This window comes from Phyllobates terribilis, unplaced genomic scaffold (genome assembly GCF_046119375.1).
Source record: "Phyllobates terribilis strain yellow unplaced genomic scaffold, ASM4611937v1 Scaffold_114__1_contigs__length_5359813, whole genome shotgun sequence".
Classification (NCBI taxonomy): Eukaryota; Metazoa; Chordata; class Amphibia; order Anura; family Dendrobatidae; genus Phyllobates; species Phyllobates terribilis.
The window spans coordinates 4,978,246-5,050,334 of NW_027362874.1; positions in this window are offsets into that span (position 1 = coordinate 4,978,246).

Here is a 72,089-nt window from a genome sequence, read left to right on the forward strand (position 1 = left end):
GTCGCAGTTGATTAAAAAGACAATATAAATGCCCCTTAGAAGAGTGGTGGAGGTCTCAGAGGAATAAAAAGACAATATCAATGCCCCTTGGAAGAGTGGTGGAGATAAAAGTGGATTAAAAAGACAATATCAATGCCCCTTGGAATAGCAGTGGAGTTTATAGTAGTTAAACCAGACGGTTTTAATGCCCATTGGAAATGACGTGGAGGTCACAGTAGCTTAAAAAGACGTTTTTAATGCCCCTTGGAAAAATGGTGGAGGTCGCAGTTGATTAAAAATTCAATATCAATGCCCCTTGGAAGTGTGGTGGAGGTGGCAGTGGAATAAAAAGACAATATCAATGCCCCTTGGAAGAGTGGTGGAGTTTACAGTGGAATAGAAAGACAATATCAATGCCCCGTGAAAGAGACGTGGATGTCACAGTAGCTTAACAAGTCGGTTTTAATGTCCCTTGGAAGAGAGGTGAAAGTCGCAGTGGAATAAAAAGACAATATCAATGCCCCTTGGAAGAGTGCTGGAGGTCACAGTGGAATAAAAAACAATATCAAAGCCCCTTGCAAGAGCTGTGGAGTTGAGAGTGGTTTAAATTGACGTTTTTAATGCCCCTTGGAAGAGACGTGGAGGTCACAGTAGATTAACAAGATTGTTTTAATGCCCCTTGGAAGAGTGCTGGAGGTCGAAGTGGATTAAAAAGACATTGTCAATGCTCCTTGATGTAGTCGTTGAAGTCTCAGTGGAATAAAAAGACAATATTAATACCCCTTGGAAGAGTGTTGGAGGTTCCAGTGGAATAAAAAGGCAATATCAATGCTCTGTGGAAGAGTGGTGGAGGTTACAGTGGAATAAAAAGACAATATCAATGTCCCTTGGAAGAATGGTGGAGATTACATTGGATTAAAAAGACAATATCAATGCACCTTGGAAGAGTGGTGGAGGTTCCAATTAAATAAAAAGACAATATCAATGCCCCTTGGAAGAGACGTGGAGGTCACAGTGGAATAAAAAGACAATATTAATGCCCCTTGGAAGAGTGGTGGAGGTCGCAGTGGAATAAAAAGACAATATCAATGCCCCGTGAAAGGAACGTGGAGGTCACAGTAGCTTCACAAGATGGTTTTAATGCCCCTTGGAAGAGAGGTGGAGGTCGCAGTTGATTAAAAAGACAAAATCAATGCCCCTTGGAAGAGTGGTGGAGGTGACAGTGGAATAAAAAGACAATATCAATGCCTCTTGCAAGAGCTGTGGAGTTCAGAGTGGTTTAAATTGACGTTTTTAATGCCCATTGGTAGAGACGTGGAGGTCACAGGAGCTTAACAAGACGGTTTTAATGCCCCTTGGAAGAGTGGTGGAAGTCGCAGTGGAATGAAAAGACAATATCAATGCCCCTTGGAAGAGTGCTGGAGATTACAGTGGAATTAAAAGACAATATCAATGCCTCTTGCAAGAGCTGTGGAGTTCAGAGTGGTTTAAATTGACAGATTTAATGCCCCTTGGAAGATAAGTGGAGGTCAGAGTAGCTTAACAAGACGGTTTTAATGCCACATGGAAAAGTGGTGGTGGTCGCAGTAGATTAAAAAGACAATATCAATGCCCCGAGGAAGAGTGGTGAAGGTTACAGTGGAAAAAAAAGACAATATCAATGCCCCGTGGAAGAGACTTGGAGGTCAAAGTAGCTTAACAAGATGGTTTTAATGCCCCTTGGAAGAGTGGTGAAGGTCACAGTTGATTAAAAAGACAATATCAATGCCCCCTGGAAGAGTGGTGGAGGATAGAGTGGAATAAAAAGGCAATATCAATGCCCCGTAGAATTGACGTGGAGGTCAAAGTAGCGTAACAGCACGGTTTTAATGGCCCTTGGAAGAGTGGTGGAGGTCGCAGTTGATTAAAAAGACAATATAAATGCCCCTTAGAAGAGTGGTGGAGGTCTCAGAGGAATAAAAAGACAATATCAATGCCCCTTGGAAGAGTAGTGGAGGTTGCAGTGGAATAAAAAAACAATATCAATGCCCCTTGGAAGAGTGGTGGAGGTAAAAGTGGATTAAAAAGACAATATCAATGCCCCTTGGAAGAGCAGTGGAGTTTATAGTAGTTAAACCAGACGGTTTTAATGCCCATTGGAAATGAAGTGGAGGTCACAGTAGCTTAAAAAGACGTTTTTAATGCCCCTTGGAAAAATGGTGGAGGTCGCAGTTGACTAAAAATACAATATCAATGCCCCTTGGAAGTTTGGTGGAGGTGGCAGTGGAATAAAAAGACAATATCAATGCCCCTTGGAAGAGTGGTGGAGTTTACAGTGGAATAGAAAGACAATATCAATGCCGCGTGAAAGAGACGTGGATGTCACAGTAGCTTAACAAGTCGGTTTTAATGTCCCTTGGAAGAGAGGTGAAAGTCACAGTGGAATAAAAAGACAATATCAATGCCCCTTGGAAGAGTGCTGGAGGTCACAGTGGAATAAAAAACAATATCAAAGCCCCTTGCAAGAGCTGTGGAGTTGAGAGTGGTTTAAATTGACGTTGTTAATGCCCCTTGGAAGAGACGTGGAGGTCACAGTAGATTAACAAGATTGTTTTAATGCCCCTTGGAAGAGTGGTGGAGGTCGAAGTGGATTAAAAAGACAATGTCAATGCTCCTTGATGTAGTCGTTGAAGTCTCAGTGGAATAAAAAGACAATATTAATGCCCCTTGGAAGAGTGTTGGAGGTTCCAGTGGAATAAAAAGGCAATATCAATGCCCTGTGGAAGAGAAATGGAGGTCTCAGTAGCTTAACAAGATAGTTTTAATGCCCCTTGGAAGAGACGTGGAGGTCACAGCAGATTAACAAGACTGTTTTAATGCCCCTTGGAAGAGTGGTGGAGGTCGAAGTGGATTAAAAAGACAATGTCAATGACCTTGAAGGAGTGGTTGAAGTCTCAGTGGAATAAAAAGACAATATCAATGCCCCTTGGAAGAGTGTTTGAGGTTCCAGTGGAATAAAAAGACAATATCAATGCCCTGTGAAAGAGATATGGAGGTAACAGTAGCTTAACAAGACGGTTTTAATGTCCCTTGGAAGAGTGGTGGAGGTCGCAGTGGAATAAAAAGACAATATCAATGCCCCTTGGAAGAGTGGTGGAGGATACAGTGGAATAAAAAGACAATATCAATGCCACTTGGAAGATCTGTGGAGTTCAGATTGGTTTAACCATACGGTTTTAATGCCCGTTGGAAGAGACGTGGAGGTCACAGTAGCTTAACAAGACGGTTTTATTGCCACATGGAAGAGTGGTGGAGGTCGAAGTGGATTAAAAAGACAATGTCAATGCTCCTTGATGTAGTCGTTGATGTCTCAGTGGAATAAAAAGACAATATTAATGCCCCTTGGAAGAGTGTTGGAGGTTCCAGTGGAATAAAAAGGCAATATCAATGCCCCTTGGAAGAGTGCTGGAGGTCGCAGTGGAATAAAAAGAAAATATCCATGCCCCGTGAAAGGGACGTGGAGGTCACAGTAGCTTCACAAGACGGTTTTAATGCCCCTTGGAAGAGAGGTGGAGGTTGCAGTTGATTAAAAAGACAATATCAATACACTTGGAAGAGTGCAGAAGGTTACAATGGAATAAAAAGACATTGTCAATGCCCCTCGGAAGAGCTGTGGAGATCAGAGCGGTTTAATCAGACGGTTTTAATGCCCCTTGGAAGAGACTTGGAGGTCACAGTAGCTTAAGAAGACGGTTTTAATGCCCCTTGGAAGAGTGGTGGAGGTCACAGTGGAATAAAAATACAATATCAATGCCCCTTGAAAGAGTGGTGGAAGTTACAGTTAAATAAAAAGACAATATAAATGCCCCTTGGAAGAGCTGTGGAGTACAGAGTGGTTTAACCAAAAGGTTTTAGTGCCCCTTGGAAGAGACATGGAGGTCACAGTAGCTTAACAAGACAGTTTTAATGTCCCTTGGAAGAGTGGTGGAGGTCGCAGTGGATTAAAAGACAATATCATTGAACTTGGGAAGAGTGGTGGAGGTCGCACTGGAATAAAAAGACAATATCAATGCCCCTTGTAAGAGTGGTGGAGGTTACAGTGGAATAAAAAGGCAATGTCAATGCCTCTTGGAAGAGTGGTGGAGGTTACAGTGGAATAAAAAGACAATATCAATGCCCCGAGGAAGAGACGTGAACATCACAATAGCTTAACAAGACGGTTTTAATGCTCCTTGGCAGAGTGGTGGAGGTCGCAGTGGAATAAAAAGACAATAATAATGCCCCTTAGAAGAGTGGTGGAGGTCGCAGTGGAATAAAAAGACAATATCAATTCCCCTTGGAAGAGATGTTGTGGTCGCAGTGGAATAAAAAGACAATATCAATGCCTCGTGGAAGAGACTTGGAGGTCACAGTAGCTTAACAAGATGGTTTTAATGCCCCTTGGAAGAGAGGTGGAGGTCGCAGTGGAATAAAAAGACAATATCAATGCCCCTTGGAAGAGTGGTGGAGGTTACATTGGAATAAAAAGACAATATCAATGACCCTTGGAAGAGTGGTGGAGGTCGCAGTGGAATAAAAAGACAATATTAATGCCCCTTGGCAGAGTGGTTGAGGTCGCAGTAAAATAAAAAGACAATATCAATGCCCCTTGGAAGAGCTGTGGAGTTTACAGTGGTTTAACCAGAAGGTTTTAAGGCACCGTGGAATAGACGTGGAGGTCACAGTAGCTAAACAAGATGGTTTTAATGCTTCTTGGCAGAGTGATGGAGGTCGCAGTGGATTAAAAAGACAAAATCAATGCCCCTTGGAAGAGTGGTGGAGGTGACAGTGGAATAAAAAGACAATGTCAATGCCTCTTGCAAGAGCTGTGGAGTTCAGAGTGGTTTAAATTGACGTTTTTAATGCCCATTGGTAGAGACGTAGAGGTCACAGGAGCTTAACAAGACGGTTTTAATGCCCCTTGGAAGAGTGGTGGAAGTCGCAGTGGAATGAAAAGACAATATCAATGCCCCTTGGAAGAGTGCTGGAGATTACAGTGGAATTAAAAGACAATATCAATGCCTCTTGCAAGAGCTGTGGAGTTCAGAGTGGTATAAATTGACAGATTTAATGCCCCTTGGAAGATAAGTGGAGGTCAGAGTAGCTTAACAAGACGGTTTTAATGCCACATGGAAAAGTGGTGGTGGTCGCAGTAGATTAAAAAGACAATATCAATGCCCCGAGGAAGAGTGGTGAAGGTTACAGTGGAAAAAAAAGACAATATCAATGCCCCGTGGAAGAGACTTGGAGGTCAAAGTAGCTTAACAAGATGGTTTTAATGCCCCTTGGAAGAGTGGTGAAGGTCACAGTTGATTAAAAAGACAATATCAATGCCCCCTGGAAGAGTGGTGGAGGATACAGTGGAATAAAAAGGCAATATCAATGCCCCGTGGAATTGACGTGGAGGTCAAAGTAGCGTAACAGCACGGTTTTAATGGCCCTTGGAAGAGTGGTGGAGGTCACAGTTGATTAAAAAGACAATATAAATGCCCCTTAGAAGAGTGGTGGAGGTCTCAGACGAATAAAAAGACAATATCAATGCCCCTTGGAAGAGTAGTGGAGGTTGCAGTGGAATAAAAAAACAATATCAATGCCCCTTGGAAGAGTGGTGGAGGTAAAAGTGGATTAAAAAGACAATATCAATGCCCCTTGGAAGAGCAGTGGAGTTTATAGTAGTTAAACCAGACGGTTTTAATGCCCATTGGAAATGACGTGGAGGTCACAGTAGCTTAAAAAGACGTTTTTAATGCCCCTTGGAAAAATGGTGGAGGTCGCAGTTGACTAAAAATACAATATCAATGCCCCTTGGAAGTGTGGTGGAGGTGGCAGTGGAATAAAAAGTCAATATCAATGCCCCTTGGAAGAGTGGTGGAGTTTACAGTGGAATAGAAAGACAATATCAATGCTGCGTGAAAGAGACGTGGATGTCACAGTAGCTTAACAAGTCGGTTTTAATGTCCCTTGGAAGAGAGGTGAAAGTCGCAGTGGAATAAAAAGACAATATCAATGCCCCTTGGAAGAGTGCTGGAGGTCACAGTGGAATAAAAAACAATATCAAAGCCCCTTGCAAGAGCTGTGGAGTTGAGAGTGGTTTAAATTGACGTTTTTAATGCCCCTTGGAAGAGACGTGGAGGTCACAGTAGATTAACAAGATTGTTTTAATGCCCCTTGGAAGAGTGGTGGAGGTCGAAGTGGATTAAAAAGACAATGTCAATGCTCCTTGATGTAGTCGTTGAAGTCTCAGTGGAATAAAAAGACAATATTAATGCCCCTTGGAAGAGTGTTGGAGGTTCCAGTGGAATAAAAAGGCAATATCAATGCCCTGTGGAAGAGAAATGGATGTCTCAGTAGCTTAACAAGATGGTTTTAATGCCCCTTGGAAGAGACGTGGAGGTCACAGCAGATTAACAAGACTGTTTTAATGCCCCTTGGAAGAGTGGTGGAGGTCGAAGTGGATTAAAAAGACAATGTCAATGACCTTGAAGGAGTGGTTGAAGTCTCAGTGGAATAAAAAGACAATATCAGTGCCCCTTGGAAGAGTGTTTGAGGTTCCAGTGGAATAAAAAGACAATATCAATGCCCTGTGGAAGAGACATGGAGGTAACAGTAGCTTAACAAGACGGTTTTAATGTCCCTTGGAAGAGTGGTGGAGGTCGCAGTGGAATAAAAAGACAATATCAATGCCCCTTGGAAGAGTGGTGGAGGATACAGTGGAATAAAAAGACAATATCAATGCCACTTGGAAGATCTGTGGAGTTCAGATTGGTTTAACCATACGGTTTTAATGCCCCTTGGAAGAGACGTGGAGGTCACAGTAGCTTAACAAGACGGTTTTATTGCCACATGGAAGAGTGGTGGAGGTCGAAGAGGATTAAAAAGACAATGTCAATGCTCCTTGATGTAGTCGTTGATGTCTCAGTGGAATAAAAAGACAATATTAATGCCCCTTGGAAGAGTGTTGGAGGTTCCAGTGGAATAAAAAGGCAATATCAATGCCCTGTGGAAGAGACATGGAGGTCTCAGTAGCTTAACAAGATGGTTTTAATGCCGCTTGGAAGAGACGTGGAGGTCACAGCAGATTAACAAGACTGTTTTAATGCCCCTTGGAAGAGTGGTGGAGGTCGAAGTGGATTAAAAAGACAATGTCAATGACCTTGAAGGAGTGGTTGAAGTCTCAGTGGAATAAAAAGACAATATCAGTGCCCCTTGGAAGAGTGTTTGAGGTTCCAGTGGAATAAAAAGACAATATCAATGCCCTGTGGAAGAGACATGGAGGTAACAGTAGCTTAACAAGACGGTTTTAATGTCCCTTGGAAGAGTGGTGGAGGTCGCAGTGGAATAAAAAGACAATATCAATGCCCCTTGGAAGAGTGGTGGAGGATACAGTGGAATAAAAAGACAATATCAATGCCCCTTGGAAGATCTGTGGAGTTCAGATTGGTTTAACCATACGGTTTTAATGCCCCTTGGAAGAGACGTGGAGGTCACAGTAGCTTAACAAGACGGTTTTATTGCCACATGGAAGAGTGATGGAGGTTAGAGTGGAATAAAAAGACAATATCAATGCCCTGTAGAAGAGATGTGGCGGTCACAGTAGCTTAACAAGATGGTTTTAATGCCCTTTGGAAGAGTGGTGGAGGTCGCAGTGGATTAAAAAGACAATATCAATGCCCTTTGGAACAGTGGTGGAGGTCGCAGTGGAATAAAAATACAATATCAATGCCCCTTGGTAGAGTGATGGAGGTTACAGTGGTATTTAAAGACAACATCAATGCCCAGTGGAAGAGATGTGGAGGTCACTTTACCTTAACAAGACAGTTTTAATGCCCTTGGAAGAATGGTGGAAGTCACAGTCGTTTAAAAAGACAATATCAATGCCCCGTGGAAGACACGTGGAGGTCACAGTAGCTTAACAAGACAGTTTTAATGCTCCTTGGAATAGTGGTGGAGGTCGCAGTGGAATAAAATGACAATATCAATGTCCCTTGAAAGAGTGGTAGAGGTTACAGTGAAATAAAAAGACAATATCAATGCCTCTTGAAAGAGCTATGGAGTTCAGAGTAGTTTAACAAGATGATTTTAATGCCCCTTGGAAGAGTGGTGGAGGTCGCAGTGCATTAAAAAGACAATATCAATACCCCTTGGAAGAATGGTGGAGGTTACAGCGGAATAAAAAGACAATATCAATGCCCCTTGGAAGAGCTGTGAAGTTCAAAGTGGTTTAACCAGACGGTTTTAATGCCCCTTGGAAGAGATGTGGAGGTCACAGTAGCTTAACAAGACTGTTTTAATGTCTCTTGGAAGAGTGGTGGAGGTCGCAGTGGATTAAAAAGACAATATCAATGCCCCTTAGAAGAGAGGTGGAAGTCGCAGTAGAATAAAAAGACAATATCAATACCCCTTGGAAGAGTGGTGGAGGATACAGTGGAATAAAAAGACAATATCAGTGCCCCGTGGAATAGACATGGACGTTACAGTAGCTAAACAAGATGTTTTTAATGCACCTTGGGAGAGACGTGGAAGTCGTAGTGGAATAAAAAGACAATATCAATGCCCCTTGAAAGAGTGCTGTAGGTTTCAGTGGAGTAAAAAGACAATATCAATGTCTCTTGCAAGAGCTGTGGAGTTCAGAGTGGTTTAAATTGACTATTTTACTACACCTTGGAAGAGACGTGGAGGTCACAGTAGCTTAACAATGCGGTTTTAATGCCCCTTGGAAGAGTAGTGGAGGTCACAGTGGATTAAAAAGACAATATCAATGCCACTTGGAAGAGTGGTGAAGGTCCCAGTGGAATAAAAAGACAATATCAATGCCCCTTGGAAGAGTGGTGGAGGTTACAGTGGAATAAAAAGACAATATCAATGCCCCGTGAAAGAGACGTGGAGGTCACAGTAGCTTAAAAAGACGGTTTTAATTCCCTTTGGAAGAGAGGTGGAAATTGCAGTGGAATAAAAAGACAATATCAATGCCCCTTGGAAGAGTGCTGGAGGTTACATTGGAATAAAAAGACAATAGCAATGCCCCTTGCAAGAGCTGTGGAGTTCAGAGTGGTTTAAATTGACGGTTTTAATGCCCCTTGGAAGGGATGTGGAGGTGACAGTAGCTTAAAAAGAGCGTTTAAATGCCCCTTGGAAGAGTGGTGGAGGTCGCAGTGGATTAAAAAGACAATATGAATGCCCCTTGGAAGAGTGTTGGAGGTCGCAGTGGAATAAAAAGACAATATCATTGCCCCTTGAAAGAGTGGTGGAGGTTACAGATGAATAAAAAGACAACATCAATGCCCCTTGCAAGAGTGATGGAGGTTACAGTGGAATAAAAAGACAATATCAATGCCCCATGGAACAGTTGTGGAGGTTACAGTTAAATAAAAAGACAATATCAATGCCCCGTGGAAGAGATGTGGAGGTCACAATAGCTTAACAAGACGGTTTTAATGCTCCTTGGAAGAGTGTTGGAGGTTGCAGTGGATTAAAAAGACAATATCAATGAGCCTTGGAATAGTGTTGGAGGTCGCAGTGGAATAAAAAGTCAATATGAATGCACCTTGGAAGAATGATGGAGCTTACAGTGGAATAAAAAGACAATAATAATGCCCCTTGGAAGAGATATGGAGTTCAAAGTGGTATAACCAGACGGTTTTAATGCTCCTTGGTAGAGACGTGGAGGTCATCGTAACATAACAAGAAGGTTTTAATGCCCCTTGGAAGAGTGGTGGAGGTCGCAGTGGAATAAAAAAACAATATCAATACCCCTTGGAAGATTGGTGGAGGTTACAGTGGAATAAAAAGACAATATCAATGACCCGTGGAAGAGATGTTGAGATCACTGTAGCTTAAAAATATGGTTTTAGTGCCCCTTGGAAGAGGGGTGGAGGTCGCAGTGGAATAAAAACCAAAGTCAATGCCCCTTGGAAGAGGGGTGGAGGATACAGTGGAATAAAAAGACCATACAAATGCCCCTTGGAAAAGCTGTGTAGTTCAGAGTGGTTTAACCAGATGGTTTTAATGCCCCTTTGAAGAGAAGTCGACGTCACAGTAGCATAACAAGACGGTTTTAATGCCCCTTGGAAGAGTGGTGGAATTCGCAGTGGATTAAAAACACAATATCAATGCCCCTTGGAAGAGTGGTGGAGGTCGCAGTCGAATAAATAGACAATATCAATGCCCCGTGGAAGGGACGTGGAGGTCACAGAAGCTTAACAAGACGGTTTTAATGCCCCTTGGAAGAGTGGTGGAGGTTGCAGGGGATTAAAAAGACAATAACAATGCCCATTGGCAGAGTGGTGGAGGTCGCAGTGGAATAAAAAGACAATATCAATGCCCCTTGGAAGAGTGGTGGAGGTTACAGTGGAATAAAAAGACAATATCAATGACCGTTGGAACAGTGGTGGAGGTCGCAGGGGAATAAAAAGACAATATTAATGCCCCTTGGAAAAGTGGTGGAGGTCGCAGTAAAATAAAAAGACAATATCAATGCCCCTTGGAAGAGTGGTGCAGGTTAGAGTGGAATAAAAAGACAATATCAATGCCCCTTGGAAGAGCTGTGGAGTTCACAGTGGTTTAACCAGAAAGTTTTAATGCACCGTGGAATATACGTGGAGGTCACAGTAGCTTAACAAGACGGTTTCAATGCTTCTTGGAAGAGTAATGGAGGTCGCAGTGGATTAAAAAGACAATATCAATGCCCCTTGGAAGTGTGGTGGAGGTTACAGTGGAATAAAAAGACAATATAAATGCTATGTGTAAGAAACTTAGAGGTCACAGTAGCTTAACAAGACGGTTTTAATGCCCATTGGAAGAGTCGTGGACGTCGCAGACGAATAAAAAGACAATATCAATGCACTTGGAAGAGTGCAGAAGGTTACAATGGAATAAAAAGACATTGTCAATGCCCCTTGGAAGAGATGTGGAGTACAGAGTGGTTTAACCAAACGGTTTTAGTGCCCCTTGGAAGAGAAGTGGAGGTCACAGTAGCTTAACAAGAAGGTTTTAATGCCCCTTGGAAGAGTGGAGGAGGTCGCAGTGGATTAAAAAGACAATATCAATGAACCTTGGAAGAGTGGTGGAGGTCGCAGTGGAATAAAAAGACATTATCAATGCCCCTTGAAAGAGTGGTGGAGGTTACAGTGGAATAAAAAGACAATATCAATGCCTCTTGGAAGAGTGGTGGAGGTTACAGTGGAATAAAAAGACAATATCAATGCCCCGTCGAAGAGACGTGGACATCACAGTAGCTTAACAAGACGGTTTTAATGCCCCTTAGCAGAGTGGTGGAGGTCGCAGTGGAATAAAAAGACAATAACAATGCCCTGTGGAAGAGACGTGGAGGTTACAGTAGCTTAACAAGACGGTATTAATGCCCCTTAGAACAGTGGTGGAAGTTACAGTGGAATTAAAGACAATATCAATGCCCTTTGGAATAGTGGCGGAGGTCGCAGTGGAATAAAAATACAATATCAATGCCCCTTGGAAGAGTGGTGGAGGTCGCAGTGGAATTACCTCACTGGTACATGCTCTGCATATCTTCTCTGCTTGCTGTGTCTGCTGTAATCTAATGCTCTGCTTTGCTGATTCACCTCACTGGTACATGCCCTGCATAAGTTCTCTGCTTGCTGTGTCTGCTGTAATCTAATGCTCTGCTTTGCTGATTCACCTCACTGGTACATGCTCTGCATAACTTCTCTGCTTTATCTGTCCCACTCCATTCAATACCCACATATGTCTGTCCCTTCCCCACTATAGATCTTATCTGATTTTTAGAGGTGCTAAACTGCAGAGACTGCTAGAGTCCTAGCTCTGTGTTTGATCACCCAGCCATCTCCTGGTGAGACGACACGCTGCTAATTTAGCCATATGCAGCTCCCACAATGCCCTTCACCTGATAGTTTAATGTGCCCTATATATTTAGAAGCTCTGTAAGGGGTGCACGCGTCTTCATGTGCAAAGTGGCTTCGGAGATAAGTGGCAGTTATTTCAGAGGCAGTTAGTCAGGGCAGGAGTCAGGTAACCAACACTTTGACCACTTACTCTCTTTTAACTATGTTTCTGTTAGCTCTCACTTTTTCCTCTATAGTCCTCCACTTTCTAGTAACCCCTCATATCCCTACACCTAGTAAGAAACTCTTCATCTCTCCCTCCATCCTCCCCATTCGTCTCACCTCCTCCTCCAAATTATTCCTAAACATTCAATCCTGGATCTCCAAACACAGACAGCCACCTCATGCTCTCTCTTGCTCCCACCTGCTAACACTTACTCTGCTCCTCCTCACTGCTGGAGATATCTCTCCAAATCCTGGTCCTCCTCGCCATATCCCCACAGTTACTTCTTCCTCCTCTCCACGACCTTCTACAAACTGTCGCAACCCTTCTAAACTCATACCCATCCAACCAATCCCCACTCCCTTAGTTGCTCTTACAGGAGCTCTGTGAAACGCTCGCTCTGCTGCAACAAACTTTCCTTCATACACGATCTTTTCATTACAAACAAACTTTCCTTCCTCGCCATCACTGAAACCTGCCTCACCCCCTCTGACACTGCCTCCCCAGCTGCACTTTCATATGGCGGATTCCACCTTTCCCACACCCCCTGCCCCAACGGCAAACAATCCCACTGCCACCCTCCATTACACTCCCCTCTTTTGAGGTGCACTGTGTGCGCATCTATTCCCCCTCCAACCTCCAACTGGCCATCGTTTACCGACCCCCAGAGCAAGCCACCACCTTCTTAGACCACTATACCAACTGGCTGCTTCACTTCCTCTCCACTGACATCCCCACTATTATAATGGGTGACTTCAACATCCCCATTAACACTTCCCACTCGTCTGTCTCTAAGTTCCTATCTCTCACTTCCTCCTTCGGACTCACTCAATGGTCTTCCACACCCACCCACAAAGATGGCCACACACTGGACCTCATCTTCACCCGCCTCTGTTCCCTGTCTAACCTCTCTAACTCACCTCTCCCTCTCTCTGATCACAGCCTACTTAGATTCTCTTCTCTCTTCTCCCTGAGGCAACCATCCCCACTCCACAAACTTGCATACCCTCGCAGAAATCTCAAACACCTTGATTTACACTCACTCTCTGAATCCCTCCTCCCTCTTACAGACATAAATTCCTTACACGATGCAGACATTGCTGCTGCTTCATATAACACCACAATAGCTGCAGCTCTAGACTCGATCGCCCCTCTCACACACACCACATCTCGCACATTCAACAGGCAACCCTGGCACACTAAACTTACTAAAGAACTGCGCCGGGTCTCCAGGGTTGCGGAGCGGAGATGGAAAAGGTCTCACTCCATCGAGCACTTCATCGCATTCAAGCAATCCCTCACTAATTTCAAGTCCGCAATCACTACAGCAAAACAAACCTACTTCTCATCTCTCATATCTCACAACCCTAAACAGCTATTTAACACTTTCAACTCTCTCCTTCGTCCCCCAGCTCCTCCTCCCTCTTCTCTCATCTCAGCCGACAACTTTGCCTCATTCTTCAAACAGAAGATTGACACCATCAGACAAAACTTTTGCCTAAAGTCCACACAACCCCTCCTCATATCTATTCATCCCTCTTCCTCCAAACCCCACTTCTCCACCATTACAGAAGGTCAAGTCTCCTCTTTACTCTCCAAATCACACCTCACCACCTGCGAACTTGACCCAATCCCATCCCACCTTATCACTAACCTTACCACAGTCTTCATCCCAGCACTAACCCACCTCTTCAATCTGTCACTAACAACCGGTGTCTTCCCCTCATGTTTCAAACATGCCGCAATCACACCCATCCTCAAAAAGCCCTCCCTTGACCCTTCCTCTCTGACTTGCAACCGCCCCATATCACTCCTCCCCTTTGCCTCAAAACTACTAGAACGACATGTCCACCTTGAACTGTCCTCCCACCTCTCCTTCTGTTCCCTCTTCGACCACCTGCAATCTGGCTTCCGACCGCATCACTCGACTGAAACTGCCCTGACCAAAGTCACCAACGACCTACTAAATGCCAAATCCAAGCGACACTACTCCATCCTCCTCCTTCTGGACCTGTGATCTGCCTTTGACACAGTGGACCATTCCCTCTTACTCCAGATTCTCTCATCTCTTGGCATCACGGACTTGGCTCTATCTTGGATCTCCTCATACTTAGCAGACAGGATATTCAGTGTCTCCCACTCACGCACCACCTCCTCAACTCGCCCCCTATCTGTCGTTGTCCCCCAAGGTTCAGTTCTAGGACCTCTGCTCTTTTCCATCTACACCTTTGGCCTGGGACAGCTCATAGAGTCTCACGGTTTTCAGTATCACCTCTATGCTGACGACACACAGATCTACCTCTCTGGACCCGATATCTCCTCCCTACTAACCAAAATCCCACAATGTCTGTCCGCCATGTCATCCTTCTTCTTTGACAGATTTCTAAAACTCAACATGGATAAAATAGAGTTCATCATCTTTCCACGCTCTCATTCACATCCCCCATCTGACCTAGCCATCAATGTCAATGGCTGTTCACTCTCCCCAGTCCCACAAGCTTGCTGCCTTGGAGTAACCCTGGACTCTGATCTCTCCTTCAAGCCACATATCCAAGCCCTTTCCACTTCCTGCCGACTCCAGCTCAAAAACATCTCCCGGATCTGTGCATTCCTCAGCAAAGACTCTGCAAAAACACTAGTGCATGCCCTCATCATATCCCGCCTCGACTACTGCAACCTCCTGCTCCGTGGCCTCCCTTACAACACTCTTGCGCCTCTCCAATCTATCCTAAACTCTGCTGCTCGACTAATTCACCTGTCCCCCCGCTATTCCCCGGCCTCTCCTCTCTGTCAATCTCTTCACTGGCTCCCCATTGCCCAGAGAATCCAGTTCAAAACTCTAACCATGGCATACAAAGCCATCCACAACCTGTCTCCCCCATACATCTGTGACCTAGTCTCCCGGTATTTACCTGCATGCAAACTCCGATCCTGACAAGATCTCCTTCTCTACTCCCCTCTTATCTCCTCCTCCCACAATCGTATACAAGATTTCTCCCGTGCATCCCCCCTACTCTGGAACTCTCTACCCCAACACATCAGACTCTCGCCGACCGTGGAAACCTTCAAAAGAAACCTGAAGACCCACCTCTTCCGACAAGCCTACAACCTGCAGTAACCACCGCTGCACGACCAGCTCTACCCTCACCTAATGTATCCTCACCCATACCTTCTAGAATGTGAGCCCTCGCGGGCAGGGTCCTCGCTCCTCCTGTACCAGTCGCTGACTCGTTTTGTTAAGATTATGTAAATGCTTTTGTTATGTATATCCCTATCACATGTAAAGCGCCATGGAATAAATGGCGCTATAATAATAAATAATAATAATAATATAAAGACAATATCCATGCCCCTTGAAAGAGTGCTGGTGGTTACAATGGAATAAAAAGACAATATCAATACCTCTTGCAAGAGCTGTGGAGTTCAGAGTGGATTAAATTGACGGCTTTAATGTCCCTTGGAAGGAAAGTGGAGGTCACAGTAGCTTAATAAGACGGTTTTAATGCCACATGGAAAAGTGGTGGAGGTCGCAGTGGATTAAAAAGACAATATCAATGCCCCGAGGAAGAGTGGTGGAGGTCAAAGTGGAATAAAAAGACAATATCAATGTCCCTTGGAAGAGTGGTGGACGTAACAGTGGATTAAAAAGACAATATCAATGCCCATTGGAAGAGCAGTGGAAATAAGAGTAGTTAAACCAGACGGTTTTAATGCCCATTGGAAGTGACGTGGAGGTCACAGTATCTTAAAAAGACGTTTTTAATGCCCCTTGGAAAAGTGGTGGAGGTCGCAGTGGATTAAAAAGACAATATCAATGCCCCTTGGAAGAGTGGTGGAGGTGGCAGTGGAATAAAAAGACAATATCAATGCCCCTTGGAAGAGTGGAGGAGTTCAGAGTAGTTTAACCAGACGGTTTTAAAGCCCCTTGGAAGAGACGTGGAGGTCACAGTAGCTTAACAAGACTGTTTTAATGCCCCTTGGTAGAGTGGTGGAGGTCGCAGTGGATTAAAAAGACAATATCAATGCCCCTTGGAAGAGTGGTGGAGTTCAGAGTGGGTTAACCAGACGGTTTTAATGCCCCTTGGAAGAGACGTGGAGGTCACAGTAGCTTAACAAGATTGTTTTAATGCCCCTTGGTAGAGTGGTGGAGGTCGCAGTGGATTAAACAGACAATATCAATGCCCCTTAGAAGAGAGGTAGAAGTCGCAGTGGAATAAAAATACAATTTCAATGCCACTTGAAAGAGTGGTGGAAGTTAAAGTGGAATAAAAACAAAATATCAATGCCCCGTGGAATAGACATGGACGTGACAGCAGCTTAACAAGACGGCTTTAGTGCCCCTTGGAAAAGTGGTGGAGGTTGCAGTGGATTAAAAAGACAATATCAATGCCCATTGGAAGAGTGGTAGAGGTCGCAGTAGAATAAAAAGACAAAATCAATGCCCCTTGGAAGAGTGGTGGAGGTTACAGTGGAATAAAAAGACAATATCAATGCCCCATGGAAAAGTTGTGGAGGTCACAGTAGCTTAACAAGATGGTCTTAATGCCCCTTGGAAGAGTGGTGGAGGTCGGAGTGGAATAAATAGACAATGTCAATGCCCCTTGGAAGAGTGGTGGATGTTAGAGTGGAATAAAAAGACAATACCAGTGCTACTTGGAAGAGCTGTGCAGTTCAGAGTGGTTTAAATTGACGGTTTTAATGCCCCTTGGAAGAGACGTGGAGGTCATAGTGGATTAAAAAGACAATATCAATGCCACTTGGAAGAGTGGTGGAGGTCGCAGTGGATTAAAAAGACAATGTCAATGCCTCTTGGAAGAGTGGTGGAGGTCGCAGTGGAATAAAAAGACAATATCAATGCCCCGTGGAAGGGACGTGGAGGTCACAGTAGCTTCACAAGACGGTTTTAATGCCCCTTGGAAGAGAGGTGGATGTTGCAGTTGATTAAAAAGACAATATCCATGCCCCTTGGAAGAGTGGTGGATGTTACAGTCGAATAAAAAGACAATATCAATGCCTCTTGTAAGAGCTGTGGAGTTCAGAGTGTTTCACCAGACGGTTTTAATGCCCCTTGGAAAAGACGAGGAGGTCACAGTAGCTTAACAAGACTGTTTTAATGCCCCTTGGAAGAGTGTTGGAGATCATTGTGGATTTAAAAGACAAAATATCAATGCCCCTTAGAAGAGTGGTGGAGGTCACAGTGGAATAAAAAGAAAATATCAATGCTCCTTGGAAGATTGGTGGAGGTTACAGTGGAATAAAAAGACAATATCAATGCCCCTTGGAAGAGTGGTGGAGGTTACATTGGAATAAAAAGACAATATCAATGCCCTGTGTAAGAAACTTGGAGGTCACAGTAGCTTAACAAGATGGTTTTAATGACCCATGGAAGAGTCGTGGATGTCGCAGAGGAATAAAAAGACAATATCAATGCACTTGGAAGAGTGCAGAGGGTTACAATGGAATAAAAAGACATTGTCAATGCCCATTGGAAGAGCTGTGGAGCTCAGAGCGGTTTAACCAGACGGTTTTAATGCCCCTTGGAAGAGACTTAGAGGTCACAGTAGCTTAACAAGACGGTTTTAATGCCCCTTGGAAGAGTGATGGAGTTCGCAATGGAATAAAATGACAATATCAATGCCCCGTGGAAGGGACGTGGAGGTCACAGTAGCATAACAATACGGTTTTAATGCCCATTGGAAAAGTGGTGGAGGTCGCAGTGGATAAAAAAGACAATATCAAAGCCCCTTGGAAGAGTGGTGGAGGTCGCAGTGGAAAACAGAGACAATATCAATGCCCCTTTTAAGAGTGGTGGAGGTTACAGTCGAATAAAAAGACAATATCAGTGCCTCTTGGAAGAGCTGTGGAGTACAAAGTGGTTTAACCAGACGGTTTAATGCCCCTTGGAAGAGACGTGTGTAACATACCTGGCGGTGTCCTTGCATAGTGGTCCATCTCCCACTGTGCAAGAGCGCGCACTTGATCTCCAGTCCAGTCTGCTAGCCTGGCTTCCCTCCATGCTGTCTGCTTGCCTCTGTTTCTGCTGCTTAAGGGTGGCGCCCGATCACTTCCTGCTTCCTGTAGCTGCTGCAGGCACACCCCTTGTGCGTCCTCAGCCTATTGCTCTCTGTCACCTGGTATTTAAGCCAGCTCCTCCCTGGAATCCATGCCTGAGCACTGTGTTCTGTCAGTTGGCTTCCAGTCACTGATGTGCCAGGTCTTGTCTATGCTTCCTGCCTTGCAGTATCAGTTCCCGTGTCTGAACTGTGTCCTGTCTGAACTATCTTCTAGCCTGTTGTCTTCTGCCTATCCTGGAGGCTGTATTTCCAGGCCAGTGTGAACACGCTCCTAGCCTGTTCTTTCCGCCTTCTAGGGGCCGCATACCTAGACCCATTCCTGCATCTTGCCTGTTCCTGTCTGAACACGCTCCTAGCCTTTTCGTTCCGCCTTCTAGGGGCCGCATACCTAGACCCGCTCCTGTATCTTGCTGCTGTGTCTGTTCTTGCCTAAATACTTTCCTAGCCTGTTACCTGTTTTTCTCTATGTCCGTACCTTCCCTTTTCCTGCAGAATCTGATCCCGTACCTAACTCCTACTCGTTGTCCCTGTACTCTCGTTTGTGAGTTTAGAGTCCACTTGCTACTTCATTGCAAGTATCTTGTGTGTACCTGGTTCTGCCTTTCCCTTCCAGTCTGTTCCATGTGAACAAAGCCCTGTCCCCTCTGCTCTGTCTTGCTCACCGCTACGGCTGTTCTTGCCTGCTCTGCCTTGCTCGCTGCTCCGGCAGTCTCGCTTTGCTCTGACCCTTTGATCGCTGCTCCGGCAGTCTCGCTCTGCTCTGACCCTTTGCTCGCTGCTCCGGCAGTCTCGCTCTGCTCTGACCCTTTGCTCGCTGCTCCGGCAGTCTCGCTCTGCTCTGACCCTTTGCTCGCTGTTCTGGCAGTCTCGCTCTGCTCTGACCCATTGCTCGCTGCTCCAGCAGTCTCGCTCTGCTCTGACCCTTTGCTCGCTGCTCCGGCAGTCTCGCTCTGCTCTGACCCTTTGCTCGCTGCTTTGGCAGTCTCGTCCTGCTCCTCTCTCGCTGCTTCGGCAGTCTCGTCCTGCTCCTCTCTCGCTCACCGCTCCAGGCGGCCTTGTCCTGCTCTTCTCTCGCTCACCGCTCCAGGCGGTCTCGTCTTGTTCTGCTCTTGCTCGCCGCTCTGGGCGGCCTCACTCTGCTGTTTGTCCACCGCATCTGTGGTTCTGCTCCTGAGTCCCAGTCTGTACTGGGTCCTATCCACTCGGTCCTCCAACCTGTCGTACCTGCCAGTACCTCCCTGCCTGCATACCAGTCGTGCTTACCAGCATCCGCCAGTCTGCATACCAGCCGTGTCCGCCTATACCCAGCAATCTATGTGCCAGCCTAACCTGCCTGTTCCTGTATTCCCCTGTGTGGGTCAACAGCCGTGTCTGGGGTCTGTCCTGGAGTAGCACCTGGTGCCTCTGCTCGGTTCCTGCTTGGTGCACTGGCGTCGTATGCCGTCGTGCGACCCTGGTCGGATCGGGTGGATACTTAGTTACGCCCCTCCAGGCATTCACTCTCCGGCACGGTCCAATGGAATCACAACATATACACGCACACGCCACTCAGCCCGGGCGTGTGCATTACAGCATGCTCAGGCCATGGTTCCCGTTGAGCCCCACGGCCTTCGCTCTCTGAGACGTTTTCCAGCGAATACGTGCATTAAAAATAAATAAAAAATAAATAAAAAAAATTTCTTTAGCTGAGTTCCAGGCGAATTATGCACCCGTCCAGATGGAACTTTCTGCACTCGTTCCTGCGGATCCGCCACGGTACTATGGGGATCCAAGACAGAGTCATGCATTTGTGGAGCAATGCTTGCTACACTTCAAGTTCTACCCTCTTTGTTTTCCCACCGATCGGGTTAAGGTGGGATTCATGATGTCTTACCTAGCGGGTGATGCCTTGAAATGGATCACCCCCCTATGGGACGCACAGGATTCTATCGTCCTGGACTTGCAGGCCTTCCTGGTGGCCTTTCTAATGGTCTTCGATGACACTTACCCGGAGGCTCCTGCTGAAGCTTCACTTCCCAATATCCCGGAGCAGCCCCGATGGGTAATGTGTGTGGGTAGCGCACTAGTCCTCCTGCCCGAAGAGACTTCTGCCCATCCAGAATCCACACAGGATGACTACGCTCTCCGGAATACTTCTCCCAACCTCAAGAGGCAGTCCAGAAATGCTAGGCATAGAGGCAAGCCATCACGCCAGGGTCTGTCCTCCCAAAGACCTCCTGATCCCAACCTTGAAGTCCCCGCTGAAGCTTCATTTCCCTGTATCCCGGAGCAGCCCCGACGGGTAATGTGCGTGGGTAGCGTACCAGTTCTCCTGCCCGAAGAGACTTCTGCCCACCTAGAATCCACACAGGAGGACTTCCTGCACCCGGTATCTGATGCTTCACCCACTTTAACCGGTGAGTCTGTCCAAGGGTACTCCGAAACAGTGATTACCTCCGAGTCTGTGCATCTCTACTACCTGGCGGAGGACCCCCTGTTGCCTCCTGAATCCTCCGGGATACCACCTGATGACAAATGGAGAGAGACTTCCCTACACCCGTTACCCGATACTTCATCCGCTCCGTCCTGTGAGCCTGACAATGGGTACCTCAAAGCGGTAGTTAACCCTGAGTCTCTACACCCCTCCCACCAGGCGGAGGACCTCCAGTTGTCTCCAGAACCCTTCGGGGTGCTACCTGGTAGCGAATGGACAGAGTCTTCCCTATACTCTGTACCTGATACCTCGTCCGCTTCGTCCTGTGAGTCCGACTTAGTGTACTCCGAAGCAGAGGTTATCCCCGAGTCTCTACACCCCTCCGACCAGGCGGAGAACCTCCAGTTGTCTCCTTAACCCTTCGGGGTGCTACCTGACAGCGAATGGACAGAGACTCTCCAATACTTGGTACCTGATACCTCGCCCGCTTCTTCCAGTGAATCCGACCTAGTGTACTCCGAAGCAGAGGTTATCCTCGAGTCTCTACACCCCTCCGACCAGGCAGAGGACCTCCAGTTGCCTCCTGAACCCTTCGGGGTACAACCTGATAGCGAATGGACAGAGACTCTCCTATACTCGGTAGCTGATATCTCGCCCGCCTCTTCCAGTGAGTCCGACCAAGTGTACTCCGAAGCAGAGGTTACCCCGAGTCTCGGCACCCCTCCAACCCAGCAGAGGACCCCCAGTTGTTTCCTGAATCCTACGGGGTACCACCAGATAACAAAGAGACAGTGACTTTTCTACACTCGGTACCTGATACCTCGCCTGCTTCTTCCAGCGAGTCTGACCTAGTGTACTCCGAAGCAGAGGTTACCCCCGAGTCTCTGCACCCCTCCAACCCGGCGGAGGACTTCCAGTTGTCTCCTGAACCCTCTGGGGTGCTACCTGATAATAAGTGGAGAGAGACTTCCTTGTGTGCTGTTCCTGGCACTCCACCCATTTCGTCTGTTGCTGAGGATGGCTGGATAGGAGGTAGCATCCTAGCTACTCAGATGAGACCAGTTTTTCCTGTGGACAGTGGAAGTGATCTCCTTGAAGTGAAGGATTGGCCCTCGAATTCCCTGTGGAACATTCTGGCAGGCCTGAAGAAGAGGGGGCGTAAGGGGGGGGGGGTACTGTAACATAACTGGCGGCGTCCTTGCATAGTGGTCCATCTCCCACTGTGCAAGAGCGCGCACTTGATCTCCAGTCCAGTCTGCTAGCCTGCTTCCCTCCATGCTGTCTGCTTACCTCTGTTTCTGCTGCTAAAGGGCGGCGCCCGATCACTTCCTGCTTCTTGTAGCTGCTGCAGGCATACCCCTTGTGCGTCCTCAGCCTATTGCTGTCTGTCACCTGTTATTTAACCCAGCGCCTCCATGGAATCCATGCCTGAGCATTGTGTTCTGTCAGTTGGCTTCCAGTCACTGATGTGCCAGGTCTTGTCTATGCTTCCTGCCTTGCAGTATCAGTTCCCGTGTCTGAACTGTGTCCTTTCTGAACTATCTTCTAGCCTGTTGTCTTCTGCCTATACTGGAGGCTGTATTTCCAGGCCAGTGTCAACACGCTCCTAGCCTGTTCTTTCCGCCTTCTAGGGGCCGCATACCTAGACCCATTCCTGCATCTAGCCTGTTCCTGTCTGAACACGCTCCTAGCCTTTTCGTTCTGCCTTCTAGGGGCCGCATACCTAGACCCGCTCCTGCATCTTGCTGCTGTGTCTGTTCTTGTCTGAATACTCTCCTAGCCTGTTACCTGCTTTTCTCTATGTCCGTACCTTCCCTTTTCCTGCAGAATCTGATCCCGTACCTAACTCCTACTCGTTGTCCCTGTACTCTCGTTTGTGAGTTTAGAGTCCACTTGCTACTTCACCCCAGAGTACTGAAGGAGATCGTAGAAGAAATTTTAGAACCACTCTCCATAATCTTTGAAAATTCTTGGAGAACAGGAGAAGTCCCAGAAGACTGGAGAAGAGCAAATGTTGTTCCTATCTTCAAAAAGGGGAAGAAGGTGGACCCAGGGAACTATAGGCCAGTGAGTCTGACTTCTATACCAGGAAAGATCTTTGAACAAATTATTAAACAACATGTATGTAAGTACATGGATAAGAATGAAGTGATTAAACAGAGTCAGCATGGGTTTGTAACTAACAAGTCATGTCAGACTAACTTAATTTCCTTCTATGACAGAATCACTGACTGGGTGGATCAGGGAAATGCTGTAGATATAGTATATCTTGACTTCAGCAAAGCATTTGACAAAGTATCTCACACCATCCTTATTGAAAAAATGACCAAGTATGCAATGGACCAGGCAACTGTTAGGTGGATTCATAACTGGCTTAGTGATCGGACTCAAAGGGTGGTTGTAAATGGCTTCACATCCAGCTGGATGAATGTCTCAAGTGGAGTACCACAGGGCTCCGTCCTGGGACCTGTATTGTTCAACATCTTTATCAATGATTTAGATGAAGGAATTGAGGGTAAACTGATTAAATTTGCTGATGACACAAAGCTAGGAGGGATAGCTAATACTAGAGAAGAGAGAGAGAGGCTTCAAAAAGACCTAAATAAACTGGAGCAGTGGGCAGTAACTAACAAAATGGTTTTTAACAAGGAAAAATGCAAAGTTCTACATCTGGGCAATAAAAATGAAAAAAGCATATACAGAATGGGAGGAATAGAGCTAAGCAACAGTACATGTGAAAAAGACTTAGGTATACTAATAGATCATAGACTGAACATGAGTCAACAGTGTGATGCAGCAGCAAAAAAGGCAAATACAATTCTGGGATGTATTAACAGAAGCATACAGTCTAGATCACGTGAAGTCATTATTGGTCTTTACTCCTCTTTGGTCAGACCTCATCTGGAATACTGTGTACAGTTTTGGGCACCACATTTTAAAAAAGACATAGACAAACTGGAGCAAGTTCAGAGAAGAGCGACCAGAATGGTGACTGGTCTGCAAACCATGTCCTATGAGGAACGGTTGCAGGATTTGGGAATGTTTAGCTTGCAAAAAAGAAGACTGAGAGGAGACTTAATAGCTGTCTACAAATATGTCAAGGGCTGTCACATTGTAGAAGGATCATCTTTATTCTCATTTGCACAAGGAAAGACTAGAAGCAATGGGATGAAACTAAATGGGAGGAGACACAGATTAGATATTAGAAAAAACTTTTTGACAGTTAGGGTGATTAATGAGTGGAACAGGCTGCCACGAGAGGTGGTGAGTTCCCCTTCAATGGACGTCTTCAAACAGAGGCTGGACAGACATCTGTCTGAGATGATTTAGTGAATCCTGCTTTGAGCAGGGGGTTGGACCAGATGACCCAGGAGGTCCCCTCCAACTCTACCATTCTATGATTCTATGATTCTATGATTCATTGCAAGTATCTTGTGTGTACCTGGTTCTGCCTTTCCCTTCCAGTCTGTTCCGTGTGAACAGAGCCCTGTCCCCTCTTCTCTGCCTTGCTCACCGCTCCGGCGGTTCTTGTCTGCTCTGCCTTGCTCGCTGCTCCGGCAGTCTCGCTCTGCTCTGACCCTTTGCTCGCTGCTCCGGCAGTCTTGCTCTGCTCTGACCCTTTGCTCGCTGATCCGGCAGTCTCGCTCTGCTCTGACCCTTTGCTTGCTGCTCCTGCTGTCTCGCTCTGCTCTGACCCTTTGCTCGCTGCTCCGGCAGTCTCGCCCTGCTCTGACCCTTTGCTCGCTGCTCCGGCAGTCTCGCTCTGCTCTGATCCTTTGCTCGCTGCTCCGGCAGGCTCGCTCTGCTCTGACCCTTTGCTCGCTGCTCTGGCAGTCTCGCTCTGCTCTGACCCTTTGCTTGCTGCTCCGGCAGTCTCGCTCTGCTCTGACCCTTTGCTCGATGCTCCAGCAGTCTCGCTCTGCTCTGACCCTTTGCTCGCTGCTTCGGCAGTCTCGTCCTGCTCCTCTCTCGCTGCTTCGGCAGTCTCATCCTGCTCCTCTATCGCTCACCACTCCAGGCGGCCTTGTCCTGCTCTTCTCTCGCTCACCGCTCCAGGCGGTCTGGTCTTGTTCAGCTCTTGCTCGCCGCTCTGGGGGGCCTCCCTCTGCTGTTTGTCCACCGCATCTGCGGTTCTTTTCCTGAGTCCCAGTCTGTACTGGGTCCTATCCTCTCGGTGCTCCAACCTGTCGTACCTGCCAGTACCTCCCTGCCTGCATACCAGTCGTGCTTACCAGCATCCGCCAGTCTGCATACCAGCCGTGTCTGCCTATACCCAGCAGTCTATGTGCCAGCCTAACCTGCCTGCTCCTGTATTCCCCTGTGTGGGTCAACAGCCGTGTCCGGGGTCTGTCCTGGAGTAGCACGTGGTGCCTCTGCTCGGTTCCTGCTTGGTGCACTGGCGTCGTATGCCGTCGTGCGACCCTGGTCGGATCGGGTGGATACTTAGTTACGCCCCTCCAGGCATTCACTCTCCGGCACGGTCCATTGGAATCACTACATATACACGTACACGCCACTCAGCCCGGCCGTGTGCATTACAACGTGGAGGTCACAGTAGCTTATCAAGACTGTTTTAATGCCCCTTGGAAGAGTGGTGGAGGTCGCAGTGGATTAAAAAGACAATATCAATGCCCCTTAGAAGAGTGATGGAGGTCGCAGTGGAATAAAAAGACAATATCAATTCCCCTTGGAAGAGATGTGGAGGTCGCAGTGGAATAAAAAGACAATATCAATGCCTACTGGAAGAGACATGGAGTTCACAGTAGCTTAACAAGATGGTTTTAATGCCCCTTGGAAGAGAGGTGGAGGTCGCAGAGGAATAAAAAGACAATATCAATGCCCCTTGGAAGAGTGGTGGAGGTTACAGTGGAATAAAAAGACAATATCAATAACCCTTGGAAGAGTGGTGGAGGTCGTAGTGGAATAAAAATACAATATTAATGCCCCATGGAAGAATGGTGGAGGTCGCAGTAAAATAAAAAGACAATATCAATGCCCCTTGGAAGAGTGGTGGAGGTTACAGTGGAATAAAAAGACAATATCAATGCCCCTTGGAAGAGCTGTGGAGTTCACAGTGGTTTAACCAGAAGGTTTTAAGGAACCGTGGAATAGACGTGGAGGTCACAATAGCTAAACAAGACAGTTTTAATGGTTCTTGGAAGAGAGTTGGAGGTCGCAGTGGATTAAAAAGACAAAATCAATGCCCCTTGGAAGAGTGGTGGAGGTTACAGTGGAATAAAAAGACAATATCAATGCCTTTTGCAAGAGCTGTGGAGTTCAGAGTGGTTTAAATTGACGGTTTTAATGCCCCTTGAAAGAGACGTGGAGGTCACAGTAGCTTAACAAGACGGTTTTAATGCCCCTTGGAAGAGTGGTGTAGGTTACATTCGAATAAAAAGACAATATCAATACCCCTTGGAAGAGTGGTGGAGTTCAGAGTGGTTTAACCAGATGGTTTTAATGCCCCTTGGAAGAGTGATGGAGGTCGCAGTGGATTAAAAAGACAATATCAATGCCACTTAGAAGAGAGGTGGAAGACGCAGTGGAATAAAAAGACAATGTCAATGCCACTTGGAAGAGTGGTGTAGGTTACAGTGGAATAAAAAGACAATATCAATTCCCCTTGGAAGAGTGGTGGAGGTTGCACGGGAATAACAAGACAATATCAATGCCCCTTGGAAGAGTGGTAAAGGTTAGAGTAGAATAAAAAGACAATACCAGTGCACCTTGGAAGAGTTGTGGAGTTCAGAGTTGTTTAAATTGACGGTTTTCATGCCCCTTGGAAGAGATGTGGAGGTCACAGTGGATTAAAAAGACAATATCAATGCCCCTTGGAAGAGTGGTGGAGGACGCAGTGGAATAAAAAGACAATATCAAAGCCCTTTGGAAGAGTGGCGGAGGTCGCAGTGGAATAAAAAGACAATATCAATGCCCCTTGAAAAGTGGTGGAGGTCGCAGTGGAATAACCTCACTGGTACATGCTCTGCATAACTTCTCTGCTTGCTGTGTCTGCTGTAATCTAATGCTCTGCTTTGCTGATTCACCTCACTGGTGCATGCTCTGCATAACTTCTCTGCTTGCTGTGTCTGCTGTAATCTAATGCTCTGCTTTGCTGATTCACCTCACTGGTACATGCTCTGCATAACTTCTCTGCTTGCTGTGTCTGCTGTAATCTAATGCTCTGCTTTGCTGATTCACCTCACTGGTACATGCTCTGCATAACTTCTCTGCTTGCTGTGCTGCTGTAATCTAATGCTCTGCTTTGCTGATTCACCTCACTGGTACATGCTCTGCATAACTTCTCTGCTTGCTGTTTCTGTTGTAATCTAATGCTCTGCTTTGCTGATTCATCTCACTGGTACATGCTCTGCATAACTTCTCTGCTTTATCTGTCCCACTCCATTCAATACCCACATATGTCTGTCCCTTCCCCACTATAGATCTTATCTGATTTTTAGAGGTGCTAAACTGCAGAGACTAGAGTCCTAGCTCTGTGTTTGATCACCCAGCCATCTCCTGGTGAGACGACCAGCTGCTAATTTAGCCATATGCAGCTCCCTCAATGCCGTTCACCTAATAGTTTAATGTGCCCTATATATTTAGAAGCTCTGTAAGGGGTGCACTTGTGCTGGGGTGTGCACGTGTCTTCTTGTGCAAAGTGGCTTCGAAGATAAGTGGCAGTTATTTCAGAGGCAGTTAGTCAGGGCAGGAGTCAGGTAACCAACACTTTTAAAACTTACTCTCTTTTAACTATGTTTCTGTTAGCTCTCACTTTTTCCTCTATAGTCCTCCACTTTCTAGTAACCACTCAAATCCGTACACCTAATAAGAAACTCTTCATCTCTCCCTCCATCCTCCCCATTCATCTCACCTCCTCCTCCAAATTATTCCTAAACATTCAATCCTGGATCTCCAAACACAGACAGCCACCTCATGCTCTCTCTTGCTCCCACCTGCTAACACTTTCTCTGCTCCTCCTCACTGCTGGAGATATCTCTCCAAATCCTGGTCCTCCTTGCCATATCCTAACAGTTACTTCTTCCTCCTATCCACGACCTTCCACAAACTGTCGCAACCCTTCTAACCTCATACCCATCCAACCAATCCCCACTCCCTTAGTTGCTCTAACAGGAGCTCTATGGAATGCTCGCTCTGTCTGCAACAAACTTTCCTTCATCCACGATCTTTTCATTACAAACAAACTTTCCTTCCTCGCCATCACTGAAACCTGGCTCTCCCCTCTGACACAGCCTCCCCAGCTGCACTTTCATATGGCAGATTCCACCTTTCCCACACCCCCCGCCCCAACGGCAAACATGGCGGAGGCGTAGGTTTTCTCCTATCAGAACACTGTGCTTTCACCCAAATCCCACTGCCACCCTCCGTTACACTCCCCTCTTTTGAGGTGCACTGTGTGTGCATCTATTCCGCCTCCAACCTCCAACTGGCCATCGTTTACCGATCCCCAGGGCAAGCCTCCACCTTCTTAGACAACTTGACTATCTGGCTGCTTCACTTCCTCTCCACTGACATCCGCACTATCATAATGGGTGACTTCAACATCCCCATTAACACTTCCCACTCGCCTGTCTCTAAGTTCCTATCTCTCACTTCCTCCTTCGGACTCACTCAATGGTCATCCACACCCACCCACAAAGATAGCCACACAATGGACCTCATCTTCACCCATCTCTGTTCCCTATCTAACCTCTCTAACTCACCTCTCCCTCTCTCTTTTCACAGCCTACTTGCATTCTCTTCTCTCTCCTCCCCGGGGCAACAATCCCCACTCCACAAACTTGCATACTCTCGCAGAAATCTGAAACACCTTGACTTACACTCACTCTCTGAATCCCTCCTCCCTCTTACAGACATAAATTCCTTACACGATGCAGACATTGCTGCTGCTTCATATAACACCACAATAGCTGCAGCTCTAGACTCAATCGCCCCTCTCACACACACCACATCTCGCACATTCAACAGGCAACCCTGGCACACTAAACTTACTAAAGAACTGCGCCGGGCCTCCAGGGTTGCGGAGCGGAGATGGAAAAGGTCTCACTCCATCGACCACTTCATCGCATTCAAGCAATCCCTCACTAATTTCAAGTCCGCACTCACTACAGCAAAACAAACCTACTTCTCATCTCTCATATCTCACAACCCTAAACAGCTATTTAACACTTTCAACTCTCTCCTTTGTCCCCCAGCACCTCCTCCCTCTTCTCTCATCTCAGCCAACGACTTTGCCTCATTCTTCAAACAGAAGATTGACACCATCAGACAAAACTTTTGCCTAAAGTCCAAACAACCTCTCCTCATATCTATTCAACCCTCCTCCTCCAAACCCCACTTCTCCACCATTACAGGAGGTCAAGTCTCCTCTTTACTCTCCAAATCACACATCACCACCTGCGAACTTGACCCAGTCCCATCCCACCTCATCACTAACCTTACCACAGTCTTCATCCCAACCCTAACCCACCTCTTCAATCTGTCACTAACAACCGGTGTCTTCCCCTCATGTTTCAAACATGCCGCAATCACGCCCATCCTCAAAATGCCCTCCCTTGACCCTTCCTCTCTGACTAGCTACAGCCCCATATCACTCCTCCCCTTTGCCTCAAAACTACTAGAACAACATGTCCACCTTGAACTGTCCTCCCACCTCTCCTCCTGCTCCCTCTTCGACCGCCTGCAATCTGGCTTCCGACCGCATCACTCGACTGAAACTGCCCTGACCAACGTCACCAACGACCTACTAAATGCCAAATCCAAGCGACACTACTCCATCCTCCTCCTTCTGGACCTGTCATCTGCCTTTGACACAATGGACCATTCCCTCTTACTCCAGATTCTTTCATCTCTTGGCATCATGGACTTGGCTCTATCTTGGATCTCCTCATACTTAACAGACAGGACATTCAGCGTCTCCCACTCACGCACCACCTCCTCATCTCACCCCTTATCTGTCGGTGTCCCCCAAGGTTCAGTTCTAGGACCTCTGCTCTTCTCCATCTACACCTTTGGCCTGGGACAGCTCATAGAGTCTCACGGTTTTCAGTATCACCTCTATGCTGACGACACACAGATCTACCTCTCTGGACCCGATATCTCCTCCCTACTAACCAAAATCCCACAATGTCTGTCCGCCATGTCATCCTTCTTCTCTGACAGATTTCTAAAACTCAACATGGATAAAACAGAGTTCATCATCTTTCCACCCTCTCATTCATATCCCCCATCTGACCTATCCATCAACGTCAATGGTTGTTCACTCTCCCCAGTCCCACAAGCTCGCTGCCTTAGAGTAACCCTGGACTCTGATCTCTCCTTCAAGCCACATATCCAAGCGCTTTCCACTTCCTGCCGACTCCAGCTCAAAAACATCTCCCGGATCCGTGCATTCCTCAGCAAAGACTCTGCAAAAACACTAGTGCATGCCCTCATCATATCCCGCCTCGACTACTGCAACCTCCTGCTCCGTGGCCTCCCTTACAACACTCTTGGGCCTATCCAATCTATCCTAAACTCTGCTGCTCGACTAATTAACCTGTCCCCCCGCTATTCCCCGGCCTCTCCTCTCTGTCAATCTCTTCACTGGCTCCCCATTGCCCAGAGAATCCAGTTCAAAACTCTAACCATGGCATACAAAGCCATCCACAACCTGTCTCCCCCATACATCTGTGACCTAGTCTCCAGGTACTTATCTGCATGCAACCTCCGATCCTCACAAGATCTCCTTCTCTACTCCCCTCTTATCTCCTCCTCCCACAATCGTATACAAGATTTCTCCCGTGCATCCCCCCTACTCTGGAACTCTCTACCCCAACACATCAGACTCTCGCCGACCGTGGAAACCTTCAAAAGAAACCTGAAGACCCACCTCTTCCGACAAGCCTACAACCTGCAGTAACCACCGCTGCACGACCAGCTCTACTCTCACCTAATGTATCCTCACCCATCCCTTCTAGAATGTGAGCCCTCGCGGGCAGGGTCCTCGCTCCGCCTGTACCAGTCGCTGACTCATTTTGTTAAGATTATGTAAATGCTTTTGTTATGTATATCCCTATCACATGTAAAGCGCCATGGAATAAATGGCGCTATAATAATTAATAATAATAATAAAAAGACAATATCAATTCCCATAGGAAAAGTGGTGGAGGTTACAGTGGAATAAAAAGACAATATCATTGCCTCTTTGATGAGCTGTGGAATTCAGAGTGGTTTAACCAGACGGTTGTAATGCCCCTTGGAAGAGACGTGGAGGTCATAGTAGCTTAATAAGATGATTTTAATGCCTCTTGGAGGAGTGGTGGAGGTCGCAGTGGTTTAAAAAGACAATATCACTGCCCCTTAGAAGAGTGGTGGAGGTTACATTGGAATAAAAAGACAATATCAGTGCCCTGTGGAATAGACATGGAGGTTACAGCAGCTTAACAAGACAGTTTTAATGCCCCTTGGAAGAGCTGTGGAGTTCAGAGTGGTTTAACTAGACGGTTTTAATGCCCATTGGAAGTGACGTGGAGGTCACAGTAGCTTAAAAATACGTTTTTAATGCCCCTTGGAAAAGTGGTGGAGGACGCAGTGGATTAAAAGGACAATATCAATGCCCCTTGGAAGAGTGGTGGAGGTGGCAGTGGAATAAAAAGACAATATCAATGCCCCTTGGAAGAATGATGGAGGTCGCAGTGGATTAAAAAGACAATGTCAATGCTCATTGGAAGAGTTGTGGAGGTTAGAGTGGAATAAAAAGACAATACTAATGCCCCTTGGAAGAGCTGTGGAGTTCAGAGTGGTTTATCCAGATGGTTTTATTGCCCCTTGGAAGAGAAGTGGAGGTCACAGTAGATTAACAAGACGGTTTTAATGCGACATGGAAGAGTGGTGGAGGTTGCAGTGGATTAACAATAGAGATGAGCGTTGTTCTACTCGAACTGTTCGCCAATCTCAAATTCGAGCTGTTTTGGGCGGTGTTCGAGCCGTTCGGCGAACACGAACAATTTGAGAAAAATTCGGCTGTTCGAGGTTATGTTCGATAACTGTTCGTGCACCAAAATCATAACTGGATTTTTTCTCAGTAATGATGAAAATTAATGTTAATACGCAGTTTGAGTGTACAGCGGGGTGGGGGGAGGGGCAGGGGATGGATCTCTGCAGGAACAATGAAGATCTCCATTTTTTTTTCTCTTTCCCGCATTTACAGTGGGGAGGTGCAATCTGTCAGCCTATCAGCAGCGCACACACGGAGCGAAGTGCTTTTTTTCATACAAGCAAGGGCATGTGTCATTGGCAGTGTATGTCACATGTCCTTGCCCTATAAGACCAAGCCATTTTCCCCGTCGCCACCATTTTCTCACTGCTGCAGCTGCATGTTAGACGGCACCGCTGTTGCTGTGTGCGCTATACCTTGTTAATTTCAAGCCAATTTTCGCACAAATATACAGATAGCTTGGGAGTAGGGAATAGTTGTGATTGCAGTCCTTTTAAGGACTAGGTTACAGCATTTCCTACGACTTTTATCAGGAAGGTCTGTGCTCTTAAATAGATAGGTTGTGGGAGTAAAGACTAATTGTAATTGGAGTCCTTTTCAGGACTAGGTTACATCAGTTCCTATCAGTTTTTGCCAGGCAGGTCTGTGCCAGTGCTGTGCAAGTTTTTTTCACAGCATTTGGCTGAATCTAGCAAAGCTAATCCTTTTTGGCCTATTGCAGAGTGTGTTAGTCAGTGGAGTAGCCTATCTGTGTTGCAAGATATACCACCTGTGTATAGAATACCAATTTTTTTACTGCACCTAGTAAAGTAAAATCTTTTGGGCATAGCATCATTCTATTAGTCCATCTATACTGACCTCCATCAGGTTGCAAATTAAAACTAATTTTTATCTGCATCTACAGTACCTCTGAAAAAATATTTGGGCTTCTAGCTGTGTGTGGGACTTGTTGTATTAGTCCATCTATACTGACCTCCATCAGGTTGCAAACTGAATATATTTTTTTCTGCATCTACCTGTGAAAAAATATTGGGCTTCTAGCTGTGTGTGGGACTTGTTGTATTAGTCCATCTATACTGACCTCCATCAGGTTGCAAACTGAATATATTTTTTTCTGCATCTACCTCTGAAAAAATATTGGGCTTCTAGCTGTGTGTGGGTCTTGTTCTATTAATCCATCTATACTGACCTCCATCAGGTTGCAAACTGAATATAATTTTTTTCTGCATCTAGCTCTGAAAAAATATTTGGCCTTCTAGTAGTGTGTCAGACTTTCTCTATTAGTCCATCTATACTGACCTCCATCAGGTTGCAAATTAAAACTAATTTTTATCTGCATCTACAGTACCTCTGAAAAAATATTTGGGCTTCTAGCTGTGTGTGGGTCTTGTTCTATTAATCCATCTATACTGACCTCCATCAGGTTGCAAACTGAATATAATTTTTTTCTGCATCTATCTCTGAAAAAATATTTGGCCTTCTAGTAGTGTGTGGGACTTGGTCTATTAGTCCATCTATACTGACCTCCATCAGGTTGCAAACTGAATATATTTTTTTCTGCATCTACCTCTGAAAAAATATTTGGCCTTCTAGTAGTGTGTCGGACTTTCTCTATTAGTCCATCTATACTGACCTCCATCAGGTTGCAAATTAAAACAAATTTTTATCTGCATCTACAGTACCTCTGAAAAAATATTTGGGCTTCTAGCTGTGTGTGGGACTTGTTGTATTAGTCCATCTATACTGACCTCCATCAGGTTGCAAACTGAATATATTTTTTTCTGCATCTACCTCTGAAAAAATATTTGGCCTTCTAGTAGTGTGTCGGACTTTCTCTATTAGTCCATCTATACTGACCTCCATCAGGTTGCAAATTAAAACTAATTTTTATCTGCATCTACAGTACCTCTGAAAAAATATTTGGGCTTCTAGCTGTGTGTGGGACTTGTTGTATTAGTCCATCTATACTGACCTCCATCAGGTTGCAAACTGAATATATTTTTTTCTGCATCTACCTCTGAAAAAATATTTGGCCTTCTAGTAGTGTGTCGGACTTTCTCTATTAGTCCATCTATACTGACCTCCATCAGGTTGCAAATTAAAACTAATTTTTATCTGCATCTACAGTACCTCTGAAAAAATATTTGGGCTTCTTGCTGTGTGTGGGACTTGTTGTATTAGTCCATCTATACTGACCTCCATCAGGTTGCAAACTGAATATATTTTTTTCTGCATCTACCTCTGAAAAAATATTGGGCTTCTAGCTGTGTGTGGGTCTTGTTCTATTAATCCATCTATACTGACCTCCATGAGGTTGCAAACTGAATATAATTTTTTTCTGCATCTAGCTCTGAAAAAATATTTGGCCTTCTAGTAGTGTGTCGGACTTTCTCTATTAGTCCATCTATACTGACCTCCATCAGGTTGCAAACTGAATATATTTTTTTCTGCATCTACCTCTGAAAAAATATTTGGCCTTCTAGTAGTGTGTCGGACTTTCTCTATTAGTCCATCTATACTGACCTCCATCAGGTTGCAAATTAAAACTAATTTTTATCTGCATCTACAGTACCTCTGAAAAAATATTTGGGCTTCTAGCTGTGTGTGGGACTTGTTGTATTAGTCCATCTATACTGACCTCCATCAGGTTGCAAACTGAATATATTTTTTTCTGCATCTACCTCTGAAAAAATATTGGGCTTCTAGCTGTGTGTGGGTCTTGTTCTATTAATCCATCTATACTGACCTCCATGAGGTTGCAAACTGAATATAATTTTTTTCTGCATCTAGCTCTGAAAAAATATTTGGCCTTCTAGTAGTGTGTCGGACTTTCTCTATTAGTCCATCTATACTCACCTCCATCAGGTTGCAAACTGAATATATTTTTTTCTGCATCTACCTCTGAAAAAATATTTGGCCTTCTAGTAGTGTGTCGGACTTTCTCTATTAGTCCATCTATACTGACCTCCATCAGGTTGCAAATTAAAACTAATTTTTATCTGCATCTACAGTACCTCTGAAAAAATATTTGGGCTTCTAGCTGTGTGTGGGACTTGTTGTATTAGTCCATCTATACTGACCTCCATCAGGTTGCAAACTGAATATATTTTTTTCTGCATCTACCTCTGAAAAAATATTTGGCCTTCTAGTAGTGTGTCGGACTTTCTCTATTAGTCCATCTATACTGACCTCCATCAGTTTGCAAATTAAAAATAATTTTTATCTGCATCGACAGTACCTCTGAAAAATTATTTGGGCTTCTAGCTGTGTGTGGGACTTGTTGTATTAGTCCATCTATACTGACCTCCATCAGGTTGCAAATTCAAAATAATTTTTTTCTGCATCTAACCCAGCCAATAGTTTTGGCCTAATACCACAGTTTGGCCACTCAGCTCTGCTCGGTTACCATCCATTGTTTTTTTGTGCAAACAACTCCAGAGTTGTGAATTAGTTAACCACCAAAATGAGTGGAAAAAGGCCTGCTGCTGGTGGAAAGGGGAATAGGCGTGTTGGGAAGGGGAAAAAAGGTTGTGTCCGTGGGGTAGGTGTTAAAGCAACAGTAACATCTGCAGAAGAAAGACCATCTTCCAGCCAAACTAAAATGTCTACTTCTTTTAGCGGACAATGTGATAAGATCCCTTTCTTACGGCCACGCCAATCGCTACAAATTCCAGATGAGGCACAAAAACAGCAGGTGCAGGTTACAGTGGAATAAAAAGACAATATCAATGACCCTTGGAAGAGTGGTGGAGGTTCCAATTAAATAAAAATAAAATATCAATGCCCCTTGGAAGAGACGTGGAGGTCACAGTGGAATAAAAAGACAATATTAATGCCCCTTGGAAGAGTGGTGGAGGTCGCAGTAAAATAAAAAGACAATATCAATGCCCGTTGGAAGAGTGGTGGAGGTTAGTGTGGAATAAAAAGACAATATCAATGCCCTTTGGAAGAGCTGTGGAGTTCACACTGGTTTAACCAGAAAGTTTTAATGCACCGTGGAATAGACGTGGAGGTCACAGTAGCTTAACAAGACGGTTTCAATGCTTCTTGGAAGAGTGATGGAGGTCGCAGTGGATTAAAAAGACAATATCAATGCACCTTGGAAGAGTGGTGGAGGTTACAGTGGAATAAAAAGACAATATCAATGACCTGTGTAAGAAACTTGGAGGTCACAGTACCTTAACAAGACGGTTTTAATGGCCCTTGGAAGAGTCGTGGACGTCGCAGAGGAATAAAAAGACAATATCAATGCACTTGGAAGAGTGCAGAAGGTTACAATGGAATAAAAAGACATTATCAATGCCCCTTGGAAGAGCTGTGGAGCTCAGAGCGGTTTAACCAGACGGTTGTAATGCCCCTTGGAAGAGACTAGGAGGTCACAGTAGCTTAAGAAGACGGTTTTAATGCCCCTTGGAAGAGTGATGGAGGTCACAGTGGAATAAAAATACAATATCAGTGCCCCTTGAAAGAGTGGTGGAAGTTACAGTGAAATAAAAAGACAATATCAATGCCCCTTGGAAGAGCTGTGGAGTACAGAGTGGTTTAACCAAACGGTTTTAGTGCCCCTTGGAAGATACTTGGAGGTCACAGTAGCTTAACAAGACGGTTTTAATGCCCCTTGGAAGAGTGGAGTAGGTCGCAGTGGATCAAAAGGCAATATCAATGAACCTTCGAAGAGTGATGGAGGTCGCAGTGGATTAAAAAGTCAACATCAATGCCGCTGGGAAGAGACTTGGAGGTCACAGTAGCTTAACAAGATGGTTTTAATGCCCCTTGGTAGAGAGGTGAAGGTCGTAGTGGAATAAAAAGACAATATCAATGCCCCTTGTAAGAGTGGTGGAGGTTACAGTGGAGTAAAAAGACAATATCAATGACCCTTGGAAGAGTGGTGGAGGTCGCAGTGGAATAAAAAGACAATATTAATGCCCCTTGGAAGAGTGGTGGAGGTCGCATTAAAATAAAAAGACAATATCAATGCCCCTTGGAAGAGTGGTGGAGGTTACAGTGGAATAAAAAGACAATATCAATGCCCCTTGGAAGAGTGGTGGAGGTTACAGTGGAATAAAAATACAATATCAATGCCCCTTGGAAGAGTTGTGGAGTTCACAGTGGTTTAACCAGAAGGTTTTAATTCACCGTGGAATAGACGTGGAGGTCACAGTAGCTAAACAAGACAGTTTTAATGCTTCTTGGAAGAGAGATGAAGGTCGCAGTGGTTTAAAAAGACAAAATCAATGCCCCTTGGAAGAGTGGTGGAGGTTACAGTGGAATAAAAAGACAATATCAATGCCTCTTGCAAGAGCTGTGGAGTTCAGAGTGGTTTAAATTGACGTTTTAATGCCCCTTGGAAGAGACGTGGAGGTCACAGTAGCTTAACAAGACGGTTTTAATGCCCCTTGGAAGAGTGGTGGAGGTCACAGTGGATTAAAAAGACATTATCGATGACCCTTGAAAGAATAGTGGAGGTCGCAGTCGAATAAAAAGAAAATATCAATGCCCCTTAGAAGATTGGTGGAGGTTACAGTGGAAAAAAAAGGCAATATTAATGTTCCTTGGAAGAGGGGTGAAGGTCGCAGTGGAATAAAAAGACAATATCAATGTCCCTTGGAAGAGTGGTGGAGGTTGCAGTGGATTAAAAAGACAATTTCAATGCTCCTTGGAAGAGTGGTGGAGGTCGCAGTGGAATAAAAAGACAATATCAATGCCCCGTGGAAGGGACCTAGAGGTCACAGTAGCTTAACAAGATGGTTTTACTGCCCCTTGGAAGAGTTATGGAGGTCGCAGTGGATTAAAAAGACAATCAAATCCACTTGGAAGAGTGGTGGAGGTCGCAGTGGAAAAAAAAGACAATATCAATGCCCCTTGGAAGAGTGGTGGAGGTTACAGTTGAATAAAAAGACAATATCAATGCCTCTTGGAAGAGCTGTGGAGTTCAGAGTGGTTTAACCATGCGGTTTGAATGCCCCTTGGAAGAGACGTGGAGGTCACAGAAGCTTAGGACTGTTTTTAAGCCCCTTGGAGGAGTGGTAGAGATCGCAGTGGATTAAAAATACAATATCAATGCCCCTTGGAAGAGTGGTGGAGGTTCTGTCACGGTCTCCACACTTTCCTTGTCTGCTAGGTTACTATTGTGTGGAGGCTGTCAGTCTGTTTTGGGTTTGCTGGGTTGTTTCTGCAATCATCTGTGTTCACTTCCCTTGATTAGTCTTCTACTTAAGCATGCTAGCTCCTTCACCCAGTGTCAATTGTAAACTTGGTATTACCTGTGTAGGACTGATCTCTCTGTGCTCTGTGCCTGACCCAGCCTATTTTCCCTTACCTGGATTTTGACCATTTGCTTGTTATCTGACTACTCTTTTGTCTGCTCCCTTTGTACTGCGCCATCTTCCTGGACTTGACTTTGGATTGTTTGACCTCCCTATTTTTATCTAGTAAGTAGCTCTAATATTATATTTCTTTCAGTAATATTAGTCTTTTCTCTCCTCTTCTGAGACTGTTATTTCTGCAGTGACTCGCGTCACATTACAATTGATCGTTCACTTTTTTTTTTCCTTTTTCCCACCTATGGATCCGTTACGTACTTTGTGTGATCAGGTGGCGAATCTGACTCAGTTAGTTCAGGATCTGGCCTTGGAACAACACAAACTGGCGTCCTCACAGGCTCAGTTACAAGACCAGATTTCTGGTACGTTTACAGTCCCTCAGAATCTTTCCTCTCCGACCACTGTCATGACTTCTGAACCATCTGACGTATCTTTGAGCCCCCCTGAACCGGCTATAGCACTCCCTGACAAATTTTCGGGGGAGAAAGATCAGTTCAGAACTTTCAAAGAAAGTTGTAAATTATTGTTTACCTTTCGTCCTCGGTCATCAGGGAATGAGTCACAGCGGGTGGGAATTATAATGTCACTTCTGCGCGGGGGTCCCCAGACTTGGGCATTTTCTCTACCCCCTTTTTCTCCTGAACGTCTTTCTGTGGATGCTTTCTTTGACGCTTTAGGACAGATCTATGATGAACCTGACAGGATCAAGGTGGCAGAGACAAGAATCATGAACCTGACACAGGGTAATCACACAGCAGAAGACTACTGTTCTGAATTTCGTCAGTGGTCTACTGAGGTTCTCTGGAATGACGCGGCTCTCAGGTGCCAATTCTTCAGTGGTCTTTCAGAGCCTCTAAAGGACGCTCTGGCTCTGCATGCTCCACCTGGTTGTTTGGGGGAGGCCATGACTCAGGCTATCCGCATGGATCGGAGGATGCGGGAGAGACGCAAGGTTCAACACGAGGTTCTATTTTGTCCACCGGGCCCGGGTCGTTTACCAGAGGTAGAACCTATGGAGGTTGGAGCTGCCAGCTCAAGGGTTAAGGAGAGGAGACGCCGCCTGGAATTTGGACTTTATCTGTATTGTGGCCTATCTGGACATCTCTTAAAGGATTGCCCAGCATGACCTGCAATGAATAAGCCGTCGGGAAACGCCTAGGTCTAGGTGATTGTCGAGGAGGTCACCCAGACTTATAGGTACCCTTTTACTCCTCTGATAAAGTGTTGTTGAATGCTGAACTTCTGTTTCAAAAACAGTGTCTATCATCATTTGCCTTTATTGACTGTGGAGCCGCGGCTAATTTCATTGATTCGGGACTTGTTCAGAATTTAGGATTAGGGACAGTTAAGTTAGAAGACCCTATTCAAATTGTGGCTATTGATAGAACACCGTTGCTAAAAAATCTGGTTCAGTTAGTTACGGTGGAGTTCACACTCAAGGTGGGGTCACTGCATACAGAATTAATCTCCTGTTATGTCCTGGACAATTTACCTGCTGGGATTGTGTTGGGTCTTCCTTGGCTGCGCATACATAATCCTATCATTGACTGGTATCAGAAAGATATTGTCAAATGGGACCCTCATTGTATTAAAAAATGTCTTAAATCTGTGCATGCTTGCTCCGCTAGTCTGGAGGGTCTTCCGGAATACCTGAAGGACTTCGGAGATGTTTTTTCGGAAGTAGAGTCTGAGATCTTACCTCCTCACCGTCCCTATGACTGTGCTATTAATCTCATTCCTAATGCGAAATTACCCAAAGCTCGCTTGTATAACTTGTCTGGCCCTGAGCGGGCATCCATGAAAGCTTATATTAATGAAAGTTTACGGAAAGGTCATATTCGTCCCTCCTCATCGCCGGTTGCAGCCGGATTCTTTTTTGTTAAAAAAAAAAGATGGAGGTCTCCGTTAGAGATGAGCGTTGTTCTACTCGAACTGTTCGCCAATCTCAAATTCGAGCTGTTTTGGGCGGTGTTCGAGCCGTTCGGCGAACACGAACAATTTGAGAAAAATTCGGCTGTTCGATGTTATGTTCGATAACTGTTCGTGCACCAAAATCATAACTGGATTTTTTCTCAGTAATGATGAAAATTAATGTTAATACGCAGTTTGAGTGTACAGTGGGGTGGGGGGAGGGGCAGGGGATGGATCTCTGCAGGAATAATGAAGATCTCCATTTTTTTCTCTTTCCCTCATTTACAGTGGGGAGGTGCAATCTGTCAGCCTATCAGCAGCGCACACACGGAGCGAAGTGCTTTTTTTCACACAAGCACGGGCATGTGTCATTGGCAGTGTATGTCACATGTCCTTGCCCTATAAGACCAAGCCATTTTCCCCGTCGCCACCATTTTCTCACTGCTGCAGCTGCGTGTTAGACGGCACCGCTGTTGCTGTGTGCGCTATACCTTGTTCATTTCAAGCCAATTTTCGCACAAATCTACAGATAGCTTGGGAGTAGGGAATAGTTGTGATTGCAGTCCTTTTAAGGACTAGGTTACAGCATTTCCTACGACTTTTATCAGGCAGGTCTGTGCTCTTAAATAGATAGGTTGTGGGAGTAAAGACTAATTGTAATTGGAGTCCTTTTCAGGACTAGGTTACATCAGTTCCTATCAGTTTTTGCCAGGCAGGTCTGTGCCAGTGCTGTGCAAGTTTTTTTCACAGCATTTGGCTGAATCTAGCAAAGCTAATCCTTTTTGGCCTATTGCAGAGTGTGTTAGTCAGTGGAGTAGCCTATCTGTGTTGCAAGATAAACCACCTGTGTATAGAATACCAATTTTTTTACTGCACCTAGTGAAGTAAAATCTTTTGGGCATAGCATCATTCTATTAGTCCATCTATACTGACCTCCATCAGGTTGCAAATTGAATAAAAAAAATTTCTGCATCTAGCTCTGAAAAAATATTTGGCCTTCTAGCAGTGTGTGGGACTTTCTCTATTAGTCCATCTATACTGACCTCCATCAGGTTGCAAACTGAATATATTTTTTTCTGCATCTACCTCTGAAAAAATATTGGGCTTGTAGCTGTGTGTGGGACTTGTTCTATTAATCCATCTATACTGACCTCCATCAGGTTGCAAACTGAATAGAATTTTTTTCTGCATCTACCTCTGAAAAAATATTTGGGCTTCTAGCTGTGTGTGGGACTTGTTCTATTACTCCATCTATACTGACCTCCATCAGGTTGCAAATTGAATATAATTTTTTTCTGCATCTAGCTCTGAAAAAATATTGGGCTTCTAGCTGTGTGTGGAACTTGTTGTATAAGTCCATCTATACTGACCTCCATCAGGTTGCAAACTGAATATATTTTTTTCTGCATCTACCTCTGAAAAAATATTTGGCTTCTAGCTGTGTGTGGGACTTGTTCTATTAATCCATCTATACAGACCTCCATCAGATTGAAAACTGAATATAATTTTTTTCTGCATCTACCTCTGAAAAAATATTTGGGCTTCTAGCTGTGTGTGGGACTTGTTCTATTACTCCATCTATACTGACCTCCATCAGGTTGCAAATTGAATATAATTTTTTTCTGCATCTAGCTCTGAAAAAATATTGGGCTTCTAGCTGTGTGTGGGACTTGTTGTATTAGTCCATCTATACTGACCTCCATCAGGTTGCAAACTGAATAGATTTTTTTCTGCATCTACCTCTGAAAAAATATTGGGCTTCTAGCTGTGTGTGGGACTTGTTCTATTAATCCATCTATACAGACCTCCATCAGGTTGCAAACTGAATATAATTTTTTTCTGCATCTAGCTCTGAAAAAATATTTGGCCTTCTAGCAGTGTGTGGGACTTTCTCTATTAGTCCATCTATACTGACCTCCATCAGGTTGCAAATTAAAAATAATTTTTATCTGCATCTAGCTCTGAAAAAATATTTGGGCTTCTAGCTGTGTGTGGGACTTGTTCTATTACGCCATCTATACTGACCTCCATCAGGTTGCAAACTGAATATATTTTTTTCTGCATCTACCTCTGAAAAAATATTGGGCTTGTAGCTGTGTGTGGGACTTGTTCTATTAATCCATCTATACTGACCTCCATCAGGTTGCAAACTGAATAGAATTTTTTTCTGCATCTACCTCTGAAAAAATATTTGGGCTTCTAGCTGTGTGTGGGACTTGTTCTATTACTCCATCTATACTGACCTCCATCAGGTTGCAAATTGAATATAATTTTTTTCTGCATCTAGCTCTGAAAAAATATTGGGCTTCTAGCTGTGTGTGGAACTTGTTGTATAAGTCCATCTATACTGACCTCCATCAGGTTGCAAACTGAATATATTTTTTTCTGCATCTACCTCTGAAAAAATATTTGGCTTCTAGCTGTGTGTGGGACTTGTTCTATTAATCCATCTATACAGACCTCCATCAGGTTGAAAACTGAATATAATTTTTTTCTGCATCTACCTCTGAAAAAATATTTGGGCTTCTAGCTGTGTGTGGGACTTGTTGTATTAGTCCATCTATACTGACCTCCATCAGGTTGCAAACTGAATAGATTTTTTTCTGCATCTACCTCTGAAAAAATATTGGGCTTCTAGCTGTGTGTGGGACTTGTTCTATTAATCCATCTATACAGACCTCCATCAGGTTGCAAACTGAATATAATTTTTTTCTGCATCTAGCTCTGAAAAAATATTTGGCCTTCTAGCAGTGTGTGGGACTTTCTCTATTAGTCCATCTATACTGACCTCCATCAGGTTGCAAATCAAAAATAATTTTTATCTGCATCTAGCTCTGAAAAAATATTTGGACTTCTAGCTGTGTGTGGGACTTGTTCTATTACGCCATCTATACTGACCTCCATCAGGTTGCAAACTGAATATAATTTTTTTCTGCATCTACCTCTGAAAAAATATTTGGCCTTCTAGCAGTGTGTGGGACTTTCTCTATTAGTCCATCTATACTGACCTCCATTGGGTTGCAAATTGAATATAATTTTTTTCTGCATCTAGCTCTGAAAAAATATTGGGCTTCTAGCTGTGTGTGGGACTTGTTGTATTAGTCCATCTATACTGACCTCCATCAGGTTGCAAACTGAATATATTTTTTTCTGCATCTACCTCTGAAAAAATATTGGGCTTCTAGCTGTGTGTGGGACTTGTTCTATTAATCCATCTATACAGACCTCCATCAGGTTGCAAACTGAATATAATTTTTTTCTGCATCTAGCTCTGAAAAAATATTTGGCCTTCTAGCAGTGTGTGGGACTTTCTCTATTAGTCCATCTATACTGACCTCCATCAGGTTGCAAACTGAATATAATTTTTTTCTGCATCTAGCTCTGAAAAAATATTTGGCCTTCTAGCAGTGTGTGGGACTTTCTCTATTAGTCCATCTATACTGACCTCCATCAGGTTGCAAACTGAATATAATTTTTTTCTGCATCTAGCTCTGAAAAAATATTTGGCCTTCTAGCAGTGTGTGGGACTTTCTCTATTAGTCCATCTATACTGACCTCCATCAGGTTGCAAATTAAAAATAATTTTTATCTGCATCTAGCTCTGAAAAATTATTTGGGCTTCTAGCTGTGTGTGGGACTTGTTCTATTACGCCATCTATACTGACCTCCATCAGGTTGCAAACTGAATATAATTTTTTTCTGCATCTACCTCTGAAAAAATATTTGGCCTTCTAGCAGTGTGTGGGACTTTCTCTATTAGTCCATCTATACTGACCTCCATTAGGTTGCAAATTGAATAGAATTTTTTTCTGCATCTAGCTCTGAAAAAATATTGGGCTTCTAGCTGTGTGTGGGACTTGTTGTATTAGTCCATCTATACTGACCTCCATCAGGTTGCAAACTGAATATATTTTTTTCTGCATCTACCTCTGAAAAAATATTGGGCTTCTAGCTGTGTGTGGGACTTGTTCTGTTAATCCATCTATACAGACCTCCATCAGGTTGCAAACTGAATATAATTTTTTTCTGCATCTAGCTCTGAAAAAATATTTGGCCTTCTAGCAGTGTGTGGGACTTTCTCTATTAGTCCATCTATACTGACCTCCATCAGGTTGCAAACTGAATATAATTTTTTTCTGCATCTAGCTCTGAAAAAATATTTGGCCTTCTAGCAGTGTGTGGGACTTTCTCTATTAGTCCATCTATACTGACCTCCATCAGGTTGCAAACTGAATATAATTTTTTTCTGCATCTAGCTCTGAAAAAATATTTGGCCTTCTAGCAGTGTGTGGGACTTTCTCTATTAGTCCATCTATACTGACCTCCATCAGGTTGCAAATTAAAAATAATTTTTATCTGCATCTAGCTCTGAAAAAATATTTGGCCTTCTAGCTGTGTGTGGGACTTGTTCTATTACTCCATCTATACTGACCTCCATCAGGTTGCAAATTGAATATAATTTTTTTCTGCATCTAGCTCTGAAAAAATATTGGGCTTCTAGCTGTGTGTGGGACTTGTTGTATTAGTCCATCTATACAGACCTCCATCAGGTTGCAAACTGAATATATTTTTTTCTGCATCTACCTCTGAAAAAATATTGGGCTTCTAGCTGTGTGTGGGACTTGTTCTATTAATCCATCTATACAGACCTCCATCAGGTTGCAAACTAAATATAATTTTTTTCTGCATCTAGCTCTGAAAAAATATTTGGCCTTCTAGCAGTGTGTGGGACTTTCTCTATTAGTCCATCTATACTGACCTCCATCAGGTTGCAAACTGAATATATTTTTTTCTGCATCTACCTCTGAAAAAATATTGGGCTTCTAGCTGTGTGTGGGACTTGTTCTATTAATCCATCTATACAGACCTCCATCAGGTTGCAAACTAAATATAATTTTTTTCTGCATCTAGCTCTGAAAAAATATTTGGCCTTCTAGCAGTGTGTGGGACTTTCTCTATTAGTCCATCTATACTGACCTCCATCAGGTTGCAAACTGAATATATTTTTTTCTGCATCTACCTCTGAAAAAATATTGGGCTTCTAGCTGTGTGTGGGACTTTCTCTATTAGTCCATCTATACTGACCTCCATCAGGTTGCAAACTGAATATATTTTTTTCTGCATCTACCTCTGAAAAAATATTGGGCTTCTAGCTGTGTGTGGGACTTGTTCTATTAATCCATCTATACAGACCTCCATCAGGTTGCAAACTAAATATAATTTTTTTCTGCATCTAGCTCTGAAAAAATATTTGGCCTTCTAGCAGTGTGTGGGACTTTCTCTATTAGTCCATCTATACTGACCTCCATCAGGTTGCAAACTGAATATAATTTTTTTCTGCATCTAGCTCTGAAAAAATATTTGGCCTTCTAGCAGTGTGTGGGACTTTCTCTATTAGTCCATCTATACTGACCTCCATCAGGTTGCAAACTGAATTTAATTTTTTTCTGCATCTAGCTCTGAAAAAATATTTGACCTTCTAGCAGTGTGTGGGACTTGTTCTATTAGTCCACCTATACTGACCTCCGTCAGGTTGCAAATTCAAAATAATTTTTTGTCTGCATCTAGCTCTGAAAAAATATTTGGCCTTCTAGCAGTGTGTGGGACTTTCTCTATTAGTCCATCTATACTGACCTCCATCAGGTTGCAAACTGAATATTTTTTTTTCTGCATCTACCTCTGAAAAAATATTTGGGCTTCTAGCTGTGTGTGGGACTTGTTCTATTAGTCCATCTATACTGACCTCCATCAGGTTGCAAATTGAATATAATTTTTTTCTGCATCTAACCCAGCCAATATTTTTGGCCTAATACCACAGTTTGGCCACTCAGCTCTGCTCGGTTGCCATCCATTGTTTTTTTGTGCAAACAACTCCAGAGTCGTGAATTAGTTAACCACCAAAATGAGTGGAAAAAGGCCTGCTGCTGGTGGAAAGGGGAATAGGCGTGTTGGGAAGGGGAAAAAAGGTTGTGTCCGTGGGGTAGGTGTTAAAGCAACAGTAACATCTGCAGAAGAAAGACCATCTTCCAGCCAAACTAAAATGTCTACTTCTTTTAGCGGACAATGTGATAAGATCCCTTTCTTACGGCCACGCCAATCGCTACAAATTCCAGATGAGGCACAAAAACAGCAGGTGCTTCAACGGATATCAAGTGCTCCTTTAAGTGGGCTCTCCTCCACATCAACTTCAACATCACAAATACTCCAGTCCTCAAAGGTGTCACCCCAATCGCACTTGCTTCCTCACAGCTCCAAAATCTCCAGCTGCCCATCTGAGTATGAGGTAGAACAGATGGCTGAGTCTGCAGAGCTGTTTACTCATACTATAGCCTGGGAATCAGAGGTCGACTCCAGCGCTTCTGTGAATCCAGATGAGGAAATGATCTGCACTGATGCCCAGAATCTTTATGAGTCGGATCCAGGACCAGACGCAGAAGGTTCTGACCATAATGTAGACCCTCATTCCCAAACTGTAACTCCTGTTGGTGGAGACAATGAGGAAGACGATGATAAGACTCAAATACCTGATTGGAGCGACAACTTTAGTTTTTTGTCAGGGCAGGAACAGGTTGGCTCTGAGGACGACGGGTGTGATAACGCACAGGGTGATGATGATGAGGTTGGAGATCCCACTTACTGTCAACCCACAGTCAGCCAAGAGATGAGGTCAGCAGAGGAGGTGGAGGAAGATGCTAGTGACGACGAGGTCAGGTTGCGCCTTCCTGGACAGAGACGTAGTACTGGAAGCACGTCAACAACTGCATCCTCAAACACAACTCTGCCTCTCACCACAAGTCGTGGTGGCTCTTCAGGTCGCATGGTTGCTAAGCCTTGCATAGCCTGGGCATTTTTTCAGATCGATAAAGATGACCCAACTCGTGTTATCTGTAACATTTGTCAGCAAAAGCTAAGTAGAGGCCAAAAAATACATAGTTTGAGTACTTCATGCATGAACCGGCACATGGACATGAAGCATAAGTTGCAGTGGGAAGCTCAGTGTGCTACAATGCGGCCTAGCCGGCCGGGCCAACCACCGTCTCCCATATCTTGTGCATCCGCGGCCTCTTCATCCTCTGTGACTGGGGGGACAGCAGTCACACCTGTTTTGGGGCACAGACCTGCCACCTCTTTACCCGCAACAGCCAGCGTGATTGGCAGGTCATCATTTTCTTTGGAGGTGGTAACACCAGCTGGTGTTGAGCGCTGTCCGACATCGATAGCACCACCTTTGGATCAAGGCAACCTAACATGTCCACCTGCATCTTCCTCACAGACCGGCAGTTTGCCGGGGACACCCTTATCAACCCCGTCTAAGCACAATAGCCAGCCCTCGGTCCCTCAGATGTGGACAAGTAAAAGACCATTTCCTCCTAGCCATGAGAAAGCTAAGAGGTTGAATTTCACCATCTGCAAGCTCTTGGCTACAGAAATGCTGCCTTTCCGCCTGGTGGACACAGAGGATTTTCGAGACCTTATGTCCGTCGCAGTGCCCCAGTACCAGATGCCCAGTCGTCACTACTTCTCAAAGAAAGGTGTGCCTGCGCTCCACCAGCATGTCGCACACAACATCACCGCTTCTTTGAGAAACTCTGTGTGTGACAGGGTGCATTTCACCACAGACAGTTGGACGAGTAGGCATGGACAGGGGCGTTACATGTCGCTGACTGGGCACTGGGTAACTATGGTGACAGCAGGACAAGGGGCTGCTGTCCAAGTCTTGCCGTCCCCACGAGTTGTGCGTCAATCCTCTTTATGTCAAAGTTCCTCCACTGCTTCTGCCTCCTCAACCTCCTCTCGGTCTTCCACCTGCACCCAAAGCCTGTCTGGTCATGCCACAAGCTTTCTAACTGCGCAGAAGGGATCCTGCACACCTCCTTACTATGCTGGCAGTAGGGCTCAACGTCATCAGGCGGTTTTTACGTTGAAATGTCTGGGAAATGTGAGTCACACAGCTGAGGAGTTGTGGTCAGCTCTGGAGAACCAATTTCATGAATGGTTGTCTCCACTGGACCTGAAACCAGGGAAGGCCGTGTGCGACAATGCTGCAAACCTGGGTGCGGCCCTTCGCCGGGCAATGTCACACACGTGCCTTGTATGGCTCACGTGTTGAACCTGGTTGTCCAGCAATTTTTAGCCCACTATCCCAGACTAGATGGCCTTCTGCAGAGGGCACGGTCGCTGTGTGCTCACTTCCGCCATTCGCATCCCGCAGCTCAGCGACTTACATCTCTACAGAAGTCGTTGGGCCTGCCACTTCACCGGCTAAAATGCGATGTGCCTACCCGGTGGAATTCAACTCTGCACATGTTGCAGCGACTGTGGCAGCACCGACAAGCCCTGGTGCAATTCGTTCGGACGTATAGCCTGGGCCAACGAGATCCAGACGTGGGGCAAATCACGCTGGAGGAGTGGTCTCAGATCAGGGACCTATGCACCCTTCTGCACAGTTTTGAAATGGCGACGAAGATGTTTAGTGCTGACGATGCCATTATCAGCATGACTATTCCGGTGATTTACATGCTGGAGCACATGTTAAACAGAATTCGGAGTCAGGTGGTGGCACAAGAGGAGGTGGAGGAAGTAGAGGAGGAGGAGTTGTATGCGGAAGGGCTAACATCTGCAAGGTCCACACGGTCGGCAGCACCAAGGCGGCAGGCATGTGAGGGTGGGGGAGATGGTTTTAACAGGGCGCATGGTAGCAGCCAAACTAGTGAGGAAGGTGCAGGAGCCCAGGAAGAAGTGGAGGACGAACTGATGGAAGACTCATCAGATGAGGGAGACCTTGATCACATTTCTGTTGTGCGAGGTTGGGGGGAGAGGACAGAGGAAGGAAGCATGATTGTTACCTCGCCACCAACACAACAGGGACTTGGTGCTCCTGGATGCGCAACACACATGAGTGCCTTCTTGCTGCACTACCTGCAACATGACCCTCGAATTGGGAGAATTAGAAATAATCCTGACTACTGGGTTGCCACACTGTTAGATCCCCGGTACAAAAGTAAATTTGCAGAAATTATTCCTGCCATAGAAAGGGATGCACGCATGCAGGAGTATCAGCAGAGACTGTTGCAGAATCTTACATGTGCTTTTCCACAAAACACCAGTGGTGCACGTAGTGAATCTCGCAGTTCCAACCTGCCAACCGTGGGACCGTCAAGTGTTCAGCACTCAAACCATAACAGAACCACAGTATCTGCTGGTACCATCAATTTTGCGCAATCATTTCACCACTTTTTTAGCCCATCCTTTGCAAGGCCACAGTAGACAAGAAGTCTGACACATAGTCAACGCCTAGAGACGATGGTACAGGAGTATCTCCAAGTAAACATTGAAGCCATGACTGTGTCACTGGACCCTTGCTCTTTTTGGGCTTCCAATCTGGATAAATGGCCGGAGCTAGCCACTTACGCCTTGGAGATCTTGTCATGCCCCGCAGCCAGCGTTCTGTCTGAACGTGTGTTCAGCGCTGCTGGTGGTGTGCTGACAGATAAGCGCACGCGGCTCTCCACTGATAATGTAGACAGACTCACGTTCATAAAGATGAACAAATCATGGATCCGAAACGACTTTTCTACCCCTGTGTCATCCTGGGGAGAGTAAAAGATGGATGATTGGTTAAAATCACCCTACCAACCGTTTTAAGCTTTCAAATTACTAATCATGTTTATCTGTATCTTGGCTGGAAAATAATTTGGGCTTTGTAGCAGTGTGCAGAACTGATTCTATTAGGCCATCTATAATAAGCTCCACCAGATTTAAAATTACTAATCATGTTTATCTGTATCTTGGCTGGAAAATAATTTGGGCTTTGTAGCAGTGTGCAGCACTTATCCTATTAGGCCATCTATACTAAGCTCCACCAGATTTAAAATTAATAATAATTTTTAGCTGCATCTAGCCCGGAAAATAATTTTGGGGCTCCGAGATGCGCAAGACACATAAGTGCCTTCTTGCTGCACTACCTGCAACATGACCCTCATATTGTCAGAATTCGAAGTAATCATGACTACTGGGTTGCCACACTCTTAGATCCGCCAAACTTTTCGATCAACCTTTTCATTTTAATAAAGACCAAAAAAATGGTCATTTTTGAAATTATAAGCATTAGCAGGTTATTAGAAACTGAAATCAAACAGTTTTCAACTCAAAACTTTATTCTAGGTGATGTTACATTTTCACATAGGACCCCTTGTTCGAAAGGAGCTTCTGAACTCTCTCGTCCATTGAATTTGGCAGGTTTTGGATGGTTTCTGCTTCAATTGTTTTGCATGAGGACAGAATACCCTCCCAGAGCTGTTGCTTAGATGTGAACTGCCTCCCGCCATCATAGACACTCCTTTTGATGATGCTCCAAAGGTTCTGAATGGGGTAGAGGTCAGGGGAGCATGGGGGTCACACCATAAGTTTGTCCCCTTTTATGCCCATATCAGCCAGAGATGCAGATGTTTTATGTGCAGCATGAGATGGTGCATTATCATGCAAAAAAATGATCTTGCTGTGAAATACACGGTTCTTCTTCTTGAACCATGGCAGGAAGTGCTGTTTGAGAAAATCCACATACATTATGGAGTTCATCTTTAGCGCCTTCAGGGATCCTAAAGGGGCCGACAATCTCTCTCCCCATGATTCCAGCCCAAAACATTACAACACCTCCTCCTTGTTGGCGCTGTAGCCGTGTTTGCGTGGGGTGTCCATCAACCAGCCATCCTCCACTCCATCCATCTGGACCATCGAGCGCTGCACGGCACTCATCCGTGAACAAAACAGTTTTGAAATCAGTCTTCATGTAATGTTTGGCCCACTGGAGCCGTTTCTGCTTGTGTGAAGTGGATAGAGGAGGTCGACAGGATGGCGTATGCACAGCTGCAAACCTCTGAAGGACCCTGCATCTTGTTGTTCGGGGGACGTTGGAGGCACCAGCAGCTTCAAAAACTTGTCTGCTGCTATGACAAGGCTTTTTTGCCGCTGCTCTTTTAACCTGACGTAATTGCTTGTAGGAAAGAGTCCTCAATTTGCCCTTATCAGCACGCACACATGTGTACTGTGAATCAGCTACATACTTCTTGATTGCCAAGACACTTCATCCTGATCATCGCACAATGTTGATTGTAGTCATGCCTTGACCTAAACACTCCACAATTTGTTGCTTCTCAGCAGCCGACACATCCTTTTTCTTTCCCATTTTGGCAGAAAATGTAGGCTGCTTAATAATGTGAGACAGCCTTCTTAAGTAGTCTTGCCTTTCATTGGACACACCTGCCAAACTAATTAGCACAGTTGTCTGCAATTGCTTACAGTGATATAAAGAGCCCTGACACACATCACCATCAATGAGTTTAACTGACAAACAAACAAATTCTTCCCTTATCACTCCTAAACACTTTTTGCATAATAATTTGGAACACAGTGTACATGTGCTTTTCCACAAAACACCAGCGGTTCACGTAGTGAATCTTACAGTTCTAACTTGCCAACCGTGGTCTGTATGGAGTTGTTCAATAAAGGGCCCAAAATTAAGATAACATAGATGGGAGAGGTCTCTATGAATAGGAATTCCTAAGTATTTGATACCCTGTGAGGGCCAGGCAAAGGGAAAGTTGGACTGGATGGAATCCTATATGGATTTGGGGAGGGAGACATCGAGGGCCTCAGACTTCGCTGCATTGATTTTAAAATTTGACCATGTAACAAAGTGATCTATTTCAGCCATAACAGCATGGATGGATATATGTGATTGAGTGATATATACTAGGACATCATCAGCAAATAGAGAGCACTTGTACTCGGTGCCTCCCACCTCAATCCACCTAATATTGGGGTTATGGCGAATTGATGAGAGCAGGTGCTCCGTCACTAGGATGTATAAGAGAGGGGACAGAGAACATCCCTGCCTTGTCCCATTGGTGATTGTGAAAGGTGATGAAAATGTTCTGACGCGCCCTCTGGGCCTTGGGACACCCGGAGCCGGACCCTTTTTGGTGGATGCTGGTGGTTGTAGTCTCCGTGGCGGCGACCCGGTTCCGTGGCTCAGGGCGGTCAAACCAGTGGCGGAACTATTTATGTGGTTTTGATGTTTAAATGTCCGACTACGCCACCCGTGGATTGCGGTCAGAGTGAACCGCCGCTCCAGGGCAGACCGCTGAGGCTGGTGTTGTGGGTGCAGCAGAGCGTAGCATAACTCCCCACGGGAGGAGTATAGCCTCAGGGCAGTGTATGCGGAGGATGGGGGTGATGGTGCTGGGGAACAGCAGCAGTAACGACACGGAGTCAGTGATGCAGTCCAGGGCCTTTACTCACAGTTCTTATTATCCAGACCACGTCTGCAGGTAACGGCTGCCCACGTCGTACTGTGCTCACCAGGTGAGGGGCTCAGACAACTCCCAGATAACTTTGGAGCACTTCACAGGACCCCCTTTGTGTGTCCTTTGTCTGGCCTTTCTTACCAACCCTTCTGTCCGGCTGCCTCGGGCCTCCTCTTGGTAAACTTGGCGCCAGTTTCCCTGACCCTATGTGGTGCCTTCCTAGCGGGTGTAGCGAGGGGCTGCGCCACATAAAATGTCACAGCCTCCGGTTTCTAGCTGAGGGTCGTTTCCTGCCTCCACTAGTTTCGGGGACCGGTCTCCCCCTTTGGCCTGACCCCTCCACGCAGGTGGATTCGGGCGTGCGGTGGCGACTCGCCCGTCCGCACCCCTGGGATCCCTTCATTCCTCGTTCCTGGAGCCTTCTCCGCTCCTCTTCCTTCCTTCTCCCTCTTCCAGGCCTGGGCCTCTGTTACTAGGCCCGCCTCCGGAGCAGAGCTCATGCAGAGCCCCTGCTCCCTGCCACTTCTGCTCAGACTTCTCTGCACTGAACTAAGATGGTGCCCACCTTTTATACTCCCTTCTCAATGCACCCAGGAACTGCTTCCTCCCTGCTCCTGCACTACAGGGTTCCCCTTCCTCAGTGTTCCCTCCCCCCACTCCAGCCAGGGACAGGGACTGTCGTGCCCATCTCAGGGGCATATTGGTCGCCCTGCCTCACGGCAATGTGGTGTAATGCATGCAGGTGTCGGGTCCTGATCCACACTACATCCTTACCTGAGAGTGAGATATCACACCTCTGGGTGAGGTGCAATACCTCTGTAGCAACCGAGCCCTCAGGGTGCTACAGTTCCATTTATCTTCAGCCTAGGTGACGTATTGCAATACAGGGCCGTGATTTTGGCTATAAAAGGGTCCCCTAGACCCCTACCCCAAGCTTTTTAAGAGAATCATATATGGCGTGCCAGGAGACTCTATGGAATGCTTTCTCAGCATCCAACGAGAGTATCTAATTACAAATTTTTAACTGCATCTAGCCCAGGAAATACTTTGTGCCTAGTAGCAGTGTCTGCTAGTCAGCGGATTATCCCGGCTGTTAAGCAAGCTACACCACCTGTAGTTTGGACACTTAATTTTTTCAAAGGAAACCACGGGATACTCAGTGAAGAGCATCAGGAGGCACCCCAAGGCATAGGGGCTGGGACTGGCAGTAGGATGCCTTGCGGTGGACAGCCGAGCTCGATCCTTATAAAAGCTTTTTAACTGCAGCAGCTTTAGTGGACGCTACTGGAGCTGGAATTACGCGGCTGCTGGCATGAGACTTGCCCTCCAATAGATCCTTGTAAATGGATTTAAAGTGTATTCATTCAAATTAGAGAGACAATTTAAATTAAAAAGCTTAGAGCTGCCTCCACCACAGGGGGGCTCGCTCGACCCACCAGCGGACAGGCACCAGTATTGGGAGAGGGGGGCTGGCCGTCAGGGTTCACCGCGGCTCTGGCACAAACCCAGCGACGCGGAGGTGGCACTGGCAGGAGTGGACTGAACGTGTCGGCTTCTCACTTTTTGGATTTTAGAAGGGCATGACATGCCTATATCTGTGTCTCCCCCTCCTTTTACTCCTCCACCTCTTTTCTTTTCGCATGACTATATGTACTTGTCACTTTTCCATGTGTTAGTTGTGTCTTCTGAGCAGTTTGTCAGCTTTTGGACACCTTTGAAGGTGTTTTCTATGTGTTTCTATGTGTTTTTGTTTGCCTGCCATTGGTTTTAACGGTGTTCGAAGGTGTTCGACGAACAGTTCGACGAACAGTTCGGCGAACACACGGGTGTTCGACGAACCGAACCGAACTCGAACACTACGGGGGTGGCTCAACACTAGTCTCCGTCCCTGCCTCGATTTCCGAGAATTAAACAAGATAACTGTTAAAAATACTTATCCGCTTCCACTTATCCCCGATCTATATAATCAACTTTCGGGGGCCAAATGGTTTTCCAAACTGGATCTTAGAGGGGCATATAACCTGATACGAATTCGAGAGGGTGATGAGTTGAAGACAGCGTTTTTAACTTCTGAAGGTTTTTTTGAAAATCTCGTCATGCCTTTTGGGCTAACAAATGCACCCGCGGTCTTTCAGAATTTTATGAATGATATTCTCTCTGATTATATTGGGAGATTCATTGTGGTTTATTTAGATGATATTCTCATTTTTTCACCTGATCTGGATATTCATTATAAACATTATAAACATGTCCGTTTGGTTCTGCAAAGGTTAAGAGATAATTGTTTGTTTGCCAAGATTGAAAAATGTACCTTTTCTGTTCAAGAAATATCATTCTTGGGCTTCATTGTGTCAGCCTCCGGGTTTAAGATGGATCCTGGGAAGGTTCAGGCCATCATTGATTGGGTTCAACCCAGCGACCTTAAGGCTCTGCAGCACTTTTTAGGGTTCGCAAATTATTACAGAAAATTTATTAAAGGTTTTTCTCAGATCGTCAAGCCTCTTACGGACCTCACTCGCAAAGGGGCGGAGCTAAAGGTTTGGTCGTCAGAAGCAGTCAGGGCTTTTGAAAACTTGAAGAAATGTTTTATGTCTGCTCCTGTACTTGTTCAACCAGATCTCCAGAGGCCGTTCATTGTGGAGGTGGATGCTTCCGAGGTTGGGGTGGGGGCTGTATTGTCTCAAGGTCCTAAAACTTTAACTAATCTGCGACCATGAGCCTTTTTCTCTAAGAAATTTTCTCCTGCTGAAAGAAACTATGATGTTTGTAATCGAGAGTTACTTGCTGTCAAATTGGCTTTTGAAGAATGGAGGCATTTTTTGGAGGGAGCCATTCATCTGGTCACCGTGGTGACAGATCACAAGAATCTAGCGTATATCGAATCTGCTAAGCGGTTGACACCTAGACAGGCCAGATAGTCTTTATTTTTTTCAAGATTTAATTTTTCTATTACGTTCAGGCCTGGGTCTAAGAACGTGAGGGCGGATGCCCTGTCTCGTAGCCTTGATTCTGTGTCCTCTCCGGAGCCTCCTTCCTCCATTCTTCCTCAGGGTATAGCTGTGGCCATGGTTTCCTCTGAGCTGGAAGCAGAAATTCGTACTGCTCAGTCCTTGGCTCCATCCAATATTCCTGAATGCAAGTTGTTTGTCCCTGTGTATCTCAGATTACGCCTTTTGCAAGAATTCCATGATTCTGTCTTGAGTGGTCATCCTGGAGTTACTGCCACCCAGAAGGCAGTTGCTAGACTCTTTTGGTGGTCTGCTATGCGTAGGGACATTAAAAATTTTGTGTCTGCTTGTGAAACTTGTGCACGCGCTAAAGTGCAACATTGCCGGCCCGCTGGAGAATTGGCTCCTTTGCCCATTCCAGAAAGACCATGGACTCATTTGTCCATGGATTTCATTTCCGATTTACCTCTGTCTGGTGGGATGACGGCTATTTGGGTGGTAGTCGATCGGTTCAGCAAACAGGCTCACTTCGTTCCATTATCCGGGTTACCCAACTCAGAGACGCTCTCCAAACTGTTTATTACTCATGTGGTACGATTGCATGGGATTCCTCTTAATATTGTATCTGATAGGGGAGTACAATTCGTCTCTAGATTTTGGAGGGCTTTCTGCAGAAGGTTGGGGATTGATTTGTCCTTTTCTTCTGCTTATCATCCTGAAACTAACGGTCAGACCGAAAGGACAAATCAGTCTTTGGAACAAATTTTAAGATGTTTTGTCACTGATCAGCAGGAGAATTGGTCATCCTTTCTTCCTCTGGCTGAGTTTGCCTTTAACAGTCGGGTTAATCAGTCCACAGGAACCTCTCCGTTTTTCTGTAATTATGGGTTTCATCCTCATTTTGGTGAGTTCTCCAGGATAAGCTCTGGGTGTCCTGGGGTAGATGTAACCATTCAAGAGTTGGGGGATGTCTGGAGGGAGGTTAAAAAGAATATTGGGGTGGCTCAGCATCGGCAGAAACAAAAGGCCGATTGGAAACGCTCGTCAGGTGCCGCCTTCAAGGTGGGGGATAAGGTATGGCTATCCTCTAAGAGTATTAGATTGAAGATACCCTCGCTGAAGTTGGGTCCTAGATTCATTGGTCCATATGAGATTCTGGAGGTGGTCAATCCGGTTTCCTTCCGATTACGACTCCCTCAGTCTTTCCGTATTCCTAATATGTTCCACAAGTCTTTGTTGAAGGAATTTATTCCCCCTGTTCTGTCTTCCTCGCCCCCGCCTCCTCCGGTGTCTATTGAGGGAAGCTTAGAATATGAGGTACAAAAGATCATTGATTCCCGTATGGTCCACAATTCCCTTCAATATCTTGTACATTGGAAGGGGTATGGACCCGAGGAACGGTCCTGGGTTCCGGCTCATTCTGTGAGGGCTGATCGGTTGGTCCGGGCCTTTCATCGGCGGTTTCCTGGGAGACCTGGGGGTCCGGTGGTCCCCCCTTAAAGAGGGGGTACTGTCACGGTCTCCACACTTTCCTTGTCTGCTAGGTTACTATTGTGTGCAGGCTGTCAGTCTGTTTTAGGTTTGCTGGGTTGTTTCTGCAATCATCTGTGTTCACTTCCCTTGATTAGTCTTCTACTTAAGCATGCTAGCTCCTTCACCCAGTGTCAATTGTACACTTGGTATTACCTGTGTAGGACTGATCTCTCTGTGCTCTGTGCCTGACCCAGCCTGACTATTTTCCCTTACCTGGATTTTGACCATTTGCTTGTTATCTGACTACTCTCTTGTCTGCTCCCTTTGTACTGTGCCATCTTCCTGGACTTGACTTTGGATTGTTTGACCTCCCTATTTTTATCTAGTAAGTAGCTCTAATGTTATATTTCTTTCAGTAATATTAGTCTTTTCTCTCCTCTTCTGAGACTGTTATTTCTGTAGTGACTCGCGTCACAGGTTCCAATGAAATAAAAAGACAATATCAATGCCCCTTGGAAGAGACGTGGAGGTCACAGTGGAATAAAAAGACAATATTAATGCCTCTTGGAAGAGTGGTGGAGGTCGCAGTAAAGTAAAAAGACAATATCAATGCCCATTGGAAGAGTGGTGGAGGTTAGAGTGGAATAAAAAGACAATATCAATGCCCCTTGGAAGAGCTGTGGAGTTCACAGTGGTTTAACCAGAAAGTTTTAATGCACCGTGGAATAGACGTGGAGGTCACAGTAGCTTAACAAGACGGTTTCAATGCTTCTTGGAAGTGTGATGTAGGTCGCAGAGGATTAAAAAGATAATATCAATGCCCCTTGGAAGAGTGGTGGAGGTTACAGTGGAATAAAAAGACAATATCAAAGCCCTGTGTAAGAAACTTGGAGGTCGCAGTAGCTTAAGAAGATGGTTTTAATGGCCCTTGGAAGAGTCGTGGACGCCGCAGATGAATAAAAAGACAATATCAATGCATTTGGAAGAGTGCAGAAGGTTACAATGGAATAAAAAGACATTGTCAATGCCCCTTGGAAGAGCTGTGGAGCTCAGAGCGGTTTAACTAGACGGTTTTAATGCCCCTTGGAAGAGACTTGGAGGTCACAGTCGCTTAACAAGACGGTTTTAATGTCCCTTGGAAGAGTGGTGCAGGTCACAGTGGAATAAAAATACAATATCAATGCCCATTGAAAGAGTGGTGGAAGTTACAGTGAAATAAAAAGACAATATCAATGCCCCTTGGAAGAGCTGTGGAGTACAGAGGGGTTTAACCAAACGGTTTTAGTGCGCCTTGGAAGAGACGGGGAGGTCACAGTAGCTTAACAAGATGGTTTTAATGCCCCTTAGAAGAGTGGTGGAGGTCGCAGTGGAATAAAAAGACAATATCAACGCCCCTTGGAAGAGTGGTGGAGGTTACAGTGGAATAAAAAGACAATATCAATGCCTCTTGGAAGAGTGGTGGAGGTTACAGTGGAATAAAAAAACAGAATCAATGCCCCGTGGAACAGACGTGGACATCACAGTAGCTTAACAAGACGGTTTTCATGCCCCTTGACAGAGTGGTGGAGGTTACAGTGGAATAAAAGACAATATCAATGACCTTTGGAAGAGTGGCGGAGGTCAGAGTGGAATAAAAAGACAATATCAATGCCCCTTGGAATAGTGGTGGAGGTCGCAACAGAATAACCTCACTGGTACATGCTCTGCATAACTTCTCTGCTTGCTGTGTCTGCTGTAATCTAATGCTCTGCTTTGCTGATTCACCTCACTGGTACATGCTCTGCATAACTTCTCTGCTTGCTGTGTCTGCTGTAATCTAATGCTCTGCTTTGCTGATTCACCTCACTGGTACATGCTCTGCATAACTTCTCTGCTTTATCTGTCCCACTCCATTCAATACCCACATATGTCTGTCCCTTCCCCACTATAGATCTTATCTGATTTTTTGAGGTGCTAAACTGCAGAGACTAGAGTCCTAGCTCTGTGTTTGATCACCCAGCCATCTCCTGGTGAGACGACCAGCTGCTAATTTAGCCATATGCAGCTCCCACAATGCCCTTCACCTGATAGTTTAATGTGCCCTATATATTTAGAAGCTCTGTAAGGGGTGCACTTGTGCTGGGGTGTGCACGCGTCTTCCTGTGCAAAGTGGCTTCGGAGATAAGTGGCAGTTATTTCAGAGGCAGTTAGTCAAGGCAGGAGTCAGGTAACCAACACTTTGACCACTTACTCTCTTTTAACTATGTTTCTGTTAGCTCTCACTTTTTCCTCTATAGTCCTCCACTTTCTAGTAACCCCTCAAATCCCAACACCTAGTAAGAAACTCTTCATCTCTCCCTCCATCCTCCCCATTCATCTCACCTCCTCCTCCAAATTATTCCTAAACATTCAATCCTGGATCTCCAAACACAGACAGCTACCTCATGCTCTCTCTTGCTCCCACCTGCTAACACTTTCTCTGCTCCTCCTCACTGCTGGAGATATCTCTCCAAATCCTGGTCCTCCTCACCATATCCCCACAGTTACTTCTTCCTCTCATTCACGACCTTCCACAAACTGTCGCAACCCTTCTAACCTCATACCCATCCAACCAATCCCCACTCCCTTAGTTGCTCTAACAGGAGCTCTATGGAACGCTCGCTCTCTATGCAACAAACTTTCCTTCATCCACGATCTTTACATTACAAACAAACTTTCCTTCCTCGCCATCACTGAAACCTGGCTCACCCCCTCTGACACAGCCTCCCCAGCTGCACTTTCATATGGCGGATTCCACCTTTCCCACACACCCCGCTCTAACGGCAAACATGGCGGAGGCGTAGGTTTTCTCCTATCAGAACACTGCGCTTTCACCCAAATCCCACTGCCACCCTCCGTTACACTCCCCTCTTTTGAGGTGCACTGTGCGCGCATCTATTCCCCCTCCAACCTCCAACTGGCCGTCGTTTACCGACCCCCAGGGCAAGCCACCACCTTCTTAGACCACTTCACCACCTGGCTGCTTCACTTCCTCTCCACTGACATCCCCACTATCATAATGGGTGACTTCAACATCCCCATTAACACTTCCCACTCGTCTGTCTCTAAGTTCCTATCTCTCACTTCCTCCTTCGGACTCACTCAATGGTCTTCCACACCCACCCACAAAGATGGCCACACACTGGACCTCATCTTCACTCGCCTCTGTTCCCTATCTATCCTCTCTAACTCACCTCTCCCTCTCTCTGATGACAGCCTACTTGCATTCTCTTCTCTCTCCTCCCCGGGGCAACAATCCCCACTACACAAACTTGCATACCCTCGCAGAAATCTCAAACACCTTGACTTACACTCACTCTCTGAATCCCTCCTCCCTCTTACAGACATAAATTCCTTACACGATGCAGACGTTGCTGCTGCTTCATATAACACCACAATAGCTGCAGCTCTAGACTCGATCGCCCCTCTCACACACACCACATCTCGCACATTCAACAGGCAACCCTGGCACACTAAACTTACTAAAGAACTGCGCCGGGCCTCCAGGGTTGTGGAGCGGAGATGGAAAAGGTCTCACTCCATCGAGCACTTCATCGCATTCAAGCAATCCCTCACTAATTTCAAGTCCGCACTCACTACAGCAAAACAAACCTACTTCTCATATCTCACATCATCCCTATCTCACAATCCTAAACAGCTATTTAACACTTTCAACTCTCTCCTTCATCCCCCAGCACCTCCTCCTTCTTCTCTCATCTCAGCCGACGACTTTGCCTCATTCTTCAAACAGAAGATTGACACCATCAGACAATACTTTTGCCTAAAGTCCACACAACCCCTCCTCATATCTATTCAACCCTCCTCCTCCAAACCCCACTTCTCCACTATTACAGAAGGTCAAGTCTCCTCTTTACTCTCCAAATCACACCTCACCACCTGCGAACTTGACCCAATCCCATCCCACCTCATCACTAACCTTACCACAGTCTTCATCCCAACCCTAACTCACCTCTTCAATCTGTCACTAACAACCTGGGTCTTCCCCTCATGTTTCAAACATGCTGCAATCACACCCATCCTCAAAAGCCCTCCCTTGACCCTTCCTCTCTGACTAGCTACCACCCCATTTCACTCCTCCCCTTTGCCTCAAAAATACTAGATCAACATGTCCACCTTGAACTGTCCTCCCACCTCTCCTCCTGCTCCCTGTTCGACCGCCTGCAATCAGGCTTCCGACCGCATCACTCGACTGAAACTGCCCTGACCAAAGTCACCAACGACCTACTAAATGCCAAATCCAAGCGACACTACTCCATCCTCCTCCTTCTGGACCTGTCATCTGCCTTTGACACAGTGGACCATTCCCTCTTACTCCAGATTCTCTCATCTCTTGGAATCACGGACTTGGCTCTATCTTGGATCTCCTCATACTTAACAGACAGGACATTCAGCATCTCCCACTCACGCACCACCTCCTCATCTCGCCCCCTATCTGTTGGTGTCCCCCAAGGTTCAGTTCTAGGACCTCTGCTCTTTTCCATCCACACCTTTGGCCTGGGACAGCTCATAGAGTCTCACAGTTTTCAGTATCACCTCTATGCTGACGACACACAGATCTACCTCTCTGGACCCGATATCTCCTCCCTACTAACCAAAATGCCACAATGTCTGTCCGCCATGTCATCCTTCTTCTCTCACAGATTTCGAAAACTCAACATGGATAAAACAGAGTTCATCATCTTTCCACCCTCTCATTCTCATCTCCCATCTGACCTAGCCATCAACGTCAATGGCTGTTCACTCTCCCCAGTCCCACAAACTCGCTGCCTTGACGTAACCCTGGACTCTGATCTCTCCTTCAAGCCACATATCCAAGCCCTTTCCACTTCCTGCCGACTCCAACTCAAAAACATCTCCCGGATCCGTGCATTCCTCAGCAAAGACTCTGCAAAAACACTAGTGCATGCCCTCATCATATCCCGCCTCGACTACTGCAACCTCCTGCTCCGTGGCCTCCCTTACAACACTCTTGCGCCTCTCCAATCTATCCTAAACTCTGCTGCTCGAATAATTAACCTGTCCACCCGCTATTCCCCGGCCTCTCTTCTCTGTCAATCTCTTCACTGGCTCCCCATTGCCCAGAGAATCCAGTTCAAAACTCTAACCATGGCATACAAAGCCATCCACAACCTGTCTCCCCCATACATCTGTGACCTAGTCTTCCGGGACTTACCTGCACGCAACCTCCGATCCTCACAAGATCTCCTTCTCTACTCCCCTCTTATCTCCTCCTCCCACAATCGTATACAAGATTTCTCCCGTGCATCCCCCCTACTCTGGAACTCTCTACCCCAACACATCAGACTCTCGCTGACCGTGGAAACCTTCAAAAGAAACCTGAAGACCCACCTCTTTCGACAAGCCTACAACCTGCAGTAACCACCACTGCACAACCAGCTCTACCCTCACCTAATATATCATCACCCATCCCTTCTAGAAAGTGAGCCCTCGCGAGCAGGGTCCTCACTCCTCCTGTACCTGTCGCTGACTCGTTTTGTTAAGATTATGTAAATGCTTTTGTTATGTATATCCCTATCACATGTAAAGCGCCATGGAATAAATGGAGCTATAATAATAAATAATAATAATAATAATAATAATAAAAAGACAATATCAATTCCCATAGGAAAAGTGGTGGAGGTTACAGTGGAATAAAAAGACAATATCAATGCCCCTTGGAAGAGGTGTGGAGTTCAGAATGGTTTAACGAGATGGTTTTATTGCCCCATGGAAGAAACGTGGAAGTCACAGTAGATTAAGAAGACGGTTTTAATGCCCCTTGGAAAAGTGGTGGAGGTCAGAGTGGATAAAAAAGACAATATCAATGCCCCGTGGAAGACACGTGGAGGTCACAGTAGCTTAGCAAGACAGTTTTAATGCCTCTTGGAAAAGTGGTGGAGGTCACAGTGGAATAAAAAGACAATATCAATGCCCCTTGAAAGAGTCGTGGAGGTTACAGTGAAATAAAAAGACAATATCAATGCCTCTTGAAATAGCTATGGAGTTCAGAGTGGTTTAACCAGATGGTTTTAATGCCCCTTGGAAGAGTGGTGGAGGTCGCAGTGCATTAAAAAGACAATATCAATACCCCTTGGAAGAATGGTGGAGGTTACAGTGGAATGAAAAGACAATATGAATGCCCCTTGGAAGATCTGTGGAGTTCAGATTGGTTTAACCATACGGTTTTAATGCCCCTTGGAAGAGACGTGGAGGTCACAGTAGCTTAACAAGACGGTTTTAATGCCACATGGAAGAGTGCTGGAGGTTGCAGTGGAATAAAAAGACAATATCAATGCCACGTGGATGAGACGTGGAGGTCAAAGTAGCTTAACAAGATGGTTTTAATTCCCTTTGGAAGATAGGTGGCGGTCGCAGTGGATTAAAAAGACAATGCCAATGCCCTTTGGTAGAGTGGTGGAGGTTACAGTGGAGTTTAAAGAAAACATCAATGCCACGTGGAAGAGATGTGGACGTCACTGTAGCTTAACAACACAGTTTTAATGCCCCTTGGAAAAAGGGTGGAGGTCCCAGTGGAATAAAAAGACAATGTCAATGCCCATTGGAAGAGTGGTGGAGGTTAGAGAGGAATAAAAAGACAATACCAATGCCCCTTGGAAGAGCTGTGGAGTGCAGAGTGGATTAACCATATGGTTTTAATGCCCATTGGAAGTGACGTGGAGGTCACAGTAGCTTAAAAAGATGTTTTTAATGCCCCTTGGAAAAGTGGTGGAGGTCGCAGTGGATTAAAAAGACAATATCAATGCCCCTTGGAAGGGAGGTGGAGGTTAGAGTAGAATAAAAAGACAATACCAATGCCCCTTGGAAGAGCTGTTGAGTTCAGAGTGGTTTAACCACATGGTTTTATTGCCCCTTGGAAGAGACGTTGAGGTCACAGTAGATTAACAAGAAGGTTTTAATGCCCATTGGAAAAGTGGTGGAAGTCACAGTGGATTAAAAAGAGAATATCAATGCCCCGTGGAAGACACGTGGAGGTCACAGTAGCTTAACAAAACAGTTTTAATGCCCCTTGGAAGTGTGGTGGAGGTCGCAGTGGAATAAAAAACAATATCAATGCCCCTTGAAAGAGTGGTGGAGGTTACAGTGAAATAAAAAGACAATATCAATGCCTCTTGAAAGAGCCATGGAGTTCAGAGTGGTTTAACCAGATGGTTTTAATGCCCCTTGGAAGAGTGGTGGAGGTCACAGTGCATTAAAAAGACAATATCAATACCCCTTGGAAGAATTATGGTGGTTACAGTGGAATAAAAAGACAATATCCATGCCCCTTGGAAGAGCTGTGAGTTCAGAGTGGTTTAACCAGAAGGTTTTAATGCCCCTTGGAAGAGATGTGGAGGTCACAGTAGCTAAACAAGACTGTTTTAATGCCTCTTGGAAGAGTGGTGGAGGTTGCAGTGGATTAGAAAGACAATATCAATGCCCCTTAGAAGAGAGGTGGAAGTCACAGTGGAACAAAAAGACAATATCAATGTCCCTTGAAAAAGTGCCGTAGGTTATAGTGGAGTAAAAAGACAATATCAATGCCTCTTGCAAGAGCTGTGGAGTTCAGAGTGGTTTAAATTGACTGTTTTAATGCACCTTGGAAGAGACGTGGAGGTCACAGTAGATTAACAATTTGGTTTTAATGCCCCTTGGAAGAGTGGTGGAGGTTGCAGTGGATTATAAAGACAATAGCAATGCCACTTGGAAGAGTGGTGAAGGTACTAGTGGAATAAAAAGACAATATCAATACCCCTTGGAAGAGTGGTGGGGGTTAAAGTGGAATAAAAAGACAATATCAATGCCCCGTGAAAGAGACGTGGAGGTCACAGTAGCATAAAAAGATGGTTTCATTGCCCCTTGGAGGAGAGGTGGAGGTTGCAGTGGAATAAAAAGACAATGTCAATGCCCCTTGGAAGAGTGCTGGAGGTTACATTGGAATAAAAAGACAATATCAATGCCCCTTGCAAGAGCTGTGGAGTTCAGAGTGGTTTAAATTGACGGTTTTAATTCCCCTTGGAAGGGACGTGGAGGTGACAGTAGCTTAACAAGACGGTTTTAATGCCCCTTGGAAGAGTGGTGGAGGTCGCAGTGGATTAAAAAGACAATATGAATGCCACTTGGAAGAGTGGTGGAGGTCGCAGTGGAATAAAAAGACAACATCAATGCCCCTTGGAAGAGTGGTGGAGGTTACAGTTGAATAAAAAGACAATATCAATGCTCCTTGGAAGAGTGATAAAGATAACAGTGTAATAAAAAGACAATATCAATGCCCCTTGGAACAGTGGTGGAGGTTACAGCTAAATAAAAAGACAATATCAATGCCTCGTGGTAGAGATGTGGAGGTCACAATAGCTTAACAAGACGGTTTTAATGCCCCTTGGAAAAGTGGTGGAGGTGGCAGTGGATAAAAAAGACAATATCAATGAGCCTTGATAGAGTGGTGGAGGTCGCAGTGGAATAAAAATACAATATCAATGCCCCTTGGAAGAGTGGTGGAGGTCGCAGTGTAATAAAAAGACAATATCAATGCCCCTTGGACGAGTGGTGGAGGTTACAGTGGAATAAAAAGACAATTTCAATGCCCCGTGAAAGAGACGTGGAGGTCACAGTAGCTTAACAAGACGGTTTTAATGCCTCTTGGAGGACTGGTGGATGTCTCAGTGGAATAAAAAGTCAATATCAATGCCCCTTGGAAGAGTTTTGGAGGTCGCAGTGGAATAAAATGACAATGTCAATGCCCCTTGGAAGAGTGGTGGAGGTTAGAGTGGAATAAAAAGACAATACAAATGCACCTTGGAAGAAATGTGGAGTTCAGAGTGGTTTAACCAGATGGTTTTAATGCCCCTTGGAAGTGAAGTCTACGTCACAGTAGCATAACAAGACAGTTTTAATGCCCCTTGGAAGAGTGGTGGAGTTCGCAGTGGATTAAAAAGACAATATCAATGCCCCTTGGAAGAGTGGTGGAGGTCGCAGTGGAATAAAAAGACAAAATCAATGCCCCGTGGAAGGGACATGGAGGTCACAGTAGCTTAACAAGACGGTTTTAATGCCCCTTGGAAGAGTGGTGGAGGTTGCAGGGGATTAAAAAGACAATAACAATGCCCATTGGAAGAGTGGTGAAGGTCGCAGTGGAATAAAAAGCCAAAATCAATGCCCCTTGGAAGAGTGGTGGAGGTCACAGTGTAATAAAAAGACAATATCAGTGCCTCTTGCAAGAGCTGTGGAGTTCAGAGTGGTTTAAATTGACGGTTATAATGCCCCTTGGAAGAGTGGTGGAGGTCGCAGTGGATTAAAAAGTCATTATCGATGCCCCTTGGAAGAGTGGTTGAGGTGGCAGTGGAATAAAAAGAAAATATCATTGCCCCTTAGAAGAGTGGTGGAGGTTACAGTGGAAAAAAAAGACAATATCAATGTTCCTTGGAAGAAGGGTGAAGGTCACAGTGGAATAAAAAGACAATATCAATGTCCCTTGGAAGAGTGGTGGAGGTCGCAGTGGAATAAAAAGACAATATCAATGCCCCTTGGAAGGGACGTGGAGGTCACAGTAGCTTAACAATATGGTTTTGATGCCCCTTGGAAGAGTGGTGGAGGTCGCAGTGGATTAAAAAGACTATCAAATCCCCTTGGAAGAGTGGTGGAGCTCGCAGTGGAAAAAAAAACAATATCAATGCCCCTTGGAAGAGTGGTGGAGGTTACAGTTGAATAAAAAGACAATATCATTGCCTCTTGGAAGAGCTGTGGAGTTCACAGTGTAATAAAAAAACATTATTAATGCCCCTTGGAAGAGTGGTGGAGGTCGCAGTAAAATAAAAAGACAATATCAATGCCCCTTGGAAGAGCGGTGGAGGTTAGAGTGGAATTAAAAGACAATATCAATGCCCCTTGGAAGAGCTGTGGAGTTCACAGTGGTTTAACCAGAAAGTTTTAATGCACCGTCGAATAGACTTGGAGGTCACAGTAGCTTAACAAGACGGTTTCAATGCTTCTTGGAAGAGTGATGGAGGTCGCAGTGGATTAAGAAGACAATATCCATGCCCCTTGGAAGAGCGGTGGAGATTACAGTGGAATAAAAAGACAATATCAATGACCTGTGTAAGAAACTTGGAGGTCACAGTAGCTTAACAAGACAGTTTTAATGCCCCTTGGAAGAGTCGTGGACGTTGCAGAGGAATAAAAAGACAATATCAATGCACTTGGAAGAGTGCAGAATGTTACAATGGAATAAAAAGACATTGTCAATGTCCCTTAGAAGAGCTGTGGATCTCAGAGCGGCTTAACAAGACTTTTTTAATGCCCCTTGGAAGAGACTTGTAGGTCACAGTAGCTTAAAAAGACGGTTTTAATGCCCCTTGGAAGAGTGGTGGAGGTCACAGTGGAATAAAAATACAATATCAATTCCCATAGGAAAAGTGGTGGAGGCTACAGTGGAATAAAAAGACAATATCAATGCCCCTTTTATGAGCTGTGGAATTCAGAGTGGTTTAATCAGACGGTTTTAATGCCCCTTGGAAGAGACGTGGAGGTCATAGCAGCTTAATAAGATGTTTTTAATGCCTCTTGGAAGAGTGGTGGAGGTCGCAGTGGTTTAAAAAGACAATATCACTGCCCCTTAGAAGAGTGGTGGAGGTTACATGGGAATAAAAAGACAATATCAATGCCCTGTGGAAAAGACATGGAGGTTTCAGCAGCTTAACAAGACAGTTTTAATGCCCCTTGGAAGAGTGGTGGAGGTTAGAGTGGAATAAAAAGACAATACCAATGCCCCTTGGAAGAGCTGTGGAGTTCAGAGTGGCTTAACCGGACAGTTTTAATGCCCATTCGAAGTGATGTGGAGGTCACAGTAGCTTAAAAAGACGTTTTTAATGCCCCTTGGAAAAGTGGTGGAGGTCGCAGAGGATTAAAAAGACAATATCGATGCCCCTTGGAAGAGTGGTGGAGGTGGCAGTGGAATAAAAAGACAATATCAATGACCCTTGAAATAATGATGAAGGTCCCATTGGAATAAAAAGACAATGTCAATGCCCTTTGGAATAGTGGTAGAGGTTAGAGTGGAATAAAAAGACAATACCAATGCCCCTTGGAAGAGCTGTGGAGTTCAGAGTGGTTTAACCAGATGGTTTTATTGCCCCTTGGAAGAGACGTGGAGGTCACAGTAGATTAACAAGACGGTTTTAATGCCCCTTGGAATAGTGGTGGAGGTCACAATGGATTAAAAAGACAATATCAATGCCCCGTGGAAGACACGTGGAGGTCACAGTAGCTTAACAAGACAGTTTTAATGCCCCTTGGAAGTGTGGTGGAGGTCGCAGTGGAATAAAAAGACAATATCAATGCCACTTGAGAGAGTGGTGGAGGTTACAGTGAAATAAAAAGACAATATCAATGCCTCATGAAAGAGCTATGGAGTTCAGAGTGGTTTAACCAGATGGTTTTAATGCCCCTTGGAAGAGTGGGGGAGGTCACATTGCATTAAAAATACAATATCAATACCCCTTGGAAGAATTGTGGAGGTTACAGTGGAATAAAAAGACAATATCAATGCCCCTTGGAAGAGCTGTGGAGTTCAGAGTGGTTTAACCAGACGGTTTTAATGCCCCTTGAAAGAGATATGGAGGTTACAGTAGCTTAACAAGACTGTTTTAATGCCTCTTGGAAGAGTGGTGGAGGTCGCAGTGGAATAAAAAGACAATATCAATACCCCGTGGAAGAGTGGTGGAGGAAACAGTGGAATATAAAGACAAAAGCAATGCCCCGTTGAATAGACATGGACGTTACAGTAGCTAAGCAAGATGTTTTTAATGCACCTTGGGAGAGTGGTGGAAATCATAATGGAATAAAAATACAATATCAATGTCACTTGAAAGAGTGCTGTAGGTTACAGTGGCGTAAAAAGACAATATCAATGCCTCTTGCAAGAGCTGTGGAATTCAGAGTGGTTTAAATTGACGGTTTTAATGCACCTTGGAAGAGACGTGGAGGTCACAGTGGAATAAAAAGACAATATCAATGCCCCTTGGAAGAGTGGTGGAGGTTACAGTGGAATAAAAAGACAATATCAATGCCCCGTGAAAGAGACGTGGAGGTCACAGTAGCTTAACAAGATGGTTTTAATTCCCTTGGAAGAGAGGTGGAAGTTGCAGTGGAATAAAAAGACAATATCAATGCCCCTTGGAAGAGTGCTGGAGGTTACATTGGAATAAAAAGACAATATCAATGCCCCTTGCAAGAGCTGTGGAGTTCAGAATGGTTTAAATTGATGGTTTTAATGCCCCTTGGAAGGGACGTGGAGGTGACAGTAGTTTAACAAGACGGTTTTAATGCCCCTTGAAAGAGTGTTGGAGGTCGCAGTGGATTAAAATGACTATATGAATGCCCCTTGGAAGAGTGGTGGAGGTAGCAGTGCAACAAAAAGACAATATCAATTCCCCTTGGAAGAGTGGTGGAGGTTACAGCTGAATAAAAAGACAATATCAATGCACCTTGGAAGAGTGATGGAGGTTACAGTGGAATAAAAAGACAATATCAATGCCCCTTGGAACAGTGGTGGAGGATACAGTTAAACAAAAAGACAATATCAATGCCCCGTGGTAGAGATGTGTAGGTCACAATAGCTTAACAAGACGGTTTTAATGTCCCTTGGAAGAGTGGTGGAGGTCGCAGTGGATTAAAAAGACAATATCAATGAGCCTTGGAAGAGTGGTGTAGGTCGCAGTTGAATAAAAAGACATTATCAATGCCCCTTGGAAGAGTGGTGGAGGTCGCAGTGGAATAAAAAGACAATATCAATGCCCCTTGGATGAGTGGTGGAGGTTACAGTGGAATAAAAAGACAATTTAAATGCCCCGTGAAAGAGACGTGGAGGTCACAGTAGCTTAACAAGACGGTTTTAATGACTCTTGGAGGACTGGTGGAGGTCGCAGCGGAATAAAAAGACAATGTCAATGCCCCTTGGAATAGTGGTGGAGGTTACAGTGCAATAAAAAGACAATAATAATGCCCCTTGGAAGAGCTGTGGAGTTCAGAGTGGTTTAACCAGATGGTTTTAATGCCCCTTGGAAGAGAAGTCGACGTGACAGTAGCATAACAAGACAGTTTTAATGCCCCTTGGAAGAGTGGTGGAGTTCGCTGTGGATTAAAAAGACAATATCAATGTCCCTTGGAAGAGTGGTGGATTTCGCAGTGGAATAAAAAGACAATATCAATGCCCCGTGGAAGGGACGTGGAGGTCAAAGTAGCTTAACAAGACGGTTTTAATGCCCCTTGGAAGAGTGGTGGAGGTTGCAGGGGATTAAAAAGACATAAACAATGCCCATTGGAAGAGTGGTGGAGCTCGCAGTGGAATAAAAAGACAAAATCAATGCCCCTTGGAAGAGTGGTGGAGGTTACAGTGGAATAAAAAGACAATATCAATGCCCCTTGGAAGAGCTGTGGATTACAGAGTGGTTTAACCAGACGGTTTCAATGCCCCTTGGAAGAGTGGTGGAGGTCACAGTAGCTTAACAAGACTGTTTTAATGCCCCCTAGAAGAGAGGTGGAAGTCGCAGTGGAATAAAAAGACAATGTCAATGCCACTTGGAAAAGTGGTGGAGGTTACAGTTTAAAAAAAAGACAATATTCATGCCCCGTCGAATAGACATGGACGTGAAAGTAGCTTAACAAGACGGCTTTATTGCCCCTTGGAAGAGTGGTGGAGGTTGCAGTGGATTAAAAAGACAATATCAATGTCCATTGGAAGAGTGGTAGAGGTCGCAGTGGAATAAAAAGACAAAATCAATGCCCCTTGGAAGAGTGGTGGAGGTTACAGTGGAATAAAAAGACTATATCAATGCCCCATGGAAGAGTTGTGTAGGTCACTGTAGCTTAAAAAGATGGTCTTAATGCCCCTTGGAAGAGTGGTGGAGGTCGCAGTAGAATAAATAGACAATGTCAATGCCCCTTGGAAGAGTGGTGGAGGTTAGAGTGGAATAAAAAGACAATACCAGTGCTCCTTGAAAGAGCTGTGGAGTTCAGAGTTGATTAAATTGACGGTTTTAATGCCCCTGGGAAGACACGTGGAGGTCACAGTGGATTAAAAAGACAATATCAATGCCCCTTGGAAGAGTGGTGGAGGTCGCAGTGGAATAAAAAGACAATATCAGTGCCGCTTGGAAGAGTGGTGGATGTTACAGTCGAATAAAAAGACAATATCAATGCCTCTTGTAAGAGCTGAGGAGTTCAGAGTGTTTATCCAGCCGGTTTTATTGCCCCTTGAATGTGACGAGGAGGTCACAGTAGCTTAACAAGACTGTTTTAATGCCCCTTGGAAGAGTGGTGGAGATCATTGTGGATTTAAAAGACAATATCAATGCCCCTTAGAAGAGTGGTGGAGGTCGCATTGGAATAAAAAGACATTGTCAATGCCCCTTGGAAAAGCTGTGGAGCTCAGAGCGTTTTAACCAGACGGTTTTAATGCCCCTTGGAAGAGACTTGGAGGTCACAGTAGCTTAACAAGACAGTCTTAATGCCCCTTGGAAGTGTGGTGAAGGTCGCAATGGAATAAAAAGACAATATCAATGCCCCGTGGGAGGGACGTGGAGGTCACAATAGCATAACAAGACGGTTTTAATGCCCATTGGAAGAGTGGTGGAGGTCGCAGTGGATAAAAAAGACAATATCAAAGCCCCTTGTAAGAGTGGTCGAGGTCGCAGTGGAAAACAGAGACAATATCAATGCCCCTTGGAAGAGTGGTGGAGGTTACAGTCGAATAAAAAGACAATATCAATGCCTGTTGGAAGAGCTGTGGAGTGCAGAGTGGTTTTACCAGACGGTTTAATGCCCCTTGGAAGAGACGTGGAGGTCACAGTAGCTTATCAAGACTGTTTTAATGCCCCTTGGAAGAGTGGTGGAGGTCGCAGTGGATTAAAAAGACAATATCAATGCCCCTTAGAAGAGTGGTGGAGGTCGCAGTGGAATAAAAAGACAATATCAATTCCCCTTGGAATAGATGTGGAGGTCGCAGTGGAATAAAAAGACAATATCAATGCCTCGTGGAAGAATCCTGGAGGTCACAGTAGCTTAACAAGATGGTTTTAATTCCCCGTGGAGGAGAGGTGGAGGTCGCAGTGCAATAAAAAGACAATATCAATGCCCCTTGGAAGAGTGGTGGAGGTTACAGTGGAATAAAAAGACAATATCAATGACCCTTGGAAGAGTGGTAGAGGTCGCAGTGGAATAAAAAGACAATATTAATGCCCCTTGGCAGAGTGGAGGAGGTCGCAGTAAAATAAAAAGACAATATCAATGCCCCTTGGAAGAGTGGTGGAGGTTACAGTGGAATAAAAAGACAATATCACTGCCCCTTGGAAGAGCTGTGGAGTTCACAGTGGTTTAACCAGAAGGTTTTAAGGCAACGTGGAATAGACGTGGAGGTCACAGTAGCTAAACAAGACGGTTTTAATGCTTCTTGGAAGAGTGATGGGGGTCGCAGTGGATTAAAAAGACAAAATCAATGCCCCTTGGAAAAGTGGTGGAGGTTACAGTGGAATAAAAAGACAATATCATTGCCCCTTGGAAGAGCTGTGGAGTTCACAGT